The following is a 70,144-nucleotide window of genomic DNA, read 5'->3' as shown; positions in this document are numbered from 1 at the left end:
ATTATAATATTTTATGTTCCACAATTTTGTATATGCCAAGGATATATATTTTAATTAATTGAACGATAAATGTACTCGATCAATATGATCGAATCAAAATTTATCAACAATCGAAGTAAAATAAATGTTAAGTTATTTTTATTAATATAAAATTCTATTTCTGTAACGGTACAAATTTTTTGGGGATCAATGTCACTGCAAATTAAATTAACCTTTACCTCAATTTTGTGGGTTGACTTGTCTCTATCATAATTATAGAGCCATTTTTGGATTTTAAAAACGAAACAAATAAAAAGATTTATATAATCATAAGAAAGAATTAATAGCCGCAAAAAGAAAAAATAAATTTGGTCAGGTACAATTAAATTATAAATTATTAATCAAAGCCGGCTTATTAATAGTTATTATTAAATTAACTATATCATTTAGAAGCTAAATAATGCAATATCTTTTGTTTTTAAATTTAGAAAAGGGACAAACACCCCATAATAATTATAAAATAAATAAGAAGAAGATCAAAAAGGACGATTTTGTTGAATTATTTTATTAGTATGGCGCGTGAATAATAAATTTTAAAAATTTTTATTATGACTTTCAGCCCAATATTTAATATATTTATTGAAGTTCTACTAAATTTAATTTTGTACATGAAATATATTTTTTTTTTAGCAAACTAACGCTTTTAATATAATCGTTTTTTTTTTTAAGTTAAAATTTAAAATCTTTAATTAATCAAGATCAAAGGTGGTGTAATACAACTCATGGTGGTATAATTTTAGGAGTCTAATCAATTCATTTAGTTTCATAGTCCTTATTTATTTTGTTGTCTTACTCTTTATTCTAGAAAAAATAGTATTATTGAGAAGAAAGTTTTTTCCAGACAAACTAAAAATAAAAATCAGACAAGTAAAGGTGGACCGAAGAAATATTGATAAGAGATGATTAAAAAAGGCATGATACATTTATTATTTCCTGAGAATATGAGTTTAAAAAGGAGAATATAGAATTAGATCGAAAATGAAAACAGCGAGGACCTGGGTTTCATCGAACGGAAAGTTCAAAGATGGAGACTAGATTCGACACGAAATCGAAAAGGTTTAGTGACCCGTTGGTCAAAGGAAAGAAAAGGTCTTGATTTCGAGACAGGGATAAATGATATTATAAAGAATATAAAAATTAGATAAGTTGATGATTTTGATACTATCGTTATAAATATTTGGAAGTTTCATGGAAATTAAGAAGTGGTAGAATGTTTGATAAGTGAAGAAAAAGTATCCATAGTTTGATTTTTAAGAACAAATGAGTAATTCAAAGTTATGTAAACTATCATGATATTAAATTTACGAGTCATATGATTAAAATCTAGGAAAAGGTGATGGAATGTAGACCTAGAAACAAGACAAAAGTGAAAGAGAACCTATAAGAGTATGACAATAGAAATAAGCCAAAGATGGATGTCGCGTGGATATAAATGTTAAGATTGATGTGTGGACATATATAATAGAGATACAATGCACAAATGTCGCTCTAATGGTTTGGAAATGCTATGCCGACCTTTAGATGCACTGTAAGTGTGAAACTACGAAAAGTGAAAGTGTACGTTATAAGGGAATTTGATAGATTAAACATCAGATAAATGAAAATTATTTCGAAAGACCAATAAATCTCTAGAATTAATGTAAGATAATGATCCATGTAAGTAATAGTATCTACTAGCTGAAGATAGATTGCAAAGTTGCTAGAGAACTTTTAATATGATTAAAGTTATCTCTATATGATCTATAGGTTATGAGTTTGAGTTAAATTTGTGAAAACAAATATTAATGCTTGTATTAGAATAATCTGAATATATCACACCTCTTAGAGTGGAAGTTTTTTTTATCATATTAACACGAGATATTTTGTATCCAATCAAGTTGTCATTCATTATTATCTTATATTTTTTTTATATAAGTTTGTATAGTAAAGATATTAAAGAAAAAAATGAAAAATTGTATTTATTATTTTAATTTATTTGAAATTGAGACGTAGATATTATGGTCTCGAAAATCCATAATCCCATTTATGTAACGTGGGCAAGATGTCACGTCCCTCTCTTTGGCGATTGCTACTAATTTTGCAAAGGAGGGAACATTAAATATGTCAATCACACTTAAATATTTTATTTGTTCAACAAATAATTATTTATGGCTCTCTCAAAATATCCTTCCAATTGCTTTATCTTTGCTAGGTCCCATCACTTAAATTTTCTTGTTCACTTCAAGTTATATTTTCTTGTCTTGATTTTATATAATATAATTTTATTTAAAAAGTACTCTTTTTGTTCTATTTTATGTTATATTTTTCATTTTTTAAGAGTTAAACATTTTAATTTGATTGAGTATTTATGTATGTAATTTTCAATTTTTTTAAAATAAATTTTATATATTTGTAACTATGTAAAGAGTATTACAAGTCACAATAATTCAAAATGTTAAAAAAATCTATGAAAAACTTACGATCAAAGATAGGCTTGTTTGAATCTCGAAATGCGAAAAATGTCATATCAAATGAAAAGGAGGAAGGAATATAAAAAATATATATTTAAAAAAATTACAATTTGTAGTCTTGTAGTGCACTCATTTTCGTAACAAGAATAAATGATGCTCCATTTTGACTCGAGATCCAGATTTACAAGTTTCCCTAACAGCAACATTAAGCGGCAGGAGATTGATTGAAAAGTCAGACCCAACCAATTTATTTCCTAACCACCTATCTGTTCGTGTTCGTAGCTTGATGACAGGTCAAGACTGTAGTTCAACGAAAAAACAATAGTCATTTATATCATATCATACGTGAATAGCTCACAAGATTTTATCTTCTTAAATTTTGTGTCATAAGTTAAACAATAAAATTGATGTTGTAAAGGATCACTATCAACAAAGAAAGAAGTTCAAATCATGCTATTTTCAGCTCTTAATCAAGTAGTTACTAACTTGTATCTAACAAGTTGAACAGAAAAAAAAAATCTTTAGACAAGAAACATCAAGTGGGACACAATTGTAGGAGACAGGAGAAAAAAATGAAGAAATTAATAAAGAGAAAAATAAAAATTGAACTAGGTCAATTCTAGCTGTAAGCAAAAGTAAAACAATAGTAGGATGAACGAGATTTCTTTATTCTTAATCAAAATTTAATTTATAGAAAAATGATAAAGTTTTTTCTTATTTTTATTTTACTTTATATAATAATGTAAATTTAGATTAATGAAAACTTTAAAAGCTAGATGGTTATTATTAAAAGGATAAAAAGGTAAAAGAGTTTTTGGATTGATGATTTTGTGCTTTGTGGGCTGTACACAAGAGGTGCAGCATAAAGAGAAAAAAAGGTGGCAGTAATATATTGATGAGGTCACAAAAAGCTTTTAATCTAACAGTGGGGCATCAAAGGGTTCTTACCTTTAATAAGTATGTGTGACAAATTTTTTGATTTTTTTAAGTTTAATATTCACGTTGAAGTTTGACTGATTCAAATTTATGCTATATACAAATTTTATTGAAAAAAAATTATTTTTTATTAAAAGAATTTTCATATTTAAAGCTCAAATATGAAATTATAAGAGCAGTTTCATCTACTATATCATAATCATTGATGGAAGTTTGATTGATTCAGATTTATGTCATATATAAGTTTTATTGAAAGAAAATTATTTTTTATTAAAAGAATTTTTTATATTTAAAGTTCAATATGTGTATCATAATTGTTGATTGAAGTTTTACTGATTTAAATTTATGCCGAATAAAGTTTTATTGAAAGAAAATTATTCTCTATTAAAAGAATTTTTTATATTTAAAGTTTAAATACAAAATTATAAAAACAGTTTTATCTACTGTATCGTAATCGTTGATGTTTGAATATGGAGAATTGAGAAAAAGTAAAGTAACACAATGTACTAAAACTTTTTGTTTGAAACCTATAATAACGATACTTTATCATATAATATTAAAATACTGGTATTCAAATAAAATTTAGGGATGAATTTTGTATTTTTGAATTTTTATTTGGCCATGTTTGTTGTCATTATTTTTCTAAGAACACAGTACATTTACTTCTCCTGAGAAACTTTTTTTTAAAAAATATTACCTTAAACTGTCATCTTCAAAATTTAACACATATTATTCGAATATAAATGACGAAAAAATAACATAAATAGTCTCTAACTATAGGAGTATATTTAAAATGATTCTTTAATTATACGCTTAACAGATGTATGTAATCCTTTAACTATTTAAAAATTGTTATTATTTTTGGACTTTTAACTATACACTTAACAGTTTTAGTTTCTTAACCATAGAATTACATATTTTAATCTTCTAGTACTCAAAAACTTATCTGATTTGATTTTTTCCCATTTTTTAATATAAATAGCTTTAAATTTATATCATTTTCTCTTTGAATGACCATCTAAATTTCTAACTTCTTAATTAGAGCTCTACAAATATATTTTTCTCTTTCTCAGGAGAACGCAAATTTAAATTAATCCGATCAAAACATGAAATACACAAAACAAACATCAAGGTCTCATATATACATCAGGCACCCTTCCTTACTCGCTCTGTCTTGTCGCTATCTCTGTCTCTTAAGCATTCTTCATTATTTTCAAAGTTTTTAACTTTTGTTTCTTATTAGCAAAAAAAAAATTGTATTTCTCATTATATTTATGCTGTTTTAACTAAGTACAAAATTACAGAAATTCATAGAGAGTTGCTTTCTTTGACACACCAAAAATTCTGTTAAAAAGAAGAAACAGAATGGGTTAGGCTAAGCTTATTCTTGTTTTTTTCTTTGATTTTTTTTTCTTCTTCTTGTTCTAGCATTACAAAGCTGGATCCTCATAAGAAGAACAAAAAGAATCATAATTATCAAAATGTAGAAGAAGATGAGGAAGAAAAAGAAAAAAATCAACCACAACCACAGTTTTTTCAATTTCAACAACCTTTTACTCATCATGATCATTTTATGTATGAAGATTTAGATACCATCAAACAACAACAAGAACAAGCTCGATCGAAGAAACGTTCGTTTTTTCCTCCTCCTCCTCCTCGTCCTTCTTGCTCGAAGCAAAAAGGTGTAACATCGTCAAAATTTGGTTGTGGAGAGATTGTTGAGGTACAAGGTGGTCATATCATAAGGTCCATTGGTCGAAAAGATAGACACAGCAAGGTGTGTACAGCTAAAGGTCCAAGGGATAGGCGTGTGCGCCTTGCTGCTCATACAGCGATTCAATTTTATGATGTACAAGATCGACTTGGCTATGATAGGCCAAGTAAAGCTGTGGATTGGCTTATAAAAAAAGCGAAAGCTTCGATTGATGAGCTAGCTGAATTGCCTCCATGGAAACCAACTACCACTGGTGTTGATCATGCTCTACAGGATGATATTGATGTTGGAACTGCTAGTACGATAATGTTAGGGCAGAACAATAGCGCTAGCTCAAGTGGTGAAAATGTGAATGCGAATACAAAAGCAGATGGCAGTTTTATGCCTCATTCTTTAGATTCTGATGCGATTTCTGATACCATCAAATCATTTTTCCCAATGGGAGGTAGTGGTTCAAATGAAGGTAATTCTTTCCAGAGTTTTCAACAACATAATTTGATGTCAAGAAGCCAAGATTTGAAGCTTTCTTTACAATCTTTTCAAGATCCACAAGCTCAGTTTGAAGCATCAAATTTCTTTACTGGATTTGATGCTTCAGTGTGGCCTCAGCACCAGCAGCAGCCGGTTGAACTTGGTCGACTGGCGGCTGCTCGTGGAGACATTGGTGGCGGGGCAATTGCTGGAGCAGGTAGTTATCTGTTTAACTCTCAGCCTGCCCCGCCGCTATTACAACAATTGTTCACTCAAAATCAGTTTTTGTCTCAGAGGGGACCCCTTCAGTCCAGTTACTCACCTTCGATTCGTGCATGGATAGATCCATCAGCGATTGCTATCGCCACAGCTGATCCAATTCACCAAAACCAAAACCATCATCAAGCTGTGTTTCCTATGTATTCAACATCACTTTCTGGCATCGGATTCGCCTCAGAATTAGGCGGATTCTCTGGCTTTCGCATTCCTACACGAATCCAAGGTGAAATAGAGGAGGAGCATGATGGTGTTTCCGACAAACCATCCTCTGCTTCCTCTGATTCTCGTCATTGAATCAGCTCGGAAACACAATCTCCCATTATAACCTGACAGGTAATTAAATCAATTCACCATTTCAAATTCCATTGTATTCTACCAGCATTAGTTTACTGTTACATTGACCTTAATTTTCAGGAACAAGTACTATATTTGAAGATGGAAATGGGAAAAGACAAGTCAGGGAAAGCGCGATAATCCATTTTTATCGAGTCTGATTCAGTGAGAATGCACCGCGGAAGAAGAATCCTGAGCATAGTTTCAGGTTTTTTTCTAAGATTAAATAGCGGTGTAATGTTCATGTATAAGTGTGTTTTTCTGTTGCTAAGTTGTTGTTGTTGTTGTGTGCTTATTATCTTCAGTTCATTAGAACAAGTAATTTTCTCTTGAATGACAATTATTATCAACCTGATTGATTTGGTATATACATTGTGCCCTATTAAGTTTCAAAATATGAGATGCTTGTCGATGAATGGAATGACTATGTTGCTCAGACTCTATAAATCATGTCAGATCCTTTATAAGTCCGCAACTTTTAGAGGGGATTAGACACTCATTCATTGATATTTTTGAAGAGTCTGAGCAACGTAACATATCAGGAATTTCTTTCTTTTGATTGATTGATTGGTTGGTTGTTTTTTTACAACATTCTAACTTGAAATATTTCATGTTTGAATGACTTCTATAAGTCCTCTAAAAGGAAATGAAAGTTACCTTACATCCCTATCACTACATTGCATGGAGTTTTGGGAGATCATTAAAAGTGTAAAGTCATTTTCTATGAACAGTTAAAAAGTAATTAAGGTGTGGGTTTTAGAAGACTTGTCTTATGGCTTAGCTTCTTCTTTAAATTTCTTATTGAAGTAACTTAAATTCTCTTAACCATAAACTGAAATATTTTCCCTCTAATATCATAGGTCGAACAAATAGATACACACGCCATATATAACTGTTTCAACTTTATACGAATTGAAGGGCATAAATATCAGTTAAAAATTCGATATACAATATGTGGAATGAGAATTTTGTAGCTGTCAATTGGAAAACCTTATGATGTGATTTATCATGTCATGGAAAATAGAGGGCTTATTTCGTAGCAGCAACATGTCCTCCAATTCTTCAGTAGTGGGGTTAGTCACTGCACGTGGATAGAAGGTTGTAGCTAAGTGTGTGGCCTAGTGTCAGTTAATATCTAGTAGAGACAAAAACAAAATATAGGCAATTAATTCCTTCTTATTTACTTTTGAAAAATTTGGTAGATAGAGATTTTTTATTTTTGTTTTTTATATCTAGAGAGAATAAGTAGGCACGATACATAAACATGACCCTTAATTTGGCGTCAGTTGATAAGTATAATTCTTAATTTTAGATGTGCACAAGTAAATATTTAAACTTGTATAAAATTGAACAAATTGACACATTCGTCCTACATGACAATTTTGTGTCTTGTGTGGCGTCCTACATATATCATGTCATGTAGGACACGTGTGTCTATTTCTTTAATTTTATACAAGTTTAAGTGTCTACTTATGCACATCCAAAGTTAAAGATCATAATTGCAAACTGACGCCAAGTTAAGGATCATATTTATGTATCATGCCTAATAAATATCATGAAATTAATCGAAGTTATTGATAGGTGATGTAAATTAATCAAGGTTAGTGTACACGAATAGAGTTACACACTATATGTATTTTTGAAGAGAGAAAAATTATAGTATAAATTAATCAAGATGTGTCCAAGTCAATATGAAGATCAATGAATAGAGGTATTTGATAAGAAAGTACTACTTTAGTGGAAGACCAATTAACACCCCTTAACTAGGTTTATAGGTAAGTGCAAGTTGATCCGAATACTGAATGTTTAATAATATTTGTGTTGTCCAGAGATATATCATGTATAAGACAAGGTAGTCGATCTCATCGAATACCAATAAATACAATTATTTGATATAAGTAAATTAATCGAGATCAATGTGAATTGACTCAACCATCAATAAACAGAGTTATTCAGTATTTATATTATTAGGAGGTCCAATGTATAAGATAAATTAGTCGATGTCATCAAACACTAGTTAATACAAAATTATTCGATATATGTAATATTGGGACATATCAATATCGATAAATAGAGTTACTTGATATTTGCATTTGGCGATAGAATTAAGTGGGGCTAGCTAGAATTGAATCAGAGAGTGAAAGAATGCAATCAATTTCTTTTTAAAAAGATGAAACATAAGTTTTTATAGTGAAGAAACTAGAGAGGCAGATACCACCAAAAGCATGGTACTTTGCAATGAATTTTTTTGTGGCCCTTTTATTATACTGCACAGCTCATTAGTGTCATAAAAAATCTGTCTAGCTGTATGTCATGCCTCTTTTTTTTTATTTGTTATTGTTTGTCTCTTTACAGGAAAAAATTAAATTCATTTAGAACTCATAACTTTTATCAAGATAGTGACCATTGCTTAATGGTTGTTGTCTCTTATTTATGATGATTGATGAGTTACTCCCTCCGTCTTCCGTTTCATATTAATTGATCATATTTCATTTTATATGATGTTTAAGAATTCATAATACAATGATATTTCATTTTACAAACAGATGTGATCATGTGAACAATTTTTTTTAAAAAAAATTGCAAGGGTAATATATATAAGAAAAATTAATTAATGTTTTCTTGATTTAGTAAAGTAGACAACTAATATGAAATAATTCACTTTTAGTATAATGATCAACGAGTATGGAACGGAGGCACTACTCTTCATAAGGCAAGAATGATATATATTCATGAGAATGAAATTTTTATTATTTTAGTTTAAAAACTTGAGCATGATTAACTTAGATTTCTAAAATAGTTATGAGAAAATTTCATGTATAGCAATACTTCCGTACCTAATTAAGCATAGCTATAGTTTGTATATTTATGAAACGTAATATCTATATAATATTTCTATAGAAGAATACATTATATATGCGTGTGTAACAATAAAGAACTATATTCATATATATATTATCTGTGTCTTATGTATTTGTGTGTATCTGCTATAAAAATCTCAAACTATCGTTATATTATGTAAAAAATTTAAACTACCTATTAGCTATTCAAATAAATATAGGGACGACTTAGTTTGATATGCCATGTAAGTTTTCATATTGGTTGAATATTGTTGTTTAACCATTCAAATATCTAAAGTGCATTTGTCCGACTAATTTAGATTTGTGTCGAGTAGACTCACTATTGGAAATAAAGACCAAATCTAGGATTTTAATTTAATGTGTTCAATCTTTTATATTTTTTTTTATCACTAGACCATTACGAGAGTCCGGAGCCTAAATGGTATAAAATATTAATAAAAATTTCAAAATGTTATATAAAATTTTATATTAACCAAAACGGTAAAATTGCTGGAACAATAGCGATTTCCTCCGCCGGAAAAAGCAAAATCGCTGCTACTGCAGCGATTTTGCAAAATGTGATTTTTTTTATAAAAAAAAATTCAAATGAAGATGTGTGCCGTCGATTTTCATGAATTTTTTTTTTTAAAAAAATTATTATTATTTTTTTAAAAAAAATGAAAATCGCTGCTAATTTCTTGAAATATTTTTTTTCACATTTTGCAAAATCGTTGCTATTTTTCTTTTTCCAGCGGAGGAAATCGCCATTGTTCCAGCGATTTTACCGTTTTCTTAATATAAAATTTTATATACCGTTTTAAAATTTTTATTAATATTTTATACCTTTAGGCTCCGGACTCATCGTTATAATGCTGAGACTATGAGTTCAAAAAGTACTAGAGTATAGTATTGTATAAAATCTAGTGATTCTGCACACATATCTGCATTTTGTGTTGAAAATGTTGGTTTTCAACATGAAAGCAACATAAATATTATACTCAAAACTATTGTCTTTGGGAGGACAATTTTTCTCTTCATATAGCAATAAAATATAATAGAAGTACTATGATTATTATAGTGCAAGTGCTTGGGATGTCATATATTTGTTGGTATCAAAATGGACAATTAAGAAATTGTAATGTTTATATAATGGAGTCATGACCAATATGAATATATATATAGTCACATAAAAACAACATAAAACAAAAAATTACATAGAAACAAAGTTTCCATCACCACACTAAAATATACAAAGCCAAATTAATTAATAATAAACATGTCAATCGACCAAAAAAAAAGTATAGATATTCAAGTAGTAATAAGTAGGTTGAGTTTGCCCAATCAAATATTAGGCTCTTGAGAAACATGATTTTCATTAGTAGTGATGGACAATTTTCTTCCTCTTGTAGATTCTTTTCCATTTCAAATTAATGATTTTTTATTGACACAACTAGTTTCATAGGTCCCAAATTTGTAGCTTTACTAGTTATCTTGGCAACTTGTTGAGAGTGAGAGGTTTTTGGAACAATAGGGTTTGTTTGAACTCTAGTCTCCCATGGTCGAACCGCGATCCAACGTTCCATCCAACTCCAACCCCAACTCTCCTTGCCAAGATCATAATATGCTTGTCCAAAATATTTATTCGAATTGGCTCTCCACTGAAACATGTATAATGTTGAAATCAAAATAATCAGATATCACGTAAAAACAACTCAAATATTAGATAATGATGATAGATCACGAGAGGGAGATATTAGAGGAGAGAGACAAATTTAGAGCCTATTTGGATTGGCTTAAAAAGTTGGTCAAATATATTTTTTAGTCAGTTTTTGAATTTTGCAGTGTTTGATAAAATATAAGAAATAACTTAAAATAAGTTGCGAGTGTTTAACAAAGTAAAAAATAACTTAAAATAAGTCAAAAACCAAAAATAGGTGTCCATCTATTTTTTATTTTTTGACTTAAAAGTCATTTCACTTTGATTTTTTATTTTTAACTTAAAAACTACTTTTTTAAAAAGCCAATTCAAATAGACATTTAATGTGTTTCGATCAATTAACCTACAACTAGAAGATAGATCATTAATCAACTATCTTTTAAATAATAGAAAGACAATATAAAATTGAGAGAATACCCTCATAAAATTCATTCTCAAAGAGTCCACACAAGTGAAGGCTAATACTTGTGTCTACATAGTGAACACTATCAAGTGGGAAAAAAAATTCTTACCAAAAAAGGAAAAGGATGAATATAATAGATTTTTATATTCCTTGACTTAGAATGATAAAAATTAATTTTGATAGACATATTATTTTTCTTTAATAAAAATATATACGTATTAAATATGATAAGAAAATCAGGATAGACGAAAGGGTCATAGCTAACTTGCCTGATGAGAAAATGCATATGCCATTGCCCTCTCCCTCTTAGTTGCAGCTTCTTCTCTTTGTTGTAATTTTTGTAGTATTTCTTCTATGGTTTCAGCACTACTACTCCATTCCACCTATTTATCAAATCAAAATTGAGTGACCATTTAAGTGGTCTAGCCATAAATAATTAAAGATGATTAATGTATGATCAGTTAAATATTTTTCGTGAGGAAATTTATTGTATACACATGTCAAAGTAAAATTATTGAAAAATTTTAACGAAATTTTTGACTTTAGCACCGACTATCTCCAAAGCAACTACTTAACTTCTTAATGAGAGTCAGTGTTCTTCGATCGATCTGAATTGAATTTTTAGTTTGTTTGGCCAAATTTTACCCGCTTATACAAATGTTTTTGATGAGAAACAATTTGTGTTTGAGTAATAAATTTAAAAAGTATTTGTGAGCAACAATTAGCGTTTGACTAAGTTCTGATAAAATATTTTAAAGTGTATTTTCGCGAAAGTATTTTTCAATAATATACAAAAAAAATTTTTATAGAAGTTCACTAATCAACAATAATATTTAAATAACTTCTAAAATATATATAATTTTAAAATCAATGACTCCATAATTTCGAAGAAAATCATGTATACATAGATAATGTATACATCTTGAGAAACTAACAGAAATTGAAATATAATTAACAGTGTATCCATGAGGAGTATAGGAGTGCAAGTGTATTGTAGGTACAAGCTAAAGTCTTATTTCATCATTGTTATTATTATAAATTTATTTTAAAAACTCATAAATTCTGAATTCGTATCTGATATCGTATACTAAATGCAAACTTAACTTGCAATCCACATGATGACACCCTAAGAATGTGATAAGTTATTTGTTGTTGTAATAAATGGGACAGGCCAGGGGGGTTATGGTTGTGTTGTGAACAAGACAATATGTAGGAGTGGGAAGTGAAAGGGAGGTTATTATAACAAGACAAATTTTGATCAATAGATGGGATGACAGAAAATTCAGAAGCATAATTGAGATACATTAGTTTCATCATTATTTATTAGAAATAATACTAATAAAAACTCAATTTATTAGTCTCATTAGTTTGTCTTTCTCTTAAATCCTATAGATAACATATAAATACATCATTATAGATAATAAAAAAATATAGTTTTTTTCATCGTAATATGATGACTAGGGTTGTGAACACACATAAAATTTATCTGCTTCGTTCAAATATTTGGATTTAAGTTATGATTATTATAGGTTCTCTCTAATCCCTAAAAAAAAATCTCTCCTAACTAGTGCTAAACAAATATAAATACTACTATTCTAAAGTTAAAAATAGGATAAACTTTGAATAGATTGAATTGATCGTTAATCAAATATTTTCATATTTGAACAATGAAGACATAAAAGTTTACGATAATAAGTGACCCCTTGATGGGGTAAACTAAAATTAATCAAACCAATAAATTCCAAATATTGATTAATTAAATATATATGCCTCTTGAAAAAACAAAATAGCTTAAGAAATATCTCCCTAATAAAAAATGATTATATGAAAAAGAAGTAGCCTAAAAAGAAACAAGAGAAACCAGATAAGCTTAATAGAAACAGCCATATAATTCAAAAAAAAAAAAAAAGAGAAGTGATTGATATAGCCTATAGGAATATCAATTATTGTAAGGGTTTTAATTATTTTGTTGGTTGTTGTCTTTTCATGCCTTAAATGGGGCAATTATTTAAGTTAAGAATTTTGAAACATTCTTTTGCAAAAAAAAAAGGCAAAATTGAAGTTGAACAAGTCTTTAGTATTATAAGGTGTTTTTTCATGAAATAATTAAGTTTAATTTAACTCACAAGTCACAAATTTTCTAAATAAAGCTATGGAACATATTATAATTTTTTTCCCACAAAATGAAGGTGGTATATAATTATTTTTTTTAAGTACAAGAAATGGTTAATAAAGGAACCAAAAAAACTTTAAGCGAAATATGCTTTTAAAAAATATTCTTCTCTATATTAAATTCAGTATAATCTTACAAGTAAAATATGAGAAGGATGGAGTGCACACAAACCTTATTATTTGAATGTAAAGAGGTTATTTTCAATTTACCAGTGATTTAAAATAAATGATTCTAAAAACGAATTTAACAAATACAAAAGTAAAATATTACACGCTATACTTTATTTATGAAAAAAATATTTGCAAAATACCCGACAAGTAAGCAAGTTGTATACCATTAAGTAAAATATTACACTCTATACTTTATTTATGAAAAAAATATTTGCAAAATACCCGACTAGTAAGCAAGTTGTATACCATCAGTGTATATATAAATAATACGATTTAGTTATTTTTATTGTTGAAGTATACAAAATGTGAATTGTATATCACATGAAAATTTTGGGGACGGAATTAAGCCCAAAATTTATATCTTCACATGGTATCATAGTCGAATAGGATCCAGCCCAATTAATGTTCAATAATGATGGGCTTTAAATTGCTCAGGTACCAGATATTCAGTCTTAGGCGTGAAATAAGGTGTTAAAAAGTCACGCATTAGATGAAAAAGGGATGGATGATATTTTTATGTAGACTTAAACAATTTTTAGGTGTTAAGGTGTTAAGGTGACTTAGGCGTGAAATAAGGTGTTAAAAAGTCACGCATTAGATGAAAAAGGGATGGATGATATTTTTATGTAGACTTAAACAATTTTTAGGTGTTGAAATAGCTTTTGGGGGCTGAGTTAAGTCTTGACCCATTCTTTCAAGGAAATCCACCCGCCCCCTCCCCTAATTAAATACGAAGTGATACACTAAATTTTGTTACGCGTACAATATAAGAAAAAACTGAACCGCGTGAAGTTTTTTTTTTTTTGTTTGCTTGTTGCATATAAATTGATTATCCAATTTAGATCTATAAGCTCTTAATTATACGACAACAACTTTAACAGTTACCTCAAGCTCGTGAAGCTTAGCCTCAAGTTTTTGTTGATTTTGAATTTTCTTCTGTTTATTGTGGCCTTGAGTCACCATATTGAGTCGTCTAGCTCTAATCTCTGATTGTATTTTGCTCCAACAATGTATTTGCTTCAAAGTCCCTGATATTTGGTTATTTACACTTAGCCCTTCAATTACACCTTGAAATCTCACTGCACCCCTAACGCGCCGTAGAGTTTTTCTTGCCTACATATTTAACATTAAATTAAATATTCAAGAACTGTACGAAAAATACTACACTAGGTCAGCACCTAACGACATAGTCTGTTGGCCTAGACATGCAGTCGAGAGGTAACATTGCACTATGTGGGATGAAAGTACTTCATCCATCCATTTTTATTTGTCATGTTGCGCTTTTCGAAAGTCAATTTGACTAATTTTCAAAAATAAATTAGATTACATCAATTTGATATTTCAAATAAAAAAATTAAATATTCAAAAACTTTATGAAAAGTACTATAAATTGCAATTTTTTGCATATCAATATGACGAAAAAATATATTTTAAAATTTGAATCAAAGTTTTTATAATTTAACTCTAAAATAGAAATCATGACAAACAATATTAGACGAAGGGAATATATCATAAAGGTTATTTTTGGCAATGCCATAAAACAACATGGATATATTACGAAAGACGCACCTATACATCTAATTTAACTTTCAGATTGTGAAACGTGACAAATATTTTGGAACTGACCGATTATATAAAGAAGAATAGTTACCAAATGAGCTCTATAGGCAGTCTGAATTTTAGTGGCAGCAGTGTTGTGAGTAAATTTAGTCTTACAAGTAATCTTTTTTGAAGATGAAGTTCCATTTGAATAATGAGCACTAGGAACTTGAACATCTCCCTTTGGTTCATCAAATGCAGTGCTAGTACTTGTAATCTGCAAATTAAATGTCAATTATACCACTCAAATACTTTTATTTTTACGAAATTTTGTTCGATATGTATATACAGTACATTGAAAAGTCTTACATTAGAGGTAAAATGCTCTTAACAAATAAGACTCTGTATTCAAGTGGACTCTAATTTGAAACGTCTGATTAGCTAATTTCTTTGTATGTGTATTTATTCATATGTGGGTTTTTCGAAAGGATAGGCTTGCGGTGTTGGGGGGGGGGTAAAAATATTTTCTAAACTATTCAAAATAGGTTAATTTTAATCCTCTATTATATTTTTGGCTTCAGAATACAGTCGACATTAGCGAACCAGCAAAATAGTTCAAAAATACTTTCTTTATTGGCGATTATTTCAAAATAAGGAAAAATAAATTAATTTTACCCTTAAACTATTCGAAATCGAGACAATTTTGCTAGGTCTTTTTAAAGTGCAAGGAAGTGAATAGAGAGAAATGTAGGTACCTTGAGCTGTTTGGATTTTCTTCTTTTGTTCCTCTTTAGCCCAATCATTGTTTTCAAGCAAAAACCCATAGTATATAATATTGAATGATCAAAATTCACAATATAACATATAGTTTCATACCTCAGAACTTATAATAAGCATATCATAAAGATCTTTGGTTCATTGGTTGAGTTTGAAGTTATTTAATTCTCAAATTTTTTTTGTGATGAAATTGAAATAAATTAGAAAGGAGGTAGGTGATCTTTTCTTTTCTTCAATTTATTTTTTTATATAATATATTTTTTAAAACAATATATGGAGTAGAAAGAAATGTAAATGTACTACTTTTATCACTCAAAAACTACATGCCAACTATATAAAGTTGAGTAGTCAATTTTTTAGGAGGTTGCTTCATTTTGTTCACTATGTTGGTGGCTTTACTCTATTCAATTTCAATCAAAAAAATCAATGTCTTACCCTCACACCACTAAATAAATTAATTATAGAAACTACCCTCAACTATTACTCTTACTATCTTAGTTTAGCTAACACTGTTTGAATACGTGGATAATATAAAATATAAATACAGAAGTAGATTTATGATTTGAACTTAAAAACCTTTTATATTCTGAACTTTAAGACAACGATTTCAAATGCTAGAACTGAGTTTAAAATTAAATGAAAACTTTAATATGTAAGTACCACTAAATAAGAATAAAAGAAAAACACACGAAACTTGTAATGTAAAAACAAAATTGAATGTATGATTTGGATTGGACAAAAACTATTGGGTTCGAAAAAGGCTACCTCTTAACCGCTAAATAAGAACAAAAGAAACATTTATGAAACTTGTAACGTAAAAACAAAATCTAATGTATGATTTGGATTGGACCAAAACTATTGAGTTCGAAACGAAAAATAAAATTGTATGATTTGGTCCTGGCGGGGCTCGAACCCGCGACCTTCGGCTCATAAGACCAACGCTCTAACCAACTGAGCTACAGGACCTTGTATATTTTGATAGAGTCATAATAGAATTAATTATTCTTAAATTAAGAATATCACACATGGAGATAATCATTTTTTAATCTTAACCAAAATATGTCAATAATTATTGTGTATTTGTTTAATAACACGTGATAATTGCAGTTTCACATCTCATCAGTCTAGTTCAACGTGAATTGCTAACTATTATAAAAATTGATCCTATTTAACTGTCAATTGTAAGAATTGATATTTATCATAACATATAGCAATTGCAACTAACATCTCATTAGTTGAGTTCTTTTCAGTATATGGGAATATAATAGCTAGTTATTTAGTGATTTAACTGTCAATTGTTATCATAGAATAAAAAAATCATAATCACTATTTGATTTTAAAACTTTTTAAAAATTGTATTGATTCACTTATTTTTCTGCCTAAAAGGATTTGGGTAACTCTATTGATAGCACAAGTGAATATCAATACCAAAGATGATAGAGGATAAACTTGCTAATACTTAGTTGTTTCAATTTATTTTACTGATTTTAATATAGTCGAAATCTAAAAAAGGTAATGAATTTTGTATTTATAAATTAAAAATAAGTATAATATACTAAAAAGACCGTTTAATCTTATAAGTTTAAAGTTTTGATTGGATTGATTTATGAATTTTGGTTTATTTTTATCTAGTTAGCTTAAAATCAAGTGCTTATTATATGCGTTTTTTTTTAATTTATTCAAATAACTCAAAAGTGTTTAAAAGCTATTTTTTACTTTAAAAAAAATAAAATAAACCAATCTAAACAGACACTTACGCGTATCACGTAGAAAGAAATTAAAATAAAAGATACTATCAAAAAAATAAAAAAATATTATTTTTTAAACGGATTAAAACGAAAAGTAATATAACCAGATCGAAACTAAAAAAGCATGGTTATCAAAGTCTCAATAATTGAATTATAAAAAGTAGAATAAGGACATAAGTATGAGAATATTGTATAGGTAGTAAATAGAGAATCTTGTGCATAGATGCAATATATTGCATATCTAACAAAATCTTGACACCATAAATACCAAAAAAGATGGTCATGTGTCATCAAAAGGGGTCCATTGAATGTGGCTTCTTGTTTGTATTGGCCCCTCTTCCCCACACACTTTTTTGTTTTGTTTCCTTTTACTCATAGATAGTTTGTTGAGCCTAAGGTGGCCCATTTTGAAAGCCAAAATCCAATGGTATATCACAATAAAGATCTTCATGACTCTATTTTTTGGTATTTTTTTCCTTATGAGAAAAATTACATTTTTGTGTCAATCAACCTAAATTATTATAGTATCAATTTTGGTTATTTACTTGATTCATCTATATTTCTTTTTCTTTGTTACGTAGCTCTTGGCTATTTTTCCTTCAGATAACATCATCATTATCACTATTGATTTTAGTTGCTGAAGTACTGTTGAAAACCTACTAAACTCAGTGAATTTAGAAGAAGATTTTGAGATCCGTTATTTTCGAGCTTGAACCTCTCATATATTAAAAAAATTGAAATTGTATAAGTGTTTTTATAATTTAAAGCGGTCGTCGATATGAAGTTTGTACGAAAAATTTGAACCGTCATTTGGGGTTGATATGAGATTTTCTAGTTGGAATTTTAAGTTGATCCATTAAAAGACGAATTGAAGCGTTGTTTTTATATATCATCCATGTATATTTATGTATATCAAGTATATTAGTGGTACTTGTGGTATATTTTCAAATCAACTTCAGTCTTCCTCAACTTTTATAGGAAAAATTATTGAAATACACGTCTTATATTTTTTCTTATTTTCAATATCTCCTTCTATTTTATAAAAACTTCTAAAATTCCTTATTTCTCTCCTAATGTATTTAATGGATCCGAACCAATATTTACTATATCTAAGCTACATATTATATATTCGATTTCTTTTTTAATGTATTCGAGGCTACATATTATGTATCCAATTTATGTTTTTGTAATTAGAAAAAAAATAGAAATAAAATGTAATTTTCTCTTTATACTATGTGATTTATGTAAATTATACTTTTTTATATATACTCTCATCTAGAAGGTTATCAAATTTTCAGTGGATCTCACCCACACTAAAAGAAACAATGGTTAAATAGGATTGTTAGGTTATTCACTTGTAAATAAGATTGTTAGGTTAATCAGTTATAAATATTTTTTTTATTGTCGTATATTTCTGAAACTTTCTTTTGATATCCAGTACATGAAATATATTGTCTGACTAATTTTATACCATATTGGATAAATCTATTAAGGAGAGTAAACATGCATTCATTTTCAGAGTTCAAACTTGAAATATCTGATGACTCTATGGGGTCAGACAAACCCTTCATCTCTCAATTTTCATTTTCACCCCTTTTATATACCCTTTTACCTCACTTGGATTTGATGTCCTTTTGGTTACTTTGTATTTATGTAAATAGAAAAAAAAGGGAAGCCCAAAGTAGTTGTTTTTGGGTTTTGCAAGGATCCACAAGGGAATGTATTAATTCCATATATAGAAAGTTTTCTACAATGTAATCTTTGCCTAAAATTGCTAAACAACTTGGGATGGGCTTTAATAAATTGCTTCAACAAATCCATCTCATATGGACTAAAGAGGATATAATTAAATGGTTGTTCACATACAAAATATCCTTTCAATCTTTTAGTCAAAACAAGTAATTAATCTTTGCACAAATTAAAGTTAATTAAGTAGAATAGATATTATAATTGAATAATATAGTATAGTTTGGAAAGTATCCACACATGGAAACCTAGCACAATATTCCAATTAAAAATATTGTGGGGAGCATTTAATAAATGTGAAAAGTGTATCAAGCATTGTATTAAGTAAAAGGTTAAATATATAACCAGATCCCTAAATTTGTTGGGTTTTTTCTCTCGGGTACCTCAACTACGTCATTTTCTTATTAAATCTTTGAGCCCCCATAATTTGTTCCATTTAAACAAACACCGTTGTCTGATGTGGAACCAGATCCATGGTTCCACAACTCATTAGTCCAATTGATAGTGAAAATGTTCGAGAATAATTGTATTTTACTTAAGTCATTTGAACAAATTAGAAAACAAATGAGACTAACACGGTTTGTCTTCATTCATTTAATCAAAATTATTACAATTCGAACACAATTGAAGGCATTTACAATAGAAAAGTCGATCAAAATCAACCAACAGTGTTTTAAAGGAACAAATTATGTGTGATTCAATGATAAATAGAAAAATGACGTAGTTGAGGTACCTAAGGGAAAAAACCCAACAAATTTAATAATCTGTTTATGTATTTGGCCTAAGTATAAAATTCCAATATACGCACTTAATATCATAAGATATAAATGACATTTTAATACATATGTATAATTTTAGCGTAAAATCACATAATTAAAAAACCTTATATATTTTCGTAAATACGATGTCAATCAAGCTATTTTGATTAAACTTTTAAAAATTACTATTTTAAAAAATACTATTTGTTGGTCAAAATAGCTTTCCAAAAGTACTTTGGAGAGAAGCTGTTCATATTATCAATTTATTTGAGTACTATTACTTTTAGTATTTTTGGAAATAAATTGTGGCTAACCAATTTGTTTTAAAAAAAATACTTTTGACGACAAATTACAAAAAAAGATTATAGAACTTTGTGGTTCATTTTACAATTAGTATTAACAAAATAAAGAAACAATTTTATTATATAAAAGTATGTAATTACATTTTTGTTTTTATTTGGTTAGAATTTATAACATAAGATGAAAGTATATATTGTGATTGTTAATCAATAACAATATAGTTTATACTTTTTGAAATATGTATAAAGATTAAATCAGTGAAAGATAATTTTGAAAAATAAAAATTTCTAGTAAGAATATTTTATCACGAAGAAAAAAATCTTTTTTTTTTACTTTTTATATGAAGCAGAAATCTATAACGTTTTCTTAAATCATATTAAAGTATTCCAACTTCTATTCAAAAGCACGTATAGTTTTCAAATTAAAACCTTAAACAAATTTAATTTTTCAGAAATTAAACAAAATATACTATACGACATATAAAATAAAATAAAAAAAAATACTTTATTTATTTTCTAAAATAAAAAATATTTTAGATCAATTTTTCTTTTTGGCTGAAGTGGGAAATTAAAATGAGCAGAGAGAATATTTGTTAAGAATCTTTTCAAGTATTTATTAAGTACTATCTATAATGAACAAAATCTTGTACATCAAGATCTTTTATTGAAAATCGTATAATTTGATTGTGATGAATGAAAAATCTTATTAATAGTATCGTTTTTATAAATAAATTTTATATTACATGAATTTAAATCTAATCACACTTTAATTTAGAATTTAGATATCAAATATCTAGTAATTTTTTTAAAAATATATATGCATTGATTGAGATTTCATAATGGTGATTCTTTTAAAACACATTTAATGAAAGAATTTTTTTTTACGAGTTGAATAGTATAATATTTTAATCAAAGAAATAAAATATTACTTTTAATAATAAGTAATTATTATAAATAAATATAATTACTAACAATTTAACTTTAAAAATATTTATTTTATAGCTACATATGACTTATTTTAGATCATAGTTTTTTTTTTGTTTTTTAAAAAATTCATTATAAATCAAATTAGCTAACATAATTTTTCTTATTTAGGCTCAAATATGTTATCTAATTTATTTTTTTTTAAAAATAACTCAAGTAAATTATTTTTTTTTATAAATTTGTGGCTTTTATTCGAATATATATATATTTTTTACTTTTTTTTCACTTCTCCTGTCTATCAATTTTTTTAACGGGTGTGTCGAGTCAATATTTATTCGTATAGTTTTGTTTTTTTTAATGTAATAAAAAACTTAGAGCGCGATATAGTCTTCATTTGTAAGAGTAAAAAAAAAACAGAGCATTTGAGGAAAAGAGCAAGAAGAGTACTTGAGAGTCGGGAAAAATGGAGTCGACCGATAATTTTGGCCGATAAATTTGATTGCCTGAATCTTATTCTCACAAATTCCGTATTTTTAGCTTCCTTTAGATTTCCATTTTGAAAATTTTGAAAAAAATAATAATTTTTTTTCTTATTTTACTGATCTGATCTATTTACAGACAACTGGTTATGAGAAAAATCCGAATATCTCACTCAGATACTCTTCCTTTGCTCATTATAGTTTGCTTTTACTGTATCTGTATTTGTACATTTTTGTGTAAATAAGATCCAATTTATATAGATTTGTTTGCTGAATTATGGGTTTTTTTTTTTGGTATATTTATTTATTTATATTTATCTCCATATAAGTTGCAGATCTTGACTTGATGACCTACAAGATTTCATGTAACGTACAAATGAGGAATTGGGTTTTTTTTCTTCTCCTTGAATTTGGCTTCTTTCTGTATTTTCTTTGAATTTTTCCATTTGGGGTTTTCTTTCCAAACCCTCAAAGATTAATTGTATTGTTTAGAGGAATTTATATGGTTATAATGTGGTGGATGGATTCAATGTCTATATATATATATATATTTATATTTGTCCTTTAGGTTTTACTTTTAAGTAGTAGTAGTAGAAGTATATAGTTGTTTTTTTCTTGATCTATGAAGCCAAAGCCGAAGACGAACATAATGGTGATAGAGGAACATACCCTTAAGTGTAGTAATAGTAGTGGTGGTGGTGGTGGGGATGGGGGTGGTGGTGGTGGTGGTGGTTCAAGTGGTAGTGGTGGTGCTACGAGTAGAGGATCGAAAAAAGTGAAGCAGAAAAAAATACCACAAAGAGGACTTGGTGTTGCTCAACTTGAAAGGATTAGAATGGAAGGGGAGAAAAAACATGAAAAAGATGCAAACTTTCAAACACCTAATGTTTTGGTACCAAATTCAGTTCATTCTACCAAAACTATGTCAAAATGCTTAGCTGTTGAAGGTTCTAGTTTTAGGCCTAGTTCAATCACTTTACCACCACCATCAACAATGGATCTGCTTTCGAAAAATAGTGTCTTTAGACCAGATCTGTCTGCCTTAGTTCTTGATGGTTTCCGTCCCAAGACTTTACAATCATCAAAACCAATGAACATGGGTGGAGGGGAGTTAAGTTGGTCGTCTGTTTCGGGTCCAGGGAGTGATAAATGTCCTAAATTGTGGAGTTGTGAGTACAGTCCTGAAAGAGAAAGCAAACAGGGAAATCGTCATGGTGTTGTTTTCGGGGCTAATGTAGATTTGCCAAATGAACTGCATAACCCCATTTTACCTCTACCCAGTGTGCTGCAAAGATCACAACAATATCAGCAACCTTCTTGTTCTTCATCAATGGTAAGCAAGTTTATTAATTTAGTTGCAATGTTATATATCATCGTTGGATTATCAAGTCTATAATTTTGTTTTGATGTGTTTGAAATGCTCTGATTATATCACTTTGTGGTAACTGCAGATGAATATCTCATCAGGGATTTCATCATCATCTGTACTAAATTATCAGATGGAGCCCCCTTCAAACCAAAATTATTATTCGTGTAATTATTTACCTCTGTGGCCTGAAGATGTGAAGGTAATTTCTTTTATTCTGCGTGTTAGTCACTAATATATAGAAATCAATTTTCATAATGCTCTCTTCTGTCAAAAGGCTGAAATACACTTTACCTGGATATCCTATTGATTCTAGTAAGGATCTTAGTTTGTACAGAACCGTTATGTGAAATGTTCTTTTAATTATAAAGATGGATACATGTCATTTACATCCAATGTGTTGAACATCTCTTTTCTTCGAACTTGATAGTAGAAAACATTATTACACACCTTCTACTGCCAAAACAAGGTAAAGGAGCTTCTCTTTGTGGCCCTAAACTAATATTCAGATACTTGATGAAAAGAGCATCTTAAAAGCGAGAAGAGATGCTCACTCAGCTCAGGTTACACCCTCCACTCCCCACAAATTGTAGGATAGCTCCATAGTTGTCCCTTTGTTGCTCAAACAGTTCTCGTGTTCTTTCATCTAAACAAGCTATCTGAGGATAATGACTTAAAAACCAAGAGACATGTCACAATCACAATTCACAAATGTGTTACACATGTATGCAATCATTATTTCAGTGCGTCAAAGTGGAACTCACAACTAAAGACCCAAAACTAGGTATCTAGATGGTTTGTCTTTGAACTCAAGGGTGTAACATAGTGGTCAATGAAATGGGTCGAGAACCATGAGGTTTAGATGCAAATTTAAACAGAGGCAAAAAACACTAGGTGATTTCTTCCCATATGCCCTTACCCTTGGTGGAAAGAATTACTTTATACTTGTTGCTGGTGAGAGGTGACAGGTTTCCCATGGAATCAGTCGAGTTGCGCGTAAGCTGCTCGATGAACCATGGCTTATACAAAAAAAAAAGATTGTTTAGCTTTAAGTTTTTGGTTGACTGCTACAACTTTGATTACTGATGATGTATTTGTAGATGGTTGGCATGAAGAGACCATATCCCTTCACTCCAGAGTTTCCACCAGTCCCTACATTTCACTGCAAATTTCCTCCAGCCTATGTTAACCTTGCATCGAGATCACCTGAATCAGCTTCCTGCAGCAATGAATGTGCAGCCAGTTTAGAATCAGGAAATTTGCTCAAAAGGTTTGATATCTTGAATGATCATTTCATAGTTTTAGTGCTTTGAATACCCGCTTAGACTTTTTTTTTACTCTTTTCTCCAGAGAAGCTCCTTCAGGATCAAGGACTCTATCCGAGTCCAAACCAAGGGATGTTATCAGGCAAAATAAAGCTCTCAATGGAGATTTTCTCACGTTGGCTCCTCCTACAGCCGCTTCTCCATATCAGCATTCATCTAATTCAAACCTTCAGAGTCTAGAGAGATTTAGATTGGAATCAGTGACTTGTCAGGTGAGAACAAAGGTCTACACTTTTATGTTTTGATGCCTTTATCTATTGGTATCTCAATTTTGGTGTAACAGTCTTCTTGCCTTGGTTAAATCCACAGGGAGTTGCTGAAGAACCTACTACAACAAGCTCAGCCCTAAGCAAATCAGTTCAACAATCCATCTATGGATTCTTCCCAACTGCCAAGGTACAAATCAGCCAAGAAGGAACAAACAAACGCAATTGCCATGTTGAAGTAGGAGGAAACATTGATCTCAATCTGAAGCTGTAGAAGTTAGTCATTACACATGGTTGTGCTTCTTCCGGGAGAATTTCTGCTCTTCGTAGGATGGCTAGTTCAAGTCCTAAGGTGTTAGTTTCTGCAGGGCTTTCATTCCACTCTGTGGTAGAACAACGTTTCTTCTGATGTATGTCTTTACTCACATGTAAAATATGCCTCATACCAGAGGGTTGGATTAACCTCCGGACTCTGCGTCCATGATGGGATGACGAATGAGATTTTGATTGGAATTTTCAACTAGGATGTCTGGATTCAGGTCTTTCTGGTACCTTAACTTCTGTAAACTGTTACCCTCTTCTGCGTGGCGAGTTAGATTATTATATTTTCACATGTCTTCAGTTCCACGAGGCAAGTGAAATGCTGAGAATTCTAGCTGTAGTAACTTGTTTAAATCAAGTATTGAACAAAATATGTTTCGCACTTGTTGTGTCTCTGTCTGTTTATTAGAATAGGCAGAAAATTAGATGCCTAAATGCTTTACTCTTGCCTACAGGTCACATGTAGCAAAATTAACCTATAAAAATATGACTTAACTCTCAAGTTTAGTGGGCTAATGACTTGTTCATTTATTAACTCGTTCCCCATTTGATCTGCTAGTGCAATCCATCCAAGGTTGGGCTGATCTATCATTCTAATGACCTATGATCAATTAGGTTATTAAACGACAAGCCGTTTCGGAATGAGTGTCCCTTCTGGTTTAAGTGTGCAAAACAGTACGTAAGCACTCCTCACTTTCAATCCCCCGAAAGTCGTGAATTGGAGTACCAAGGGAGCAAAAAGTTGGAGTTCCTTGAGAGGGGTTAAAAAGAAGTGTGCTTAGCAGAGAAGTACATCAGAACTTTTAAAGAGATAAATGGAAGCGCAGAAGCAGTCTGCTCAACAATAATGAGATGATTGACTAGAGACTAGAGAGAACACTCAAAACCTGTAACCAATAAACAGCAGTGGGAAATTGTAAGTAAACAAATGACTTCAGTTTTCAAGTTACTGAAGTTCTACTAGAAAATCCAAGAGCGACTAAAGTGTGCCGTAGCTCAAAAGATGCATACAAGTTCAACAAAAAGAGTCGTCCAAGACTAAGACCAACCAAATTTGTAGTCAAGAACATATACAAGTACGAGAGAGAAGGGGTAAAGTAGAAAAGCTAGCAAGGAAGTCCAAAGAGGAAAGGTGCTTCGGACGCTTGCAAAGACCCCCACGACAACACAGACAATTAGAATAACCAAGACTTCAGACGAGAAGTCCCATGTCAATCCTCTGATATAGACGAGAGCCAGGAAGACTGATAGACAAAGGAGATTGTTCATTGTCACTGCTCCATACAACTGCAAGGTACAATCACACATGTTATCAAACAAAGGCAATTGTATCAGTGATACATGCGATCAAACTGCTCAAATCTAAATTATTGGATGTTTAAACAAAAAAGGTTAAAATGGAGCAAAAGGGATATTGAGGATTAACTGTCCTACATTAAATCCGCTCCAGCCATTTACAGAAATGATCGTAAGGGATTTGACAAATTGGGAAACCTTCAAGTCTGCCTCTTGATTTTTATTAATGATCTTCCAGGTTCATTGATGCAAGTGAGGGGTAGAAAACCCACAAATTATTATACTACATAAAAGCACAAAGCTCTAAGAAAACAAACCTCAGAAAATGTTAATGATGCAGATCTCAACTTTTTCCGGCTAGCAAAGATAATAGCTGACACCGCCTCACTGGAGTTGGTCGCCAGTGGCAGAGCAATGAATGAGATGAAGAAAGAAGGAATGCTTGTGGCACTAGAGAAATTATTGACAGCATCAACCAGAGGATCAGCAAAGACGGCAGCAATGACAGTACCCAGCAAAAGCAGTAGAACAGCCTTAATTGCAGTTGATCTAGGATTCTCAACAGTCTCAACACTTTCGTCACTTTGATCCCCTAAGAAATGGTGTTCTCTCCTTGTTTGCTGCAAGCAAGTTTATACTTTATCACTATCGTCACGACAATGAATTATATAGAGAAGGCCAGAACACTCAACAAACCTCATGCAAGTCATCGAGGTACTTCATTGTATCAGGACCAGCTTCAGGAGAAGGAGCCTCGGAACCCCTGGCCTCAGTAAGCCATTTTGTAACTCCAGCAATGAACTCGGACATTTCAACTTGATGATCATGTGAAGTATCGAAGTCCTTCATCAGTTTTTCTACAGCATCATTCTCATGTAAGTTTATCTCCTCCAAACGGATTCCTACTACCAGAGCTTTTAATTCAGTACGGGAAAGATGCCCATCCTCATTTTCATCAATTGCGTTGAATAGCCTGTCATGTAATCCTTCATCATATTGATCAAGATTCTAAAACCGATTAGAACTGTGCAGAAATCATTTCAAACTTACTTTTCTAAAACTTCTATATTTGGTGCTCCCTGGTCTGTGCAAAGCCTCCCCAATGCACGCATTCTTAACTGTCTCAAAACTCCTGATATAACATGTTTATGTTTTACATAAGCAAGACGTCTACTCTGTATCCAAGGCTGAAAGACCTGCATTGGAAGTTAGAAGTTCAGAACAACTTCATCAAAGAAGATAAGTTTCAGGCCTCGTGATCTCAAACACTAAAAAGTGGGTTTATTAACCAGCCTAGTATAAAGAATGACAAAGATTTATATTTATTTGTTTCATCTTGTTGGAAGACGAAGAGGTATACAGGAGTAATCAGGTTATCTTCTGATACGAATTCAATTTTAACTCAGGTGGTTATGCGGAAAGTCCATTATCCAGGATAGTGGGGATAAAAACTATTTAAAGCATGGTCAATCATAGGTCTTGTTGTTATTGCCTATTTGAAATTCAGCTAGAAACTGTAAAAATTGATATTCATCTCCAAAGTCTGTAGTCAATGCAAATCTCTGCAGATACATCATTGCAGTTGCAAAGAAAATTAGATTGCCCACAGTGAATAAAAGAAAAAAACACATGGGCAATGTCACAGTACCTGATAGATGCAATAAGAAACAAGCAGAGTAAGTGAAATGATAAGACCAATCAAGACAGATAAATGTCTTCCTGAAGTTGAATGGAGGAGCTGTGGCAGTTGGACAACAAGAAATGGTGTTACAGATGCTGCCATTATCGTTGCAGCATGGCTTGTCCAGATGTCAGTACTAACACCAGAACCTACATTGACAGCCACTCATTGAGTAGAAGCATCTTGATACACAAAATCTGCCATATACTAGCAGGAATATCACTTGCACAAGTACACAAAATCCTCCTTGTGGCCCAATGATTTCAAAGACTAGAGCATATTTAATTCATACAAGGGCACAGGTGAAAGAAAGCCGAAAGAGATCTACAGCAACATATTTCAGGAAAGACAAAAGAAGTAAAGAACATGGAGCTTGTACATGTTTCGGTATACATATTCTAAGAGTTGAGATGCAAACCCGTCAAGCTGAATCCGTTAGTGTCTTTCATGTCTACAGCAACAGAATTTTGTATGTCGCACTTGCCAACAATGCAACAGGTTCCCCAAATAACAGTTATAAGCATCACAGTTGACCCAGCTAGCAATCCCATTCCTACAGAGACCTGGCTCTGAGCAGCTGCAGTACTTCCAGATATCCCCGATACTGAAACAATGAAGTTCAAAGTAGTAAGAAACATGGACACATTCATTATGGCTTGTAACATATGGTCTTTGACCGAGATAGTAGGCATCCACATTAACATTTTTTTCTTAATAACCGAGAAACTCACGACGAGGGCCATAGCGCACGGTTTGAAGCGTGGATAACCCCCCCCCCCCTCCCCCCGGTTCTTCTCTACTTAACACCAGGGCCTTGTACGCAGCAAGGTTCAAACCCAGGATGTGCCCCTAGCCCACACATCCACAAGCTTCACTCTTACTACTAGCTACTAGACCGAAGTCGTGGATTAGATGCTGCAACCTAGGGGACAAAGAGAAATTTATTTATTTACTGTTTTTTAATAACCATGGTATCATGGCCAACTTTCGCGCACCTCACTAATTCCATACAATACCTGTCACCTCCCACCCGCAACAAAGCTCTCGGGCACCTCTACTAATTCCATAAACTTCTCTACTATGTTTGTTCTACTGGAATTTGAAGCTGAGACCTCACGACTTTCAACCCATTTTACCGACCAAACAAAGTGAATTTAACCCATAGTAAAACACCATTTCTCAATCAACTAAGCTCGCATCAGTCCCCTAATCCTTTAATGACATATTAGATCTTGAAAACAAGTGAGAATTGATTCCTACTCGCATCATATTCATAAGGTTTTACACTAGTGTCTCCCAAATTCCAGTATGCAGACTTCGAGACATGGTTAGGATGATATATACTACAATCACTAACAAGTAAAACAAATTAATGAACCAAAATCAGAGAACTATTACAATAAGAATCATACCGAGAATAAGCATAGCATCTGGAAGAGCACCAAGCACAGGAAGAAAAAGTCCCCCAATAATACCAGGCCCTAAAATCTCAAGCAACAGTTCACTACCAGAAGAGAGATACGTAGCACCAAGGAACATAAGGTAACCATAAACCAAAATGAGAAAAACATTTCCAAGAGCAGTTTTAGTACAAGGCAGAAATCCATAACTCTGTTCACAACTCTCCTCTTCACCTCCGGCGAAATTCCGATCCAGCCGGAGAATTTCCAAATCCCGACCGATCTCACTGTGAACTCCATCGGAAATTACTCCAGCGGAGTCGTCACTGATGAAACGGCGACCGTAAACGGCGCCGGAGAAGACCAATAGAAGGAAGAGAGCGAGAAAAAATAGTTTAAGAGTCATTTTTTCGTAATTATGATGCTAAAGTGATTACAAAAACATGATTTATGAAATTTTGAGAGTGAAAAATTGGAGTCGGTTCACTAAATTATTTATTAATTTGAATCATTATTTGTTTTTTTTGAATAAATAATTCAGTAAAGGCCAGAGATGCCATCGGAGTTTTGGAGCTTTTCTGAAAATGAATTTTACGTACTTGTTTTTCGCATGAGAAATGCGGGAGTTTCGGTCTTTGGTACTGAAAATACATGTTTGTACCAATATTTAGGTTGAAAAGAAAAAAAATATATTATTCGAAATTTAATTAAAGGGGTCCAAAATTTAGTATTTAAATATTTATTTTAAGTTACAATTTGGAATCAGAGTTAGGTTTTGGATGAGGTCGGCATTTCCAATTCAAACATTAAATTTTATACCAAATTTGATATATTTTTGGTGTAGTCAACTCCAATTTACACTATAGCAAATTTTACATCAAAAGGGATTTATTTTTTTCTTTAAACTCTTTTTATTATTATATTACTAATAAAATTACCCGCCCTTCACACAGAAATTTAACATCGCAAAATTTATAAAATAATACTTGAAATATGTTCGTTATTAGAACTAAAACACTATATTAGATTACGTAGTAATAAATATTGATAATGTAAAGGAAAATAAAAATTATTACATTTTATCATTTATCCTTAAAAACAAAAGTATCAATTAATGACTATAAAAATTCATATCAGAATTTGTAACATAAGCAATGGTATCAGTGAACCACTCTACAAGAGAAAAGTATATAAATATTTGGTTGTGAAGAAGAAGAAAGAAGGTTCAAATTTTTTGTTGTTTTAAAATGAGAGGAAAGTTGCAACTCTTCGGAAAGATTACAAGCTTTCGTAAAAGCCGCAACTCTTCATTAAAGTAGCAATTTTTCGTAAAAGTCACAATTTTTCGTAAAAGTCACAATTCTTCATAAAATTCACAATTTTCCATAAAAGTCAAAACTCTTCATTAAAGTCACAACTATTCATAAAAGTCGTCACTCTTCTATAAATGTAGGCAGAGCTAATATATATATATATATATATATATATTCCTTATTTCATTTATATTTTCTTATTTCATAAAACAAATTATATCTAGAACATTCACCATACATAATTTATATTATTTCCTTTTATAATCGTTTAATATAAAATTATTTCGCACAATAATTTTTCAAATAATATAAATTGCTTGCAAATATTATACATAACGCATAATAATGGATAATACAAATACAAATGAAATCATTAATGAAATACAATTAAATAAACATTACATAATTGAAAAACTTATTTTAAATTCTACATAAATATTCAACTTTCAAGATTACGACGGTGCTTCCACAAATGTTCTATTAATGTATTACATAGTTCAAAATGAGTTTCTTTATTCTTTTTTTTTATATCGAGCTAGAAATCGTTAAAATTGATAATTTGTGATAAAAATAACATATTTTTTTTAAAAAAAGTCATACATAGAAAATTTATATAAAGCTGAGTTTTAAATCTAAAATTGATATCATAAAAATATTACATAATACAAGAAATTTAATTAAAACATACAATTTATATATTTGATTAAAAGTTTTTATACTGAAATAATATTAAAATTTTCAAAAAGTAAATTAGTATGATGAATAGTGTAACACTATTCATACACCAAGTTTGATGTAAAAATTGGTGTGTGTTGGAGCTCAAACCCCTAAATTTTACACCAAATTTAAGATTTGGTGTAAAATTTGATATTGGGGTGGAGATGGTCTTAGCTCTTAGGAGTCACTTCCCTAACGAGGATCAAGTATTGAATTGGTATCAAATTAGGGTTGTACAAAATTGAACCGAAAATTGAATCAAATTGCAAATCGAGTTAAACTGGAAAAAAATGACTAGTGGTTGGTTTGACTTGGTTTGGTGTTGAAAAAGAAAACCCGACTATATTTAGTTGGTTTGATTTTAACTAAAAAAATAACCCGAGACCAAACCAACCCGACATTATCAATATAATAATAAAAATTTATTCTATACATAAAGATATTTACTTTGATGTAATTTTTAAATATTTCTTATACTTTTTTATAGTTTTTATCTTTTAATATATTATTTTGAAGTTTGAAACTTAGAATTTTGGATGACTTCATATAGATTATAGTCCACAGATGTTGGTAATTATAATAAAACGTATATCAAAATTAAATTAATATTAAAACAAAAACTAAGAATGACAATAATATTGAATATTTGTTCTTTGATTTTACATTGATTTAGACAATTGAAATACATAATCTAATTTTAATTTCCTTTAATATTTAGTCATGTAACTACTACTTCTTAAACTTATTTTAACATGATTTAGTCATTAACCAAACCATTGTTTGTGTTATATTCTTAAGAAACACCTTAGATAGTTGTATTTTAATAGGACTAAAGAAATATTTGAATTACAAGTAAATTATATGTTTGTATGAATACTTTAGCAGAAAAATCCGAGGTTGAACCGAATTTTATTGATTTGGTTTAGTTTATCGATTTAATTATTTAAAAATCCGACACAAATGGTTTGATTTGATATTTGAAAAATTCGAACCAACCTGATCATATACACCCCTAGTTTCATGAGTAGGGTCTTAGGTTCAAATCGGTGTTGATCATAAGGCTATGTCGGAAGTCGGATCTTGGGTCAACTTTGGAAGTTGGGATCCGATTAATTAGTTGGGTACTAGGTTAATGTTAAAGAGTTATAATTGAAAATCATGTTCAAAGTTTCAAATTGGGATTGGGGCGAGAGACGAGGTGGACATCAAGGTCAGGTCATAGATCAGTGTTAGGAGTTAGTTCCCACATGAGGATCGAATCAGGGTTGGGAGTTGGGTCCCATGTCAAGGTCGGGTGGTGTGGTATTTTTATTTTGTGCTATTATGTTTAAAAATGAGGTAGGGGAAGTTGAAAACGCAAAAAGGCTTATAATATGAGGAATCAAACACTTACCAATAAGGTGATAATTACAGTCAATCAATTGAGATTTTCCGAGCGGTGAGATTGAATCACAGTTTTGAAAATTATTTCCTTTGTGTAAGAAAATCACTTTCCTTAATTTGAAGAAAATAAGTCAATTAAAAAATATTTTTCATAACATTTAAATTTATCCAGCCATAAATTAATTGAATAACACACCCTTACTATCAAACGTTGCCATAAATCATTACTTAATTCATTGCTCTTGTAATTGCAACAAGTATTTATATGATAGTTCCATCTTTATATATATACAAAATGCACCATAAACTACAAGTCTACATGCAACATCATCACGGTAACACATTTTTACTTGCGTCGCAATTTCATAGAACATTGGTTTCATCTTACCACTATATCCGCGCTTGGATCGCCACCCTAAACTTTCAATCTGATACTAACATAGGGTTTATTTCATGTTTTACATGCCTGTGACTCCTTATGTACAAGTTTAAGTCACTTTAGGAGGAACTACAGGAGCTAGCTGAACAATGAGCATTTCACCTTTCTATGGGTTTTCCTTTCTGCAAATCGACGTTGTCTTCGTTCATAGATAGTCCTGAGAAGTGAGACTTCAAGCCAATCCAGCATTGGTAATAATCGTGATCCATAAACGGAGATTCAAGAGCCCACGGACAGACTCGGGGTACTAGGCAAGACTCAAACATGAAAGCCATGGTATCAGCTATTCTATGTGGACCAGCTTCATTTCCAAGTGCAATGGTTGCCTGTCAATACATTTTTTAGAATTTTACCCTCGAATGTGGAGTAACAATACAAATTTAAGATAATATATCAACAATTAAATAGTTCAGCACTTAAGATCATCGTTAAATTTGTGATGATTCGGAAGTGGAAGGATCAAAAGGGCACATATTACTTGTGATTAAATGTGTATCGGAAATCACACAAGGACTGTTATGTACCAAGTTCAACCCAATATGAATACCAAGGTCAACACAAGTAGTTACTGGGCTGGCAAGGGCTATTGGGCCGAAAACAAGGTTAATTTGGGGTTCTGGCCGAGTAGTGGGTGTCCATTAAAAGGGGTAGCGGTCACTGATTCATGGGTTGTCTATCCTCTTTTTCTTCTAGAGTCTAAGCTTCCATTCTTATCTCTATCGTTAGTTACTTGTTATTTTCATATATCTATTGTAATTCACTAGTTTGGGTATTGCAATTACAATTCTAAAATTGTAATCACGTTTTAGTTCTCTTATCAACATAGTGAGCAATTCGGGTTTGTTACAAGGACCAAATCAGAATTTTGTTGACATTGGAGGGACTAAAAGGAACAAATTTCCTTGTAAATAAAGCCGCATATGCGGGAAGGGCATGGCCATAGAAAAGGGGGGAATACAGCAGGAGTTGTACCTCAAATGTTTTGGTATCAGGACCATGAGGAGTCATGCAGCTGTGAAGGCTTGCCCCGCCAGGGTGAAAACCATCAGCTTTTGCCTAAAACAAGCTTAACCGCATTAAAAATTGTATGAAATAACCCCAGAATTGACATTGACTTCATGCAAGAGTGAGATAAACAACCTCGTATCCGCCATAGATTAGACCCATAAATTCGCTCATACAATTGCGATGATAATATGGAGGACGGAAGGTGTGTTCAGCAACCAACCACCGGGGAGGGAAAATGACAAAGTCAAGCAACGCCACACCAGGTTTATCTGTTGGTGCTGTCAAAACTGCATTGATTTAAGAAACTAGAGCAATTGTAACTAGCGACACCGACAATTTAAGAACAAAATTCACACAGAGCAATGACAATTAATAGATGAACTGCTGATATTTAAGCCTAACCAACCTGTGTTAATTGAAGGATCACTGTGGTCCATCAATACAGTATTGTAAGGGCAGAACTTGCTTAAATCATACTGCAAATTGAGGAAATATATTACGTCAGGACTAAGGAGGCAAACAGCATCAAGTTTCCATGTAGCAAAGTAAATTGTGATAAAAAGTGCACAAGGGCACTCATATTATGAGAGATTGAAATATAGAGAAATACCCGCCTTATAAGGAACATAATTGCCATGCCAAGCGACCACATTAAAAGGAGAGAAGTCCTGCTTCGCAGTGAAGAGTTCACCACCATACTTCTGCACAATAGTGTAACCTGGACGGGAGCCATCTCCGTACCAGGCAACAGGAACAAGAAAATCCCTTGGAGCAGCTAGACCATTTGCGCCTAAATACATGTGCAAATCCATATCATCAGTAAATAACATCAGCTGTTTAAACAGCAAATAGGATTGCACTTTCTAAAGCACCTATTGGCCCCAGATCAGGAAGTTGAAGATGAGTTCCAAAAGTTTCAGCGACATAACCACGTGAAGGTCCATCCGGAAGGTCAACAGCAAACCTATATCCTTGAGGCAAAATCACAATTTCACCAGGACAAACCTGCAATCTTCCGCATTCAGTAGTAATCCACAGCCCTACATCATGAACAGAGAGTAAGAAAGAATTCCGAAGCACATATATTTGACGCTGACTACAAACAGAGAGATGACACCTGACTGATCAACACTTACTTCCTTTTTGAGGAACAATCAGAAAGTCGCCATCAGCATTGCAGAAGGCAGAGTTCTCCATTGATTTGTTGGCAGTATACCTGCATTTTCAACAAGACACATTATTACTTGATCTACTGAACTTTGTAATAGGTGTTATGCTGAGTATATATTCAATACACATCATTGTCTATTCACAATAGAAATTCATTTAGCAGATTTATAGTCCATTATGTCAAGGAGATACGATATACTCTCAGTTTAAAAGCAAATAGCAACAGAGTTTGAAGCCAATGTTTATATCCAAAGCATAACAAATCTCAATACCAATTATATTTTAACATGAACAAAGCATAAACAAGAAAGAAACAACTATATCCCGAACACCATCAGAAGGACATAGTGACAACAAGTTTGAAATACCAATTACATGTGAATTGCAAAACCATGTCGGAGATATGAGCTGCCAGCCCCGCATATAGTATACAAACCATCAATGAAATCAGTCGGTGTTTCTGGTATCTCAACAGGCTTCCACCTTAGTTGAGTTGGTGTAGCAGAACTGTTTGACTGGTTGAATTCACTCACAAGCTTTTCATGTCTCGGCATTCTTGGTCTAAACGGTTCATGTGTAACCGATGGCTTAATACGATATAGCCAACTGCACAAACAAAAGATTCCTTCAGTAACATAACCAACCTATCCATCAATTACACCTCCATCCTAAATGGTCATTTATTCAAACCCTCAAAATCCATTAACAAAAGAAAGAAAAGGTCTCATTTTAATTAGCTAACACATTTTTATATGGAAGAGTGATAACTGTTCATTAGTGTGAATGGCCAAAGTCATTGAAGTTAGGCAATCAGTTTCATTATCTGAAATATTGACAAAATATCAAAAAACTTAACAATTTCACTCCAATCCAAACACTTTCTTATATCCAAACCCCATTTTAAACTAAAAACCTTATATTATCAAAGGGAAAAAGGACAAATATATTCCACAAACTATTGTACTATCCTCTGTCATTCTTTTGGGACATTGATATCCTACCATCTAAAAACTAGCATATATACTCGACATACACGTGTCATAATTGTATATACCAATCAATTTATTAAACAGAAAAGGGCCTAAAATACCCTCAAAGTATTGGAAATGGTACAAAATTACCCTCCATCCACCTATTGGCTCCAAAATATTCTTCCCACTCACCTATTGAGTCCAAAATACCCTTGTCATCCATCCACCTATTGGCTCCAAAATATTCTTCACACTCACCTATTGAGTCCAAAATATCCTTGTCATCCACCTTTTGATTCAAAATTGACCACTTATTTAACGGTTTTATATTTAAACTATTTAAATATTTTTTTTAAATACGTAGTGCTCAACTATTTATTATAACTTAACTTATTAGTATAATTTATAAATCAATCCACTACCCACCCATTAATAATTAAACCCCTCTAAATTAATAAACCTATCACATTATTAATACAACAACAAATTAGCTACTGCCAATTGAGTGTTTTTAAAAACTTAAACCGAAAATATCTACAGAAGTAAATTATCATACATTCAAGTGTCTAAATAAAAATTATCGATATACTTAAAAGTCTGACTATGTTTATCTTAATTATTCTTATGTCTCAATTATGTGATGTTAGTTCATAGTTAACTTTTTTTAAAATAATATACTAAGATTTTAAAACAAATCATAAATTTTTATAAAATTATATTTAAAAAAAGTGCATGAATCAATTCGGGATGTATTACTTCTTTACCTTTAATCATAAATTTCTAGTTCAATTTTAAAAGATAGTGTCCTCCTAAATAAGCTACTCAACCTAAATTTAATTGGGGCTTGATTCGGACTCGAATAATTTTGGATGTCATTTTCAGGAATCTATAATTTCATCGTGTTTTAGTAGTGTTTATGACGATTTTGATATTATAATTGAATTATTAATTGGGTGAAATTTAATTAGTAATAAGTGGATAGTTAGTTAGTTTATAAATTATATTAATAAATTATATTATGACCAATAGTTGAATGCCAAGTATTTTAAAAAATATATAAAGAGTTTAATTTTAAAACAATTAAAAAAATGGTCAATTTTGATGTCAATAGTTGGATGAAAGACGGATGAATGAATAATTTTGTACCATTTTCAATACTTTAAGGTATTTTAGACTCTTTTTCATTTTATGACACGTCTTCTTATTTAGTCAACCGTTAGACCGAAGGGTGGACAATTACAGACACTAATGCAGGAGGTACAACATACCATTTACGATAGTTCAGATTTGTCGTGTTTTCCATTATCCAAACGCCTAACTAATTAAGCTGCAATAACTTTGAACTATATGCAGAATTAGGACGAGATAACAAAGGGAGGTGATTAGGCGGATTCTCCAACAGGCTTAGTAATTAAGCAAACGAAGGTATGTTACCTGCGTTGATTAAGTTTGCGAGGGGAAGTAAAAGAGGTGCCAGAGATCTGCTCAGCATAAAGTCCAAAGGGGCAAATAAGAGGACTATTTTGACCTTGAGGTAGAGCTCCAACTATAGCTTCAGATGAAAAATGATTCCCAAATCCTGTTTGGTACTCCAAATCAGAAGGAAAATTGGAAGTTCTGCTGCTGCACTCCATTTCTTTGACACCTCTGCTATTTTATGAACATTTTTATGTCTAAAAAAGAAAGAGTTGAGAAGAAGAAACCGAAACAGTGCTGTCGTGGCAGGATGATCCTTGACAGAGGCGTGTTTGTTTGAGGAACTTTCACATGTCCTTATTTGTTACGCCAATCAAGGTTTTATGACGCTGACGTTGCGTTTGGTTGAAAAATAAGTTATTGAAAATAATATTTGTTATAAATCCATTCATATGAGTGGATAGTCCATAATGTTTGATACATGAAAAATCATTCATATTCACCAGGTTTCATGAACCATTTTGAATAAAAATATATCTATTTATTATGATATTTAATACGATAATTTTCCATTTTTATAAATAGGGTTATTCATTCACTATTGTATATGATACAAATGAGACTTTTACATATACTTTCCTCTATCTTATACTTCTTGTCTTCTTCTTTCTATGATTTGCTTGATTTTAAGAATAATATTATAATTTTAAAATAAATTAAATTTAAAATAAGCTTATTTTAAATTCTACCTCTATTGTATCAAATGAGAAGGGTTATTTGTTAGTTAGTTAGGGTTATTTCAAATGTAAAATATTAGTAATAAGGAAATTTATGTATCATTACAATTTAGTTATTTATGTATTAAATATTAATTATGTGGATTTTAAATTATAAATTAAAATATTATATTTAATTTTATATCTGAATAACTTATTTTTTTATGATTATGGTTTGAATTAAGTTTTTACATATTTCAATTAATTTCATAAAAACTAGTAACAAATATTAGTAAATTATGTATATCGAGATTAGGACATATGAGATTATATAATATATTGTCGTTATTATAATTTAAATATGATATTTCATATTTTTAATTTATTTTAATAGTGGTCAAATTAGACTTTTAGATGGAGAGCTTATCAGTTTTTTAAAAGAAATTTTATTCATGGTATAATATAATTTGTCCGTTTGTTTTTCATGTTCTTTTCTTTTCTTTGTTGTATTTTAATTTGATTGGTATACAATCTCTTTAAAATCATGAAATTCGTTTTAGTTATGTGCCATTTTTTCTTACGTATTACTATTATATAAGAGAGAGTTTGAGGCTAAAGTAGCAAGTCTAAGCTAGCATTTGGCCATACATATTCAAATATTTTTGACAAATATTATTTGAATGAAAATTTGGGTGATATTTTACCATGTGTTTGGCCATAGAATTTGAGAAACATATTTCATTTTTTTAAGAAATATGATTTATACCCATAAGTTTTTAAAACTATCAAACTAACCATAAATTTGTATTACACGGCACAATAGAAATTTCAGGTAACAAGATTTATGACTTCCGCAACAAATCAACAAGAATCATTACAGTAAATATTCATATAGTGAAAAGGTCTTGGTACAAATCGTGATAATGAAAATACAACTAATATAAATTCGGGGAAAAAAAAGAGAAGAAAACAAAAGGAAATAAATATTGCAATCACTGAAGAACATATGCTTTCTCGTCTGAAAGAGTTCAACCTATTCTTTAATATAATCTTCCCACATTTTATGAACAATCTCTTCTCGATGAGTTTACATTTTCGAATCAGACGATCGAGAAGATGAAGCGATGTTGTTACCCTGAGCCAGTAGTTCGTCACTTTCATCAACAACCATATCATCATTTTCATTTTCATTGAATATTCCCTCACTACTTTGGTGTTCACGTAAAAAATTATGCAATACAACGCAAACAATTACTATTTTCACTTGCATGTCACATTCATAGTTGTTCATGCCTTGTCTTAGTATTCTTAATCTAGTTTTCCATGCACCAAAAGTTCTTTCAATTACATTGCGCAGAGAAGTATGTTTATAGTTAAATAGCTCTTTCCATTCTTAGGCTCTCTTTCACTTTCTCGGTAGTCCTGCAAATGATAGCGCATTCCAATGAATGGAGCTAAAAATCCTCTTGTGTTCCGTAGACCAGCATCAACAACGTAATAATTATCTACCAAAATAAAATAAATGCAATTCATGTTTTTTTTAGTAGCTAGTTCATTAAGACTAACTGTAATAAATGAATGTATGTAATCAAAAGAATGCATGTAGAAGGGAGCTAATTGAATTGGTTGGTGTCAATAAATATATTATTTTTGTAAAATAAAAAGTTAAGGGTAAAAATTGAATTTCTAAAACTTTTCAAATAATGAAATTTGACCCATATACTAGTTTTTTCTAGTATTTGGGAATTTGAAAAATTTGCCAAAAAAATTTGCCAAATAATAAAAAAATGTATGGACAAACAAAATTTGCCAAGTTTTTTTCCCCAAGTTTTACTTGCAAAATTTATGGCCAAACGGGCCCTAAGTCAATGTGCCTATTAAGTACGAACATTCCAAATTTTAAAAATTTATTTTAATTTAATTAGTTTATAATTTTTCCGTGATCATATATAATATGCGTTTTAGTTTATACACTTTGGTTTTAAGTTCATATTCTTTAGTTATAATTTATTACTTGTAATGTCAATAATACTTGTGAAAAATTTGTGATTACATTGAGTAATAAATCAACTCACGGTAAAGAAATATTTTAATTATGTACATCTCAATGGACCTTTTCAGGTTACATTTACAAGAAAAATGTAAAATATAACGAATATTAACGATACTTATTAAGTATTTATTTTATACTTGATCAAATAACTTAATATAATTTTATTAACACTATTTAAAATAAAATTGTGAATAATAAAATACAATATTTATAAGTATTTCTATTAAATATGTACAAACATAAAATATAAATATAATCATCATAATATACAATAATAAAAAACACACAAAAGTAATTAACTCCAATTTAGTTCTAAACATAAACTTTTTGATAACCAATCCTTAAAATCAAGAAACCATTCCAACTAAAATTTCGATTCAATTTGATTTAATTATTCAATTTAAAAAATTTCAATTCAATTCAATTTAATATAATTATTCAATTTAATTATTCGATTTAATCCGAAAATAGCGTACACAATTCACCCAAGGGCGCGAATAAACCGAAAAAGTAAAGTGACTATTTAGGTGTTTTCCTCTCTGTAAAACCCCTAATTTCTTCTTCTTCTTAAACCCTGAAAAACTGGAAGTAAAGCTTTAACCTCCAAACGAAGCCATCAATGGAGGTAGCAGAAGATGCATCAAAGGCCCGAAAATCCCGTACGAGGAAACGTAATAATGCCGAAGATGATTATAATTGTGGAATTAATCCATCTACAGAAGCTAGAAGGATTAACTCTGTCATATTAGCAAATACTAAACCAAGTTTTTGTCTAAAACGGGGAATCGGCAGTTTACACAAAGATCATCGGAGTTTACAGTCTGAACATAGGAGAAGACTTCGACGTTTGCTGGAAAAATTGATGCGGCAACATAAATATGCTGAGGCTAGTGGTGTACTGAGTGTTCTTCTTAAAGGAACTACAAAAGAATCAGCCGTATTCAAAACTCGCACAAAGTTTATGGTACTAATCTATTCAATCTATCCAATTACTTTATTTCATTTTGGTACTTCGTTTTTTTTTAAGCTTAATTCGAACACTCAAATTTTACCTCAATTGTCAAGTTGCCCATGTAGAGAGCTCAATTTGGTTTCAGCTAGCAACTAATCACTCCAATTTGTCTCTATTGTATCTCATGGACACACTAACCTGACTTATCATATAAGTTTTGGTAGTGTGTAGATGATCATTTTGTTAGTTGGAGTGTTCGTAATGACACGGTGGAGATGAGTTAGGGTGTATAAATGTGATTTTTCAAGGTTGGAGTGTTAACATGCCAGTTGTGCGCAAATTTGAGTGTCCGTTTATGTATTATGGCTTGTTTCTATAAAAAAGTTTTATCCAGCAAGAATAGTCATGTTTTGATATGATTTCTAACATTTTAGGCAATTTTGGAGCTCATTGAGCATATAAAAGGTGACACTATCAGTTCAAAGAGGATACAAGATATTTATGAACTTTGGATGAAGAAGCTTGGACCTATGAAAAACAGGCCCCCAAAGGTAACAATTTAAAAATATATAAAGTATTTGCTTATATGTTTGGTCATTAGTTCTGTATTACTCCAAGTTGCTCTTTTCAAGTTTTCTGTAACATTTACTATTTTCTTGCAAAGTACCTTTTATATGCCATATGTTAGAATACACGAGTCCACTAACAGTCAATGGACCAGGTCCCTTGACACACTCAAAATAAGAACGACGGTAAATAAAGGCAGAATATCAACACAGTCAGTTTACGTGAAAACCTCCTTGATCAAGGGAGTAAAACCACGACCTGTCGCACAGGATTTCCAACCGTTTTCTCTAATCTTCACAAGCAAAAGTAAAACCGGTTACAAAAGAGTGAGAAAAAATCATTAATCTCACTATCAAGCAATAACTCTATTGCTTGAAGAGCCTAAGCAAATATGACTCTGCCCACTAAGCTATTACTACTAGACAACTTAGGATTCACTAAGCAACACACAGGTTGCCCACTAAACCACCACTCAACTGACGATTTAGACTTTTCTAAGCAATACACAGATTGCCCACTAAGTTAGTTGAACTTAACTAAGTTAGAATTCACTGACCAAAACAAACTGAATCCTTTATAAGTTTTAGGACCAGATTACAATTTCAGATCAAAAGAAATACTTCTAAGACACCTACACTATCAGCACCTTAGCTTGAGTTGTTCTTTGAAATATTTCTTTTCTTCAAATTTCTCAGCCTTCGCAAAAGTTCTTGAGATGCCTTTTCAATTTGCAAAAACTAAGATTGTGACTATTGGATGTTATGTTTATATGAGATAGTCACAATCCTTAAAGCATTGCGATTGGTTGAGGTTTCTGCCGTGTCTGCCCATTCTGTCACTGTTGTCACTATTGGAGACTGTGCACCAACTTTTTGAACTTTTTCAGCTGACAGTGAAAAGTTTGTCAAATCATCAAAACTACAAATAACACAATATATTACCAGTAAATTTCTATCTTCATTAGCCCAAAAGAAGTTCTACAGAATAAGATTTTCTTTTTGTGGAAATACCAAGTCTATTGACTATTGTTGTTGTTGTTCATTATTTTATTTTTTTTGATTATGTGTAGTTCATTGGCTTTGAACTTTCTCCATGGTGCCCTTTTTCAAATGTTTCCTACAACATTTACTAGTTCCTTGTCAGGTACCTTTAAAATGCAATGTATTGGTAAATTTAATTTCAGTAACCCATTAATAGTTCTAAAGAACAAAACTTCATTTTCCTTGAGATGCTAGGTTTACTGACTTATTATTTTTGTTGTTCGATCGCAGCATCAAAAAGAAAGTCTGAGTTTTCTACATATTTTAGGAATGTGTAGTTCAAAGCGGTTAAAATATAGTGACATAAATATATGGCCTCGTAATGACATTTGATGAAGACGCGAGACATTGTATGGTTAAGATAGCCTTGGAGCTTTACTTCATCCAAAAAAAATACAATGGAGCTTTTCAGGATGCTGAGGTGCCATTGATTATCATGTTTATAAATGGAGTTATGTTTTTGTATTGTGTAATGTAACTAAGTCACAAGCTGCTAAAGTTAGTATTCGTTCATGTTTGGTGCTCACTTTTAAAAAACATTGCTTTTGTAAGTGATAGTGGTAGATCGGTGATGTCAGCATGATTTTGTGTTCCAAACTTTATGAAAGGGAAAATTGAATTTCACCTTTGTGGTAGCTCATTGTGAAGTCTGAATTGTGGCAGGACCGTTTTGCTGTTCATTTGGAATTCATCCTTTTCTGTCTCAAACGCGGGAACACACAGGATGCACATCAGGGTGCCTTATCGTAAGTTCTTGGCATTTAACTTATCTTTCTCTTGTAGGTTGGCGAAAATCAATTGCCAATTAATGGAAAAAAGTTTTGTTTACTTTTTGAGAAAAAACTGAAGTTATAAAAAAGGGTCCAGAGCGGTAATCTTTTTCTTGTGCTAAATCCGACTCTTTCTAATGGTGTCAATATTGTTAACTAAAGTATTGTCCTGTCACCTGCAGAGGAAAGTGACATTTTCTTGAAGAGAGACTCATAATTAACAATCAGAATAATATATCTGTTGGAATTAGTAAACTGAATTTTAACCGCAGATACAAGGTAGAAGTAAGGTCTACTTACATCCTACCCTCCCCAAATCCCACTTGTGGGATTACTCTGGGTATGTTGTTGCTGTGTATAAACTAGATGATGTTTCTTCAGGGACGGGGGTTATAATTGCTACTTTTTAAATTAGTAAGATGAATTTTAACCATAGATACTTGTTTGATTTTCGAAAACGGCTGGCCTGACAAGTGTGGTTTGGGTTGCCCAACCATTACACTTTGGAAGATACGACCTACGTTATATATTTCATTTGGCTTTAGATGAATCAAAAATTTGCCTTTGCAGAACTTGGTGGATATGTTAAACTTAAATGTGTCCATGACAGGCTGAACGGGCAAAATTGAGAAATATCACGTTCTTCTGTTTATCCAAATGTTCAACTTTAAACCAAGTAAATATGAGTTGCATATTGATAATCCTCTCTGTGCTTTTCTCAATGTTTAGTATAAAAATTTGTTGGACAAAATTGTAGGCAATGATAAATTGATTATCAGTCAAATTTTTGGTGGCAAAACTGGCTATGCAAAATCTTTTCTTTTAAGGATGAATGCTCTATTGGAATGTAATCCTAGTGTAGCATTTTTATATAACAACAACAGCCCACCCAGTGAAAACCACATGTGGGGTCTGGGATAGCATTTTTGTATATGAAATTCCAAAGGCTTAATATTACCTCCCCTGGCTGTGATTTGTATCAGGCTCATGCAGCAACGTGGTTTTGGTAGTGATCCAGTCTCTAATTTAGTTGTGGGCTTAGTCTTTTATCAGTTATGGTATTCTACTATCCCAAAGGAGTTGCATTTGCAAGAGTTGGACAGATTTGATAGCACGGTGCAGTCAGAGACCTTTGAGGACAGAATATTTATGTCCATTTTAAATTCAGAGGAGCATGATGCTGTTGAAGGCGAAGAGGCTAATTCTCCATTCAATTGTGATTCAAACACCTCTATTAGGAATGATAAAGAGATCTTGGGAGTTGATGTCAGTCAACAGAGAGAAGTTGCCATGGTTGATGATGATAATGTGCCGGGAGAAACGCAAAATGACAATTTTCAGCCACAAGACTTTTACATGAATTCTTCTGAAAGAAGTGACCGTGAAGGTTCTTCTATGGATCAGAGTGGTGATGATCCCTATCATTCCATATTCTATAATCGTGGTGAGTGTTGCTCATGGCTTAAAGATTTGTCTATGCGGCGGCATAGTCATACATGAAATTCAAAAGGGTAGCAAATTTTGCTTTTACTTGCAGAGAACCTTAGAGCCTGGTTCATGGCAATTGGATTTGGACTTGAGGTACAATATGTAGTATGGGCTGAAAAAACAAGTTGACTTTTCTTTTTCCCTTCTCTCTTATGAAGGGGTCAGACGAGACCCTTTATCTCTGTGTCTTAATTGAAGTTGGCACGATTGATGACTGATTATTGTTGATTTCAAGAATGAACATGTCTATCATTCGAATAATTACCTTTAGTTTGTACAGGTCATTCTGTAATGTGAATTTAGCCTCTAATTTTTCTTTGGGTTTAGGTATGTTACAAGTGTTGGCATAGGGTATACTTTAGCCAAAAAATAGTTACATATAATTACATAGGAATGTGGTTATAGGTACGTATTGTCTGGGTCTTCTTTAGACATTAAAATGAATGGCATCTTCCAAGAACTCTCCAGATGAGTGGGAGGAGGAGCAGCTGACTAATGACAACAGCAGCCAAGCTTCCCTCCCTCATTTTGGGTTGTTGCAAAATCATACCTGCAAGGAACATGGGAAAAAGTGTGGACTTTTAAAATTTTCAATACTTTGGATGGTGACAAAATGGGCCTGCCCTGGATTATATACTTCAGTTTCCTAAAGGGATGATGTGAAGATGAGGAAGTTAGTACTTTAGGAGAGAACATTCTCTTGGAATATTCTCAAAAGGATGAAAAGGCAGTTGACATGAGGTGTATAGAATCTGGAATTTCTAAGTCCTTCAACCCTTGTGAAGGTGGATATTGTGCATTCGACATGGTTTGGGTTTTTTTTAAGCTCCAATTGAGATACATTATGTTCTTTATTTTTGGATAACCACGGTGTCCATGGCCATCTTACGCATAACTCGACTAATTCCAAAAAATACTGTCACCACCCAGCTCCCAACAATAATATAATATATGTCATGTTCTTCTTGCTGATTAGATTTAATTATGATATTTCTTACTCTATTCAAATGTAGGTCTTCCATTGTGGTTATTGCCTTTACAATTGCCTTCCTCAGATGAAAATTTAGAGGATGTTCTCAATATGCATCGGGCCCTGCGTAATGACAACTATAAGAATGCAATAAAGTATTTACGACATGCTCTGCATTCCAGTCCACCAGTACTAGAGGCTTTTCATCCTTTAATACAGGTAATTGCTTATGTCCAAGAAAGAATTCAGACAGAATTTTTCAAATTTATTCAGAACTGTATTTTATAGATGTCGTAGGAAGTTCATGCATGTTCACATTATCCCCAACTCTCGGAAGAGGACTCCGTAACCTCATATTGGTTGGTTATATGTATCTGTTTGTGTATCTCTATTTTCTGCATGCTGATCATTGTGTTAGCTTCATCAGCTAAAACCAATAGAGGAGAACTCCTTTTTTATTTGAAACCTAGCCCTGGGGCTCATAATGATTCAAGTTGTTGAACACAGCTTGAACTTGAAATTAAGCTGGTATATTAAACGCACCACCTCAAATTAGTTTCATCTCAAGTTGTTTGTGTTCAATAATGTTAAAAATTCTAATATTTATGAATGTTTTGTAAATATATACTTCAAGAATATATTTGCAAATATTCCATCTTATTTATTCGAGTTGGTATCTAGATACTCTATTTACATTGACAATTTGTATAGAAGGTTAAACTTCATCAGTTAGCACCGCCAGGCTCAAAATGTAAGTGGGTGCTTCAGTTGAATGGCGGGTGAAATGTTGACCAAATCCTCCGCGACACGAGTTCGATTCTCATTTTCTACAATTTTTTCTTATTCTGATGATGTTTTTCTTTTTTGAAACTGGGAATGTTGTTATTTTCTTATTCGTCTTGCTTTCCTTTTTACTCCTCTTTTCCATTTTTACTTTTCTATCCTTTTTCCAGACAATACAATCTCTTCCAGAAAGAAGAACACTATCTCTTTTTACTTCCCCTCCTGAAAAAACTTAATCTTCCTCCAAAACAGAAAGAATTTTTTTTTTCTCACTTATAAAAGCTCTTTCGTTGATGTTCATTTTCTTATTTTTTTGTGTTTCCTTTTACTCTCTCCAGACACCCTTATAAAAAACTTAATCTTCCTCCAGACACCCTTGCGCTTTTCTTTTTCTCTTATGACTTTTCAGATTAACATCTTATTTAACTTTTTTTTGTTTATTAATTTTGTAATTGAATCAAAATATTCAATCTAAGGCTAATCTCACACTGAATTTTTGTGGGAATAAATTAGTGTAAGCAGTGGATGCTATTATTCATTGTTTGAATAATATGAAAAATGTCTAGAACAATTTTAAATAGAATGATAATTTTAAATGATTTACATGTTAAAATTTTTTACCTACATTATTCAAATAGTTGTGCACTTATATTTGATGGTTGTAGCAACTGTATGTTAATTGTAATGGAGCATCCATTACTTCAAAAGTATAGGTCCACTGATGATTCTATCAGGTGTTGAGTGATATATTAAATTAATATATAATATGCTTTTCATGTACTTAAAAGTCTAACATCTTAACAGATGCTGCTGCTCGGGGATCAGGTGAAGGAGGCTCTTGATGAGGTGGAAAAATTTACTCCATACACCAACACATCATTTCAGTTGAGGTAGCTGTTTCTCTCTTATGAAAAAAGTTGAATATAAATCTAAAAGATAACAATGATGATGAGTTTTGAACTTCTCAGACAAAACAGTGCTGGTTACTAGTATATCAAGATTTTTTATGTGAATGGAATGATTAAATATTGAAGTGACAGACCGCTTAGATGTTGCCACTTAAACTTTTCTTCACTATTTACTAGAGATCTTTTATGGAATGATAAACTTTTATTATCTCTGAACTAATGCTAATATCTATATCTATCAAGTGAAGCTCCACTTCTTAAATCAAGATGAGTTTGACTCGATATTTACATGATAAAGATATCATTCATGCTAACTTTATCTGAATCAATATCAAGCCAAGCCCCAATTCTTTAAAGAATTTAACTGAAATTCGGGTATTGATTTGTGACAGATCTCTGTCCTGATAACACTTCCAATTGTTATGTTCAAAAGGTTAGTATGCCTTATGTTTAGTTCTTTTTTATCTAAGTTTCCCGGACTTAGGTGTGGGTGTCTGATACGGGTGTGTGTGGATCTAGAGGTCAGATCTTTTCATGATCTAAATTTGAAGACTCGAGGGTACGGATCCAGGTAAGTATACGGGTATGAGGATTCTGTTAAGAATAATTCAAATATCTAAAATTAGAGTTATAATCTAAATTATGTGACATTATGTGGAAAACTTACAAGGTATTCCGAGGAGTATCTAAAAAAGGAGATAAAAAGGAAAGGACTGACATAGAAATTTCTATATACAAGCTATTCCATTTTCTTCAATTCCACCTTAGTTTTTGTTTTGATTTCATAAATCATAGGTAGATATCCAATTTTACAAGAGATTGTTCAGTAACATATGACAATTTTCTGTAGTGAGCTTCTTGACGTGTCATTAGTTGAGTGTTTGACTGCTTCCTGTACAACCGATCATTATTTATTTTTCTCCGGTCTTAGTCACTACGTCTAATTTCTTCTGGTTTGTTTGTTCTTTATCATGTGGCATGCAGGTTGAAAGCTACTATCTTGGAGCATTTTGACAGCGGTAACTATGTCAAACTTTCAGCAATCCATGAGGAAAATTTGGAGAAAGATCCTGCTTGTAGCCACTCATTGGGGAGACTCATCATCTTGCATAGAAGGGGTACATCCTAACCTGAATAATCATTTTATTCACTTCATCTTGAAGAGATAGGAGATACAAAATCTTAGTACTTCCACAAAGTTAGCGTCACTCCGAAGTATTGTCTTAAGGACATGCAATAAATGATGTTCAATAAAATTGGCTTAAACAAAACTTATCTATTTTTTCAAGAAATGAATCTTGTCTAATTCAACTCTAAAAGCTAGCTCTTGACTCATGACATGGCCAACCCATTATCTCAACCAATAGGGACCACTTTAACATAATCTCACACATCCAAGCTTGGACATTTGGAGTGTTATGTGGGCTCAACATTGGATAAACCACGAATAAGGATAAATTTGATCTTGGTATTGAACCTTGGATGTAAATCTACCCCAAAAGCTAAATCATGATATGTGAACTGTCCAAGACCGTATAAGGAGACAACAACCCGTTCCTCCCTAACAAATGTGTATGCTTAACCTTTTAAAATTTAAAAATACTACTACATACCCGGTGAAATCCCACCAAGTGGAGTTTGGAGATAGTAGAGTGTATGCATCCCTTACCACTACCTCATGGAGATAGAGAGGTAGTTTCTGAAAGACCCTCGGCTCAAGTGTATCAAATTCAAGTAGAGGGAGAAAAATACAATGAAGAAAGCATAGTCATTAATAAGAAAATCAGTGCCAAGTATACAAGAAAGAAATAGTACCAAACATCAAAGTTGTGTGATATTGAAAACATAATAAACCATATATTGCAAGCACTACAACAGTACGACTAGTACTATGACTTCTATCCCTCTACCCTAATACACGACCTCCACTTCTTCCTATCTAGAGACATGTACTCGGTAATATGAAGTTGTGTCATGTCATGTCTAATCACCTTTCCCCAGTACTTCTTCGGCCTACATCTACCCTATGTGTGCCTTCTACAACCAGCCTCTCGCACCTTCTCACTGGGGCATCAACACACCTTCTCTGCACATGCTCAAACCATCTCAATCTTGCTTCTCTCATGTTGTCCGCCACTCCCAGGTTCTCCTGGATAACTTCATTCCTAATATTATCCCTCCTAGTATGCCTGCACATCCATCTCAACATCCACATCTTGGCAACATGCATCTTCTGCACATGTGAGTTCCTGCCTGGGATTTCCATTTAGATACCTCAATTAATGACATGACCTCTGTGAAACACCTGATGTCTATGAAAACTATGCCTATTAAGCACGATGCCTTGACATGGCACAATGTGTATTTCACATTCTTTTTCAGCCAATTAAATGACTTCAAATGGCTAATTTCTTTCCTTTTTTTGTTGCTCTTCTAGTTTTTCCTCTCTTTCTCAGGACTTTCTCTTGTATTCTTTTTGGATCATTGGTCTTTCTTTTCCCTTTCTGGAGGGCTCAAAAAGTTTACTTTTTCTTTTGATTATTTGTTATCAGAATCGAAGTGTCTTTGTTTTATTGCTGTATTTTCCATGTCATTCGCGTGTGGACTACTCATGTTTTATTTTCTTATTGTGTCCCTATAAAGTGTTGAATAGGCACAGTTTTCGCAAACTTTAGGTGTTTGATACGTGTTCTTAGTTTGACATGTCTAAATAAAAGTTGAAGTGGCCACATGTATTCAGCCAAAGTTTTATGTTCAAATCCAATAATTTTGCTCCTTCCATTTTGGACAATTTGTGGCAACTGTTTGGGCAGACCCCAATGCCAGAAGGCTCCTGCTTAGACGGGCTGGGGGGTGGCAAATGTAGCAGCCTTGCCTCCTCATTGGAGAAGTTGGTCCAAGATTCGTACCCTGGTCAACCATATAAACAGGAGCTATTGCTACAAGGTTGCCTCCTCTTAAAACAAAGCAAATCAGGAAATTTGAAGTTTAGGCAATGTGCTCATCTTATTGATGTACCCCCTGGAGAACTGAACAATCTGCACTGGAATTACAAAAAAAATAAAAAATATGTATATACCAGCGAGTTCCAGATCTCAAAATAGAAGTAAACTAGCTTAGCTTATTTACAGAAAACTCTTAAGACCTATGCTTGCAAGATACCCCTAGTTTTAGATTTGTTGATTTTTGAAGATGCAACAACATACCCAGCATAGTCCCACAGGTGGAGTCTGGGGAGGGTGAGGTGTACGCAAAGTCGCAAACCTTACCCCTATCCTTGAGAGACTAGTGAGGTTGTTTCCGATAGACCCCCGGCTTGAGAACAGGTTTGAAAGCTGAGCAAGTGTAGAAAAGCAATGATGAAAATAACGAAGAAAGACAAGTACTGACAATAAAATAGTGTAGATAGCCAAAATAAATGAAACAACAAATAGCAAGAAAAATCAAAGGATAAGGTAATGCCAACAGAAAAATAATAATATACTAGTAAGAAAACAGACTAGAACCCCCAAATGGTACCTTATTTTTGCAATTAATGCGTTAATCATTGTATATTGAGTTTCTTTTTTCTGCGTTTTTCTTGGCCTTGGTTTATATAAACAATCAGGAGATTATAGCACTGAAAAGAAAGTCTCATTTTGTGGTACTGTCCCAAATGATACCTTATTTTTGCAATTGATGCATTATGCATTATATATTGATTTTTTTTCTGTTTTTCCTCGGGCTTGGTTTATATCATCATCAGGAGAGTATAGCACTGAAAAGCTGATGGAAATGATAGCTTTGCATTTGGATGCTACTCATGCAAATTGTGACACATGGAAGGAGTTAGCTTGTTGCTTCCTGAGGCTTTTTCAATGTGAAGAAGATTGCATGTCTGTGTGCTCCAACGGTGAAGATAGTGAGAAGCAAAAATTCACAAAATGGATTAGTCAGATTCCAAAAATATTTAGCGATTATGAGTCTAGCAAGTCATGGAGGCTCCGTTGCAGATGGTGGCTGACTCATTACTTCAGCCAGACTATACTCACTTCAGATATTGCTTCAGGTAAAACTTCATTTCTTTCTTTTTAACATGCAACTAAATTCACTTGTTTACCATGGCAAAGGTCCAAATACTAAAGACTAAAGCTTTGTGGGCTTGTTCTTGGTTTGAGGTGATTAAGGTTGTATATTAGCTGTTTGGTTTGACCCTCCCACCACATCTTTCCCCATAACGTTTGATGTGTAGCAGTTTTTTTGTGTTTGTTTATGCTCAACTTTCTAGCAGCTAATAATCTGTTAACAAATTCTGAAGAACCTGATCCACCTTGAATTATATTTGCCTGAAAAACAGTTGTGTGGAAAACTGCATGGATCCTAACAAAGAACTGTTTCCTGATCCAGCTTCTAAGTTTTCTAGTTTCTTAATGCTAATATATATGATGCAAAAGTCAAGAATTGGCTTTAATAGTTAGTACTAGTATATATGTACAAGAGTTAAAATTCAAATTGTTAAAAAATTCACGTGGTTCCAAGACATAATACTGCATTGTTAATAGTGTCAGGTCTTAGACAAATTAGAAACCGACTTTGATAAATTTAGGTTCTTGTTTTCTCCATTTTCATGCATATCTATTGCTGGATGTCTTTGGCTAGATGCCAGCATTTAAGGCCCCAAATACGGGTGTGGCCATTTTGAGGGGGCAGTGTTTTGGGAAGCGAGAAGCGGAAAAAAGCGATGAGGGCTTGCTTCACAGAAGCGAGAAGCGTGAAGCGAAGCGCGCACATTTTTAAAAAAAAGCGACATTTAGTATAAAAATAAAAAAATATTAAATTACTAAAAAGAGGTAATATAGTCTTAGATTGAAAGAAATTACTTAGAAAAAATACTCACAAGTCATAACATATAAAGCAAAAAATCAAAAACATAATTAAATCACAAAATACTACAAACAAAAGGAAGTTTCAGAAAATAATAAAAAAAGGCTGCTAGCATACACACTGATCACCAAAAAAAAAAAAAGAATTGAAAAAAAAACAGAGGCAGCAGTCAGTTAAGAACTAAGAAGAAAAGAGCAGGCAGCAGAGAATAGAGATGAAGAAAAGAAGAGAAGAAGAAGAAAAAAGAGATGAACAAATTACCTGCAGGCCTCAGTCGAGATCTTGAGGAGAGAAAGAAAGGAGGCAGCCAGCAGCCTCAGTCGAGATCTTCACGAGAAAAAGAAGGGCGGCAGCCAGCAGCCTCAGTTGAGAGCTTCAGGAGAGAGAAGGGAAAGAAAGTCGCGAGGAGAGAAGGGAAAAAGAGTCACGAGGAGAAAAGGGAAAGAAGAGTTGTGAGGAGAGAGAAGTTATATTTCAGATTTTTTAAAAAAAAAACCTATTTTTTTTAAAAAAACCCTAATTGTCGCTTTTTTTTTTATTATAAAAAGCGCGCTTTTTTGCGCTTTTTCCTCAGCGTCGCTTCTCGCTTCTTCCTCTGAAGCGAGTGCTTTTTTCAAATCGCCTCGCTTCAAGTTAAAAAAGCGCACAAGGGTCGCCTTGCTTTGAAGCGCGCTTTTCTGCGCTTTTAACAAAACTGTGAGGGGGTGAAGAAACATCCTTGTTCTCTGAGTCATTACACTTGTAGAAGTTCAGTTTTCTCTGGCATACCATGTGATCGGGAGGTCACGGGTTATCTTGCAGAAATGTAGTGTAAGACTGAGTACAATAGACCCTTGTGATCCATCCCTTCCCTGACCCCTCATAGCAGGAGCTTAGTGCACCGGTCTGCTTTCTTTAGGTTCAGTTTCCACCTGTGATGACCAAACTCTCTCTTGTATATATTAGAAATGCCACATGCAGCAGGGATATCTCCAACTTCATCCAGGATAACATTTCGTTTCCTCTGCCTATTGTAATTAATTTTGAGTCTAGTTAAACTTACATGTTAGACAGAAGAAGACGGACTGCCAAAATATTACAATTTTTACACCAATCCTTTCAAAATGATAAATTTCAAAGCAACCTACTGAACAAACACTGTATTCTGGGGAAAAAAGAATCGAAGCTATCAAAACACCACAACAGACCCGTTTTTTTTTAAAAAAAATTGAATACAGGGTTGGGGAAATGGAAATGGGAAGGGGATTACAAAGCAGGGAATCAAACTCTCACCAATGTGGTGAAAGTTCGGGTAGTCAACCCACCAACTGAACTACTAATATTCCTCACCCAAACCTGTTTCAAGATTGAGGAAGAGAACACATTCAAATGTCAGGAACAACACCGAGAAAAGCTCATATTCTTGAGAATCCACTGATGCGTATTACTCAATATTTGTATTCCAGCAAAGGTTTTACATTTTAATACTTCGATTTGCCTGTTGATGGCAGGTGACTGGGAACTGCTGACTTACAAGGCCGCCGTGGCATGTTACCTTTATGGGCGAGAATTTAAGTATGTTGTGAAGGCTAGGGAGTGTTTGGAAGGAGACCCAATTAACAAGAATTTGTATTCCATATTGTGCATGCATGCCAATAGTTGTACTGGATTTTACTTTAACGTTAAGAAATAAGAGTAATATTTATGCGGAATTGCCATCTTTTTATGTTCTCTCTAATTGGCATTGCTCTTACTGGCAGTGATTGTTTAGTCCATGGTTCATTTGAGATCAATGCATGACTGAAGAAATGAAATATATCGATGTCTTCGTCTGTGTCCTTCCTTCGTCGAGGTCCCTTGGATTCTGAGTTTTAGAACTATTTGGTGCGAGTGATCAGCCAAGGGAGTTAGTTGGCATAAAGATTTCCTATTTCTTTTTGAAAATACCAAAATGAACTTGAATGACCTTCATAGTGATTGTATGATTTTAAAATGCACTTTTACCCTTTTTACCCTTCTTTAGCTATAATTACTTGATAGCGTCAGTTGTTTGCATTTAACGGAGGTTTGAATCTGAATGTTTGCATTTAATGGAGATACGAGTCTGAGTTTTGTTTGCATTTAACGAATATTTAAATTTGCATTTAACGAAGGTTTGAATCTGAATGTTTGCATTTAATGGAGATACGAGTCTGAGTTTTGTTTGCATTTAACGAATATTTAAATTTGAATTATTTAGATCTTAGGTCATTAAGTGTTTTTATACATATGAAGATTTAAGCACTCATGGGATCTTATGTTTGTGTAATAATTTTCACTGCTAACTTTGTCCACAACCATGAGCCATCACCATCGATCGTCTCAGACATCACAATCACCATCATAACAATCAAAGATCAGTATCATCTTTGAAAACTACCTTTATCAATGCTAGTAGCTACTACACCAATCACCTACTATCATTTTTTATAATTATATTTTCTGTCAACCAATATCACAATTGATTTTGCCCCCATATTTAGTTGTCGATAACTTTTATTATCGATCACCTCCATCACTATCACCAACTACTTTTAACATCATCCATCAACCATCACAAACTACACAATGGTCAACAAACATCGTCAAATATGAACATTAATCATCTCTATCATTATAACTATCATCAATTAATATCACCGCTAATTGTCACAATAGTGCTTATTTGTACAGCATCAACCATCTCCACCTTCATAACTATCAATGTATCTACTAGATAGACATTATCAGATAGCACCTCTTGATGAGAGATATGAACAAGAAGTTTAGAGAAAACTAGTATTTTCTTAATTACATGAAGCCAATTGAATCTATGGGTATTAATCTAGGGGAGCGAATGAGATTAGACACCCCCATAGTCCTTGCTATAAATAATAAATACTAAGTGTTGTGCGTATCGACTCTATGAAGTCAAAGGCTACAACTTGACTGCTCGAGTTGGCTATTGAAGAAGCTCTTTGTCTTTAGGCACCAGGATTAGGTAAAAAGACAGATTTTTCTTCAATTGACACAAATTGAGAGTCCGTAACCTAAAGGGTGAAAAATGTTGACAAAAAATTTAAAACGGTATATGAATAATTTTTTTAACTAAAAAGGTAAAATCGCTGACAGAGCAGACAGTGATTTTGCTTTTTTCGACCGACAAAATCGCTACTTCGTCAGCGTGCAATAGCGATTTGCAAAATTTGTTAAAAAATTTAAACAAATCGTTGTCCAAAAACAATTTTCTTTTTTTAATTTTTTTTAATAAATCGCTAAGTGATTTAACGTGAATGTTTTTTTCTTATATTTGCTATTTTAAAAAAAATGAAATCGCTGCCAAAGCAGCGATTTCGGTACAAATTTTCTTTTTTTAAATTTTTTTTAGATTTAATGTTCGTACATAACCATAATAAATAAATAAAAAATTGTATCAAAATCGCTGCTATGGCAGCGATTTCATTTTAATTTTTTTTTAAAAAAAATTCATTAAATTTATATATCATTTTAAAATTTTTGTCAATATTTTTCATCCTTTAGGCTCCGAACTCCACACAGATTGAAGTGTTTCTCTTTGCATATTCTTGATAAACTAGTGTTTGTTCACTAGTGGACATAATCTATTCGATTATATCTTTAAATGATTCCTTTTTTTAATCAAATAATGATCTAATTACTTTTTTACGTAAATTGTATATTTAATATGTTTAATAATAAATGTATACATAGTACATGTTAATTATTCAAATTCAAATATCTTAATCTTAAAAAAAAAATAAAAAAAATTAGGTTCACATGGCTAATACAAAGTTGGGGTGGGAAAAAAGATTATTAAGGATGTGATTGAATTTTCCAAAGCAAAAACGAGGGGGCCTTTGCATCCACATGTTCACCAACCACCGATGTTGCACCTTAATTAATGTATACCCGCCGACCTTAAGTCAAACCCCAAACAAGCCCTTAAATTCTCTTTCAATGTCATTTTTATTTGTTTGGATCGAGAAATTATTACGATATCAAATTTTATAAAATATTTTTTACTCTCAAATTATTTAATATTATATTTTAAAGGTATCTATGTGTTCACGTGAAACATTACTATTTATAATTATGCAATAATTTTTATGCATGTGAGCACATATATACATTTAAATATACTACCATTAAATAGTTTAGGGGTAAAAAGTCTCTTGATTTCGTAAGAACAGTTTCGATTTAAGTCCGGATATATTTCAAACTTTTTTTCCTTATTTGTTTATATATAGTGCAATTATATGTTTGAGTGTTCTTTTATTTTTATTAAAAAGTAAATATAAGAAAATAATATTCTTTTAAAAAATGAAATTTTAATGATCGAGAAATATACGAATATAAAAAAATATGAAAAATGAAAAAGAAAATATGTTTTCTTAATTAAACTTAATGTCATGTTGACCAAATAAGCACGCCAAACTATATAATTACACCCTAATTTCCAATTTTCAAAATATAAAATGTGTTTCTTTAATTGTGTCAAAAGTCTTTTTTTCATTTATCATTACTTCAACCGACACATGCATAAATTATCACTCTTCAATGCTCAATAGTAAAGGATTTCAATAGATCATAGGGCTTAAAATAGTGGGTTATTCATTAAGATCTATAAATGTATCTCATGTAGCTTAAAATGATAATCAAGGATTAATTACAAGAATTAATTACAGAAATCTACCTTTTAATTTACTTATTATCATTATCCTTATAAGTTTTACAAATTTCTAAAATCCTCATTTTCATGCATCATATTTGTGTATCTCGCACATCACCTTAGTATATCATTTATAAAATATACTTCGCACATCAAATTAGTGTATTTCGCGCATCAGATTAGTGCATCTCGCGCATCAAATTAGTGTATCTGATGCATCAAATTAATATATCTGGTGCATCAGATTAGTGTATCATGTATAAAATGTACCTCGACATCAGATTAATGTATCTCGCGCATCAGAGTAGTGTATCTCACATATCAAATTAATGTATCTTGCGCATTAGATTAATATATCAGCGCTTATATTATTGTATCCGTTTTGAGGGATTTTTGTAATTATAAACTTTTAAGGGATATATTGTAATTTTGCCTTAAAAGTATGTGATTTTTGTAATTTGTCCATTAATCATCTACATAATTTAATTATAATACATAAATTATTATTCACAATTTTATATAAATATATTATGTATAATAGATGAATCATTCAAATTCATCCTTGATAGTTTCAGGATTTTGGTCATGTATCTTTACATGAACTTAGTTATTGTACCATTTATTATCTATTTATGCATTGCATGTTCATTTACATGTACATGATAGATTAAATAAATACATATATTCATATTGAATATAGTAAGATATTCTCCTTTTTTTTTTCTTTTTACATTATTTATGTAGTTTAATTAGTTATAATAAGTTGCTTATTTTTTTTCCTATTACCACTAACTCATATTTAGTATATTCATTTACATGCAATTAGCTTCTTAACAGTTTGACATTGTGAATAAAACTCACTCTTTTACAATTATTTCAATTATATATACTATTAACGATCTGAAAAATATTTTAATTTTGGTCAAATTTGTCGTTTCGATATTAAAGTTTCATGAGACCTATTATCTCCCTAGATTATTTGATATCGTATTTTTAATATATATATTTGCTCATGTGAATATAAAAAATAATGTAAAATTATAAATAGTAATGTGTCCACGTGAACACGTATATACCTTTAAAAAAATATACTATTAAAATATTCACAGGGTAAAAGAATATACTATTAAATAGTTAAAAAAAATAATAGATTTTCATTAAAATTTAATATCATAATAATAAATTCGATTAAAGTTAATATTTTTCGAATCTTTATCTCTTTATTTTTTTTAAAAATAAAGTTATGATGCTAAAAGTGTAATTCTTGATTTTCTTGCTGCATGTGCTCAAAACTTATTTTGCTATTTGTTTATGTGTCTATGTGACTTTAATGCACTTCTCCAAATTACATATAATCATTTTTGAGATTATACCTTCTTACTTATTATATATATCAAAAATAAATAAATAAAATCCCCATTTATTTCTAAAAAAAAAAAAACATTTTCAGTGTCAAAGACTCATATGTGACTATGATCTCCCATTTTCACTGCTGTAAAAACTTTCTTGAACTCCACACGACTTTACTACCAAATAACATTAACGGAATTAAAATTTTCACTAAAATTTAAAATTTGAAGAAATTAAAAGGTCGCTTCGCCCTCGAATAATATAATAGTTAAATTTCACAAATATTAAATAAAAAAATATACACAAATTTTATTATTGTCTTCTAAATTAATAGGTGGCTCCATTCTAAAACAACATAACAGTTAAATTTCACAAATAGAAGATAACAAAGTATATGTAGATTTTATTATTGCCTTCAAAATTAATAGGTGACTTCGTCCTGGAACAATATAACAGTTAAATTTTACAAATAGAAGATCAAAAGGCGTACACAAGTTTTATCATTATCTCCAAAATTAGTAGATGACTCCGTCATAAAATAACATAACAGTTAAATTTCACGAATAGAAGATAAAAAGTATATGCAAATTTTGTCACTGCCTCCAAAATTAGTAAGTAACTCAGCGGTAAAATAACATAACAGTTAAATTTCACAAATTAAAATAAAAAAATATACGTAGATTTTATCCTTCGACAAATGAGTCATTTATTGCCACCTACTTCTTTTAGTAGTACCAGAAGCAACAATTTTATTTGTTTTCCTTCTTAGAACTCTCAGCTATCTCCTTAAGTAAACCAAAATAGTTGATTTTGTTGAATTAATCGCAGATGGCAGGTGGGTATAGAGCTGAGGATGATTACGATTATCTGTTCAAGTTGGTGTTAATTGGAGATTCTGGTGTAGGAAAATCCAATCTCCTTTCTCGATTCTCAAGAAACGAGTTCAATCTTGAATCAAAGTCTACTATTGGTGTTGAATTTGCTACCCGTAGCATTAAGGTAGATGATAAGATCGTTAAGGCTCAGATTTGGGATACTGCTGGACAAGAAAGGTGTTTTTTTTTCTCTTTGCTTGTATATTTTCAGCTAATTGGATTGAATCTTGTTTGATCTGGCAATTTCATACTCTTGAAACTTGTGTGTAAGTTGCTAATTTAACTTTCTGAAGTGGGGTTTGTTTCAATTTTAGCTAGAATCTGATAATTAATAAGTTAATAATCTTGCCCCCCAAAAAAAAGTTTTGATTTTTTCGAGTTTCTTTTGGCAAGATTTGAAAAGGATTGGTAGTTTCGTAGCTAAGGGGTGAAGTTCCCTAATTCAGTTACAGATATGTAAAAGCTAGAAGGTGTTGTGTTAGTATGTTATGCTGCCATCTAGATGTTTTGTCTGTGTGGTACTTTGTTTTTGTGAGTTGAGGGTATATCGGAAATAGATTCTCTACCTCAAAGTAGTGGTAAGGTGTGTGTACATTTTATCCGTTCATACCCGTGGGTGGTGGTTGTGGTATTTTGTTTGTGTGTTTATATATCTATCTCTAACGTGTCTCTCTACCCTCACAAAGGTAGGGTTAAGGTTTGCTAACATCATACACTCCCCGGACTCCATACGTGGGATTAGATTTGGTATGTTTTTGTTTTTCTATATATAAGGAGGATGTGAAGGAAATGATTGTTCTGTCTTGCTTGGTATTTTTAGAGATGCTTTCGGTTGTTCACTAGCAATTACAACACTTAGCAGTGATGGATTTTTCCTATGGGTCAATGCCTCCCATTACTGTCTTTTAGGCAACGAGCAAGTGTAGTTATGGATCAAGTTGTAACTGGTAGACCTCAATTTACTTCTAACTTCTTCTAAAAGGTGATCCCTTCTTGTTTTCTTCAAAATTTGTAAATTAGAGGTGAAAACAAATGACATCTGCACAATAAACATCCATAGTTGTGATGGTTCATTGCTCCGGCCAAGAATACGATTGATCTGGCATGGACTACATGTGCCCCTGCTCCCTAGTAGTTAACTGGATAAATTGAGTTGCCGGGCGTTCCTAGTCATTCATAAATCTTTGAGGTTTAAGGCTTCAAATATGGATATCATATAATTAAAGAAAAGGAAAGAAATAGTACCAGAGCGGATAACTAAGGAGTGGAGCAAATGTGGTCCCTAGGGCTTCGGCTAGTGGTAAGAGGGCAGTGCATTGTGTGTGGGTTAGGGGTAGGTCAAAGGTTCAAAGCCTACTGCCGTCAAAAGTGTAGTGCACTGTATTCAATTGGAAAAGGGTAGAGAGGTGGGTCCATTATCCACCGAATTTCAAACGGTGCGCCACTAGCCTCGTGGATTCCTTTTTTAGAATAAAAAGGAACAAAATTTGGCATGTTGGTATTGTTATATTTATATCAAGCTAGCTAGAAAAGTTGGACTTCTACATGTATGATAGTACTAGTATATTAATTATCTCCTAGCTAACATAATCTCATTCAAGTACTAATTAGCCTTTTTAGAAACTTTCTTTTCAGGTGAGACTAGAGTCTAGAGGGCTTTTTTAGAGAATAGGTACTACTTTCCATTACTTATCAAAAAGAAAAAGGAAAATGTCGTGCACTTAATTAATCACGATATTTGACTGTTATCTACTTCATCAGCTTAGGTGCACTTAATTAATCACGATTTTAAGTGGTGGTTCTGTTTCAAATTTTGGACTAGACGCTAGAGTATAGATGCGTATACATGGATGAAAGATGAGCTTCACTCATGTACTCGAAGTAGTTGACTGACTGCCATCCTAAGAGGGGGGGGGGGGGTTATCCTTGTATTTCTTCTATTGTGGTTCTCGTAGGTTAGTCTTATATTTCTTGCTTCCCTTCTTTGCCCTTTTTTTGCTTAACCTGCGACTTTATTCTGCCAGCTAACCTGATTCCTGATAAGTTCATTTTCGGGTTTGATTTTTGATTTCTAGTATGGAACTTATGTTTGAGCTCTGTTAGATCTTTGGTTTGAAATCTTTTTGGTTCTACTTTGTCATGGTAAGATTGGCACCTTATTGAAGTGGAGACTAATTAAAACTTCAATTTCCCATGTCGGACAACAGGTATCGTGCAATTACAAGTGCATACTACAGAGGGGCTGTCGGTGCATTAGTTGTCTACGATATCACTCGACATGTCACATTTGAAAATGTTGAGAGATGGTTAAAAGAACTTCGAGACCATACCGACCAAAATATAGTCATAATGCTCGTTGGGAACAAGGCCGACTTACGTCACTTGCGTGCTGTTTCAACAGAGGATGCCAAGGCCTTTGCTGAAAGAGAGAGTACCTTCTATATGGAGACTTCAGCACTTGAATCCTTGAACGTTGAGAATGCGTTTACAGAAGTACTGACAGAGATATACAGGGTGGTCTGTCGGAAAGCACTCGAAGTTGGGGATGATCCTACTGCGTTGCCGAAGGGGCAAACTATAAATGTTGGCAAGGATGATGTTTCAGCTGTGAAAAAAGTTGGTTGCTGCTCTGTGTAAGCTAAAAAAATCAAGAAATCGGTGAAGTTAAACTTTCAAATGGCTTCTCCTATAGTTGCATTGAGTATTCTCAGTTTTGAATATCTTAGGAATTATTCCACCTCTGTATTGTTTCATTAACTTACCTTTAGTTTGTACTTTGTACCCTATTTTGCTAGTCTTTTGACTCTTTGTAAAAGAGTTTTACTATTATTTATATACTTTTACATTATATTATTATTTTGTATGTTTATGGCATCTTATGAGTTTAAATAGAGAAACATGATTTGTATATAATCGTCGCAACTTGTTTAGAACTGAAGCTTAGTTGTTACTATTATGTTTGACATGTAGACTTGCAAGTGGTTTTGGTTTTTTTCTGAAGAATAATGTTTCTTAGGATCTTTCCTTTCAAGTTTGTTTTTTAAAAAGAAATGACACCTCTTTAATTTCAATTTTTTTCACATGTTTTCAAGAGTTCTTTTTAGTTTTTAAAGATATCATATAGAAATATACTTTTTAACGTGGCCTTATTTATGTGTATCTATTTGTTTAACTTTATATAAATTTAAGTTTCTACTTATGTACACTCAAAGTTGAAAGGCATAAATTTGAGTTAAAACAAAGTTAAAGGACATATATATCATCACTTTACTTTGTAACTCGTAAAATAAATTTGCTTAATTTGGTGTAAACACCTAAATATTTTCCCAAGTAGTAATAGTATACCAACAGTACTATAAAAAGATACAGTAAATAATGCCCTTTTGCTTTATATCAATCTTATATCTATGTCATCCAATTTTGATATGCTAAAAATAGACACTTAAACACTATCATAAAATTGAATAAGTAAACATTTCCATCCTATATGACAAATCTTACGTGATATGCCATTTAGGATGTGTGCATCTCACACAGTTCATGTAAGACACATAATACTTTAAGTCCTTATGCACAATCAAAGTTAAAGAACACACGTACTAACTCATGTCAAGTTAAAGAACACGGTAAATGTACGGTCAAGCTTCAGAAAATATCACCAACTAGTTATAACATCTGCAGGACAAAGATGGCACATTAATCCAGAAAGAATACAGTACAATCAGGCGTGGTCGAACAAGATAATTTCAGATGTCTATACAAAATTCACAATACATGCACATGGTTCCAACAAAATTAAGAGGTCTGTACATATTCAGGTGACAAAAATTAAGGTCACCAAGTTATATGCTAACATCTAGCCAAAGTATATACAAAATATATATATATAATTATACAGGTCTCCTCTTGTTAGAGAACAAATATTTAACAAGAGAACAAAATGTCCCACTCTTATAATTATTCATCCACCAACCAACCAACTCCCTGTTTTCACAAATCTTTTCTTTCTATTGACAATCCGGTGGATTTGCAGATAGGGCAAGTGTTCTTCACAACCAACCACTTCTTTACGCATTCTGCATGATATTCGTGCCCGCAATCAAGAGTTCCTATAGTTTCTTGCTTGTTGTAGTCAGTCTGAAATTGAAGGCAAAATATACATTGCAAGCCATCAGAGATGCAAGGATAACTAAAAGAAAGAAAACAAGGAAAAGTAGCTCCATAGGAAAGCACAGCAAGGCATTAATGGCGCATAATTGGAAAATAATCATGCATTACAAATCCAGACAATATAAATTACGATAGACAGCATTCTATGTGAACATAAAAATAAGAAGATGGACAGAAACATCTTAGTAGCCGAGGCAATACTTTGCCTGGTGGAAATCCAGAAATAATTGACGGCATCCTACTGTGATGATTGTTAAGCTTATAAAGATTGAGGAAGGAGTACAAAGCATCCTCCTCAGTTTATTTCGAAACAATGCAATAGTAAACTGTTAGTCAATAATTCAGCTGACAGACTAAACTATGCTATTGCTTAAATAGATACAACCACCCAAGAGAATGCATGGTTCTTATACTTAGATGTCAACCTATTCTTTCTCCATAACATTTTATACCGTCACTTCTAGAGTTACAACAAATATAGGAAAAGAAAAAGAAATCAATTCCAAATGCAAAAGTTCTCCAAGTGGATTGATTTGTAAAATTATTATATTCTTTATTAGGAGGAAGAATAAAAGAATAATGAGGGGACAATTGTGCCAACTTCATATTTCTGCTTAATACATTGTCTCCCAAACTTGACTAATTATATGAAGCATCAAAAGCAATTTATTTAACCACAGAAAAAGAGAGATAAAAAACAATTTTTGAGAAAGGAAAGTGTGAATAGGAGAGATTGACGATTATCAAAGAGTTAAAACAAGAAAATCTTCATCAAAGATACTGAAAACAAGAGTAACTAGTAGATACAAAAACATTTCCTCGGAAGTTCATTTGGAATGAAGTTTAACACTCCCTCGTTTCAATCTACTTATCTGGTTTTGGCTTGACACGGAGTTTAAGAAAAAAGAAAACTTTTGAATCTTGTTGTCTTAAACTAAAGATATATAAAATGTACCAAAATGCCCTTTAATCTTGTGGTCTAAAATATGTCATGTGGAAAGTTAGAATTAAAGAATTATCAGAAAAGGGAGCAGGCATTCTTTTTTAAACGGACTTAAAAGAAAAGGCAAACAAACTGAAACAGGGGGAGTAACAAACTAAAACCTACTAATGTGATTGTTTAAGCAAGAGCTTACACCCATCTGATTTGTCTTTGTTAGAGTACTTAATCAGCACCTAAAATGAAATGGACGGGAGAAAAGGAGACTGAAGTAGAGCCATCCCCAGAGTGATCCCTGCAAAAGTCACAGGCAAATCTAATCCAACTTAAAGTATAATTTAGTGTTAATACCTGGCATATGACACAGAAATCAGCTTCGTGATCCAAACATGCAGCAGTTTCCAGGGTGCAAGGAATAACGGGGGGCGAAAATGATCTTGTTTTCAAGCGGTTAACGATTATTTCATCTGACAATCCAGTTGTTACATTGCCAATCTGCTCCCCCAGTGCAAGAAGCTCCTGAAATAGAATTTGAAAGTTGCAGAAATTTTATTATAGATGTTATGCAAACAAATTGCAGAGCAGACAATAACTCCGAAATAATACATAACATACAAACAAAATAGACTTCACAAGTACTGATTAACCATCAGACAAATCTGAGACAGCAATATAATCAAGAAACCTATTGCTCACCTCGTAGGACATGTGATCTACGTCTAAACGCATATCTCTGTGCTGATCAATGGGATTGTTAACTTCATGGTAGCCCGAAACATCCAGCATTGCCACTCCCTTCATATAGCAACCATGAAGAGATAAACCCATTAGAATTCAATTCTATTACATCAAACAAATGCATCAATTAGACAATAATAATGACAAAGGAAGTAACGAGATATGGTCAAACAGAGAAAAGTTTACGTCTTCTGGCAGAACTCTCATGTTAGGAAGGTTCTGATGTCTAGTATTTCTTTCAAGCACGATAGCCCTTCGATGAGGTCGATACAACCCAAAGCCAGTTGGAAGGGAGGGCATATATCTGGGTCCTGCCTCTACAACGCCTTGCATTAGGTTCGTGGTGATATTGGACGAATTATTTGGTAGGTGTCTGTGTGAGGATGATGCTGTCATTTGCGGAGGGAAGGAGATAGGCTGGCCTCTCATTCCTTGAATATTAGGTGGCAGATGATGAAGTCCTGGGAGCCCTTGAGGAATGGGTGGATGCGGAAAACTAGTCAAACCTCCATTGCTGGATGTCATATGATAACCTCGCAAACCCATGTTTCCAGCATCTACGCAACCCCCAATGCCACCTAGTGTAATAAAGAAAAGCAAGCAGCTGCAATCAGTTCCTGAAGTTGAATGACATCACTTGAAGTTTTGAAGAAGGGTGGGGGGGGGGGGGGTACACTGGAGATATAGAACTAAGGAGGGCACATATGCAAGTCATTTGTCGATACAAGAAAAATTAAGAAAATGGTAGAGGGCAAACGACAAATAAAACATGTTTTCAGTGGATTTTCCATTTAAAATAAGCGGGCAAAAGGAGCTGAAAGATCATTATTCAGCTTGTAAGAAAACGACAAAAGACTTTCAACGTTAAACATGGAAAAGATTTGCAACAGTAAGCCTAGAGAAAATAGATCCCTAAATTTCAATTGAAAAATGAACATAAATTACCAGGTACATAGGGTAAAGGAGCAGCCTGATTCCAGGCCCAAGTTTGAGTCTCACTACCATTGCTGTTGAACTGCTGATCCAGCCAAGGGTTGCCAGGCAACTGATGGGTCTGACTTATATAGTTTCCTTGAAATAAATGATTGTGGTTATGTCGTACAATATTTTCTGGACCACTAGCACCAGATCTGTTACTCATACTTCTCAGTGCTCCATCTTCAATGTATGATGATGAATTGCCTCCATAATCTGATGGTGTAAATGATGCAGCATCCATTGGAACATCAGATTCATGTGCCCTTGCAATCATTGGAGCAACAGAAGAACTGGAACCTGCCAAAGCATGATGATATTGAAGATTTGCAGGAATTCCTTCAGCATTCTTTCTCTTATATGAGCCTCTGACATCGTCCATATAATGATTGTTCCTTCCGTAATCTGAATTCATTCCAAAGATGTTGTGAGAACTTGTATGAAGCCGATCAAGTGGCCCGTGATTTACTGGAATAGGGAAATCTCCAGAAGCGGATGGAACAGCCATGTAAGGATTGTAATGATTTGAAGCAGAAATAGCTAGGTCAGGATTGCTGGCAGGATGCTGATGTTGAATCCCATTGAACTGTGTCAAGCCATACGTTAAGGGACCCTCTTGATGATCTGATACATGGTGCAAATATATATTACCAGCATTTACGGGAGCTGGTACTACTGCATGGACAGTAGGCTGTGGTAAAGCCGCTATGCTCCCGTAAAACATGCAAGGTGCTGAATGAAAAAACTCTTGACCTTGCTGATCTGCTTCCATATCAATTATGCGATTACTGTGTGACATGCTCCTTTAGCCTATCTTCGTGGTTACAATGTTGTGGGGTGATTCCTGCTTGGAGGAGAACAAGCTATAATACATACTGCAGCCTAGTAACATCATTGACTAAGAAATTGCATAAACTTGATAGATGGCTAGCTGATAATCACTTTGTATGCAAATGGACATCTATCAATGCATGCTTATGTCAATATCTTTCTCCATGTTCATCCCAATAAGTGAAGTTCAATATTGACCTAGAACTTAAGTAGTTCTCATTCAAGAACTTTAGGAATTACATCTTTGATTCAGAAAAATTGAGCTTGGGTAACACATATCATCACCTCAATAAAAACACTAATGAAAAATAAAACCACAAAACTCATAAATGTTTTTCTTATAGTAGTTACATGTGGTAAATATAATGAACCAGATAAATATGATGTGGGGAGACTTAGCCAGCTCTTCTTTCTGCATTCAGAATCACCTTAACCGATCATTGGCGAAGTCACTAGTCATGAAGGGTATCTCTCAAGATGCCAAACCATCTAAACTTCATGTATCCCACAAATCAAGTAGGATATCAGTTCTGTCAGAGAGCTTTAACACCATATCACTGAAGATAGAGAGATTCACATTCTTGTGGTAGATATTCAGGCAGGGAAGTGAGATTGACAAACCCGGATGCAAATTTTCAAGTTGGGAACACACCAAATAAAATCTTGATTTTAGTTGTGTGTTTTTTTAAAACAACACCAACCCTCATTAAGACTTCGAGATTAACTTATGTCATGTTTGGTTACCCGAGGAGGCAAGACAAATTACACAGTTTTCATTCAAATGTTTGATGCTCATGAAAAAACACTACCTAGAAATTACACGACAACAACAACAACGATTAATAAACAAACTGGAGAGGGTAGAGAGTACTCAAACCTTACCCAACCTAAGAGATAGAAAGGTTCTTCCTGATAGATCCTCGTCTCAATGGAAACAGTCCAATGCAGTCCAACGAAAGAAGTAACGGAAGTACAAGAAACAACATATCGAAACAGAACAAAAACTACAACAAAACAAAACAATAATTGAGATACAAGAAATCAACAAACAGTAAAGAAGTGGAAGAACAAGAAACTACAGGAGCAATACTACAACTACTAATATGTACGGACAACAAGACAGCGCACTGCTACCTACCAACCTTCTGTCATAATCCATGTCCTCCACACTCTCCTATCATGTCCTCGGTAAGCTGAAACTGCGTCATGTCCTATCTAATCACCTCTCTCAAGCCAACTTAGTAACAGGATGCATACACACATATAAATCAAAACATTCCAATTGAGTTGATTATTTCCCAAACACCAGAAAAGGAAAACCAAACTAGACAGGCATACACCCAAGCAAGACACATAAAAGAACATAATCTTCCAGTATCGTTAAGGTCAACGTAACATAAATAACTGATACACAATCTTATGCAATTCATGGATGAGAAAAAGAAAACATACAGCAGAACCGAAGCCTCACCTTTTTATCATCCAAATATCAACTTCTTCCTTGATTGTTGCCTTTAAACATAAAAGGCACAAAAATGCTCAGTTTAAAAACACCTACACAAGTCACAAAACCAAAAAAAAAAAAAAATCTTTTAGGCGAAAAAAAAAAACCCAGATACCAGAATGGCGATCAATAATCATCAAACTAAAAATCAACAAGAAACCCCACAAATTATTGCTTCCTGCCATAGCCTATGCATGCTTAAAACAAGATTAACAAGAAATAGCTACACATTACCAAATTCACAAAATTAAACATTATATTTGAAACTTTGATAAATTGGGTCCGATTATACAATGAAAAACTAACCAATTAAAGGTTGATCAGACGATCGATGGATCAAAGAAGCAAAAAGGGCAAAGCGATAATTGAAGAGAGGTTTCAATGGAAAAGTGGAAATTTTACGGTTAACTGCTAATTGGCTGTTTGATTCTCCTATTAATTGGCCACGTTATTTTTCTTGTAATTTCTGCTGTCATCCCTAACAAGATAAGGCAGTTCAGGGTATTTAAGTAATTGCACCTCTATATAAAATTCATTATTTTTTTCGTTTTTTCATTTGATATTTAATATTTTTATCTAAATGGATTAAATTTGAATTTGCGTTAAAAATTCACCACATGGGTGGCTTGATGACATTTGCCTCTTAAGTCCTTTACATTTTTATAATTTCACATTTATAATATTAAAGATTTTTTTAAAACATAAATATCCTTCTAATATATATCCAAAATTTTAGAGACATATTTATATTATACTAAGGTCTTATTATCCCTGAAATTATTTTATAAGTAATTTTATATCCTTTTTCATCTTACGTGATACTATCACCCATATAATTTGAAAAAATTGTTAGCACGTGTCAGGTTCAAAAAATAGTGTCACGTAGATCAAAAGGAAATAGAAAATTATTTATAAAATAAGTTCGGGAGAGTAATAAAACCTTAATATAGTATAAGTATCTTTGAGATTACGGACATATGTTGGGAATACTTATGTATTTACCCTAAAAAGAATAAAAGATCTATATTTTAGAAAAAAATTATTTACTTTTTAATAAAAATGTTTTAAAATTTTTAACTAAACAATTCAAATATTCTACAATGACAATAATGTTTTTACAATAATATCTAAGATACTACATTGAAAATACATAGTAAACA

At 32.2% G+C, this 70,144-nt stretch overlaps 8 protein-coding genes, 1 long non-coding RNA gene and 1 other non-coding gene across 18 annotated transcripts; 4 read left to right on the top strand and 6 right to left on the bottom strand.

Moving 5' to 3' along the window:
- The first annotated feature begins 4,601 nt into the window (after window positions 1–4,601).
- On the top strand, window positions 4,602–6,617 carry TCP3 (TCP transcription factor 3). Its single transcript, NM_001247438.2, is given in 2 exon segments — window positions 4,602–6,222; window positions 6,304–6,617. A coding segment is annotated over 1 exon segment (1,185 nt). The 5' UTR covers window positions 4,602–4,998; the 3' UTR covers window positions 6,184–6,222; window positions 6,304–6,617.
- Window positions 6,618–10,187: 3,570 nt separating this feature from the next.
- On the bottom strand, window positions 10,188–16,188 carry LOC101257635 (SUN family protein SUN33). The gene is made up of 5 exons (XM_004251836.5): window positions 15,820–16,188; window positions 15,177–15,341; window positions 14,411–14,638; window positions 11,452–11,565; window positions 10,188–10,720 (listed from the first exon to the last, which is right to left on the bottom strand). Exons 1-5 carry the CDS (start codon window positions 15,886–15,888, stop codon window positions 10,490–10,492), a joined length of 807 nt encoding a protein of 268 aa, XP_004251884.1. The 5' UTR covers window positions 15,889–16,188; the 3' UTR covers window positions 10,188–10,489.
- Window positions 16,189–16,733: 545 nt separating this feature from the next.
- Window positions 16,734–16,807, bottom strand: TRNAI-UAU (transfer RNA isoleucine (anticodon UAU)). Its single transcript has one exon. It is a non-coding gene; the product is annotated as a tRNA-Ile (tRNA).
- A 5,610-nt stretch (window positions 16,808–22,417) lies between these two features.
- Window positions 22,418–25,380, top strand: LOC100505457 (uncharacterized). Its single transcript, NM_001247336.1, has 5 exons — window positions 22,418–23,128; window positions 23,247–23,363; window positions 24,262–24,431; window positions 24,512–24,698; window positions 24,796–25,380. Exons 1-5 carry the CDS (start codon window positions 22,418–22,420, stop codon window positions 24,964–24,966), a joined length of 1,356 nt encoding a protein of 451 aa, NP_001234265.1. The 3' UTR covers window positions 24,967–25,380.
- A 547-nt stretch (window positions 25,381–25,927) lies between these two features.
- LOC101257045 (sodium/calcium exchanger NCL) lies at window positions 25,928–30,091 on the bottom strand. Its single transcript, XM_004251834.5, has 7 exons — window positions 29,403–30,091; window positions 28,409–28,594; window positions 27,958–28,139; window positions 27,360–27,505; window positions 27,006–27,282; window positions 26,627–26,929; window positions 25,928–26,300 (listed from the first exon to the last, which is right to left on the bottom strand). Exons 1-7 carry the CDS (start codon window positions 29,794–29,796, stop codon window positions 26,052–26,054), a joined length of 1,737 nt encoding a protein of 578 aa, XP_004251882.1. The 5' UTR covers window positions 29,797–30,091; the 3' UTR covers window positions 25,928–26,051.
- A 2,891-nt stretch (window positions 30,092–32,982) lies between these two features.
- LOC543605 (homogentisate 1,2-dioxygenase) lies at window positions 32,983–38,031 on the bottom strand. Its single transcript, NM_001317349.1, has 9 exons — window positions 37,826–38,031; window positions 35,796–36,026; window positions 35,387–35,466; window positions 35,123–35,290; window positions 34,865–35,040; window positions 34,657–34,726; window positions 34,383–34,537; window positions 34,215–34,298; window positions 32,983–33,568 (listed from the first exon to the last, which is right to left on the bottom strand). Exons 1-9 carry the CDS (start codon window positions 38,023–38,025, stop codon window positions 33,341–33,343), a joined length of 1,392 nt encoding a protein of 463 aa, NP_001304278.1. The 5' UTR covers window positions 38,026–38,031; the 3' UTR covers window positions 32,983–33,340.
- A 3,037-nt stretch (window positions 38,032–41,068) lies between these two features.
- Window positions 41,069–54,608, top strand: LOC101256747 (uncharacterized). Of its 2 annotated transcripts, XM_069292477.1 has the most exons (10): window positions 41,111–41,540; window positions 41,963–42,079; window positions 43,165–43,238; window positions 43,799–43,881; window positions 44,889–45,349; window positions 46,407–46,582; window positions 47,951–48,036; window positions 49,039–49,172; window positions 51,800–52,102; window positions 54,408–54,608. In XM_069292477.1, exons 3-10 carry the CDS (start codon window positions 43,188–43,190, stop codon window positions 54,587–54,589), a joined length of 1,476 nt encoding a protein of 491 aa, XP_069148578.1. In that variant the 5' UTR covers window positions 41,111–41,540; window positions 41,963–42,079; window positions 43,165–43,187; the 3' UTR covers window positions 54,590–54,608. The 2 variants fall into 2 exon arrangements, with proteins under 2 accessions (XP_004251881.1, XP_069148578.1); XM_004251833.5 differs by lacking the exon at window positions 43,165–43,238 and having other exon boundaries at window positions 41,069–41,540.
- On the bottom strand, window positions 50,080–53,360 carry LOC138340599 (uncharacterized). 3 transcript variants are annotated; one of them, XR_011213260.1, is made up of 3 exons: window positions 53,179–53,360; window positions 51,261–51,389; window positions 50,080–51,097 (listed from the first exon to the last, which is right to left on the bottom strand). It is a non-coding gene; the product is annotated as an uncharacterized lncRNA (long non-coding RNA). The 3 variants fall into 3 exon arrangements; XR_011213261.1 differs by having other exon boundaries at window positions 50,080–51,092; XR_011213259.1 differs by lacking the exon at window positions 50,080–51,097 and having other exon boundaries at window positions 51,150–51,389.
- A 4,941-nt stretch (window positions 54,609–59,549) lies between the features above and the next one.
- LOC101256455 (ras-related protein Rab11B) lies at window positions 59,550–62,739 on the top strand. The gene is made up of 2 exons (XM_004251832.5): window positions 59,550–60,003; window positions 62,034–62,739. Exons 1-2 carry the CDS (start codon window positions 59,780–59,782, stop codon window positions 62,461–62,463), a joined length of 654 nt encoding a protein of 217 aa, XP_004251880.1. The 5' UTR covers window positions 59,550–59,779; the 3' UTR covers window positions 62,464–62,739.
- An 815-nt stretch (window positions 62,740–63,554) lies between these two features.
- LOC101255962 (probable E3 ubiquitin-protein ligase ZFP1) lies at window positions 63,555–69,464 on the bottom strand. 6 transcript variants are annotated; one of them, XM_026028473.2, is made up of 9 exons: window positions 69,291–69,464; window positions 68,952–69,034; window positions 68,623–68,717; window positions 68,358–68,484; window positions 66,620–67,493; window positions 65,861–66,252; window positions 65,633–65,731; window positions 65,288–65,455; window positions 63,555–63,963 (listed from the first exon to the last, which is right to left on the bottom strand). In XM_026028473.2, exons 5-9 carry the CDS (start codon window positions 67,446–67,448, stop codon window positions 63,817–63,819), a joined length of 1,635 nt encoding a protein of 544 aa, XP_025884258.1. In that variant the 5' UTR covers window positions 67,449–67,493; window positions 68,358–68,484; window positions 68,623–68,717; window positions 68,952–69,034; window positions 69,291–69,464; the 3' UTR covers window positions 63,555–63,816. The 6 variants fall into 6 exon arrangements, with proteins under 6 accessions (XP_025884258.1, XP_010313910.1, XP_010313911.1 ...); XM_010315608.4 differs by having other exon boundaries at window positions 68,363–68,484; XM_010315609.4 differs by lacking the exon at window positions 68,623–68,717.
- Window positions 69,465–70,144: the final 680 nt, after the last annotated feature.

This window comes from Solanum lycopersicum, chromosome 12 (assembly GCF_036512215.1).
Source record: "Solanum lycopersicum chromosome 12, SLM_r2.1".
NCBI lineage: Eukaryota > Viridiplantae > Streptophyta > Magnoliopsida > Solanales > Solanaceae > Solanum > Solanum lycopersicum.
This window is presented reverse-complemented; position numbering and strand designations above follow the sequence as displayed.

What these genes read in the sequence shown, in the direction of transcription:
- LOC101257635 (XM_004251836.5), bottom strand. Translation starts at nt 15,888, where the DNA reads ATGGGTTTTTGCTTGAAAACAATGATTGGGCTAAAGAGGAACAAAAGA. An exon ending in CTGCCTATAGAGCTCATTTG is followed by an intron (nt 14,639 to 15,176) that starts GTAACTATTCTT and finishes TTAAATATGTAG; the next exon opens with GCAAGAAAAACTCTACGGCG. An exon ending in CTAAGCTTCACGAGCTTGAG is followed by an intron (nt 11,566 to 14,410) that starts GTAACTGTTAAA and finishes TTTGATAAATAG; the next exon opens with GTGGAATGGAGTAGTAGTGC.
- LOC100505457 (NM_001247336.1), top strand. Translation starts at nt 22,418, where the DNA reads ATGAAGCCAAAGCCGAAGACGAACATAATGGTGATAGAGGAACATACC. An exon ending in CTTCTTGTTCTTCATCAATG is followed by an intron (nt 23,129 to 23,246) that starts GTAAGCAAGTTT and finishes TGGTAACTGCAG; the next exon opens with ATGAATATCTCATCAGGGAT. An exon ending in TCAGGAAATTTGCTCAAAAG is followed by an intron (nt 24,432 to 24,511) that starts GTTTGATATCTT and finishes TCTTTTCTCCAG; the next exon opens with AGAAGCTCCTTCAGGATCAA.
- LOC101257045 (XM_004251834.5), bottom strand. Translation starts at nt 29,796, where the DNA reads ATGACTCTTAAACTATTTTTTCTCGCTCTCTTCCTTCTATTGGTCTTC. An exon ending in TAACGGATTCAGCTTGACGG is followed by an intron (nt 28,140 to 28,408) that starts GTTTGCATCTCA and finishes CTGTCAATGTAG; the next exon opens with GTTCTGGTGTTAGTACTGAC. An exon ending in AATATAGAAGTTTTAGAAAA is followed by an intron (nt 27,283 to 27,359) that starts GTAAGTTTGAAA and finishes ATTACATGACAG; the next exon opens with GCTATTCAACGCAATTGATG.
- LOC543605 (NM_001317349.1), bottom strand. Translation starts at nt 38,025, where the DNA reads ATGGAGTGCAGCAGCAGAACTTCCAATTTTCCTTCTGATTTGGAGTAC. An exon ending in CATGGTTTTGCAATTCACAT is followed by an intron (nt 35,467 to 35,795) that starts GTAATTGGTATT and finishes TTGAAAATGCAG; the next exon opens with GTATACTGCCAACAAATCAA. An exon ending in GATTGTTCCTCAAAAAGGAA is followed by an intron (nt 35,291 to 35,386) that starts GTAAGTGTTGAT and finishes TTCATGATGTAG; the next exon opens with GGCTGTGGATTACTACTGAA.
- LOC101256747 (XM_004251833.5), top strand. Translation starts at nt 41,196, where the DNA reads ATGGAGGTAGCAGAAGATGCATCAAAGGCCCGAAAATCCCGTACGAGG. An exon ending in AACACATCATTTCAGTTGAG is followed by an intron (nt 48,037 to 49,038) that starts GTAGCTGTTTCT and finishes TGTGGCATGCAG; the next exon opens with GTTGAAAGCTACTATCTTGG. An exon ending in CATCATCTTGCATAGAAGGG is followed by an intron (nt 49,173 to 51,799) that starts GTACATCCTAAC and finishes TATCATCATCAG; the next exon opens with GAGAGTATAGCACTGAAAAG.
- LOC101256455 (XM_004251832.5), top strand. Translation starts at nt 59,780, where the DNA reads ATGGCAGGTGGGTATAGAGCTGAGGATGATTACGATTATCTGTTCAAG. An exon ending in GATACTGCTGGACAAGAAAG is followed by an intron (nt 60,004 to 62,033) that starts GTGTTTTTTTTT and finishes GTCGGACAACAG; the next exon opens with GTATCGTGCAATTACAAGTG.
- LOC101255962 (XM_026028473.2), bottom strand. Translation starts at nt 67,448, where the DNA reads ATGTCACACAGTAATCGCATAATTGATATGGAAGCAGATCAGCAAGGT. An exon ending in TAGATCACATGTCCTACGAG is followed by an intron (nt 65,456 to 65,632) that starts GTGAGCAATAGG and finishes ATTCTATTTCAG; the next exon opens with GAGCTTCTTGCACTGGGGGA. An exon ending in ATTTCTGTGTCATATGCCAG is followed by an intron (nt 63,964 to 65,287) that starts GTATTAACACTA and finishes CTTCAATTTCAG; the next exon opens with ACTGACTACAACAAGCAAGA.